Source organism: Gopherus flavomarginatus, chromosome 2, assembly GCF_025201925.1.
Source record: "Gopherus flavomarginatus isolate rGopFla2 chromosome 2, rGopFla2.mat.asm, whole genome shotgun sequence".
NCBI lineage: Eukaryota > Metazoa > Chordata > Testudines > Testudinidae > Gopherus > Gopherus flavomarginatus.
This window is the reverse complement of record NC_066618.1, coordinates 151,754,867-151,821,938: the sequence shown is the minus strand read 5'-3', so window position 1 is coordinate 151,821,938 and position 67,072 is coordinate 151,754,867. Positions and strand designations below refer to the sequence as shown.

General features: G+C 62.4%; 4 protein-coding genes across 9 annotated transcripts in view; 1 reads left to right on the top strand and 3 right to left on the bottom strand.

Annotated features, from left to right (window-relative positions):
* CNNM3 (cyclin and CBS domain divalent metal cation transport mediator 3) overlaps window positions 1-9,103 on the top strand; it is a 22,112-nt gene extending 13,009 nt beyond the window's left edge. The window contains exons 2-9 of one of the 5 annotated variants that reach the window (XM_050937429.1): window positions 2,587-2,730; window positions 3,293-3,445; window positions 3,735-3,904; window positions 4,385-4,481; window positions 4,749-4,882; window positions 5,500-5,635; window positions 6,644-6,727; window positions 7,811-9,103. In XM_050937429.1, the coding sequence (XP_050793386.1) occupies window positions 2,587-2,730; window positions 3,293-3,445; window positions 3,735-3,904; window positions 4,385-4,481; window positions 4,749-4,882; window positions 5,500-5,635; window positions 6,644-6,684 (875 nt within the window). In that variant the 3' untranslated portion in view covers window positions 6,685-6,727; window positions 7,811-9,103. Of the gene's footprint in view, window positions 1-2,586; window positions 2,731-3,292; window positions 3,446-3,734; window positions 3,905-4,384; window positions 4,482-4,748; window positions 4,883-5,499; window positions 5,636-6,610; window positions 6,728-7,810 lie in introns of all 5 variants that reach the window. The other 4 variants (XM_050937428.1, XM_050937427.1, XM_050937431.1 and 1 more) reach the window with 4 other exon arrangements.
* Window positions 9,104-11,700: 2,597 nt separating this feature from the next.
* On the bottom strand, window positions 11,701-19,261 carry ANKRD23 (ankyrin repeat domain 23). Its single transcript, XM_050937554.1, has 9 exons — window positions 19,210-19,261; window positions 16,840-16,995; window positions 16,017-16,151; window positions 15,620-15,727; window positions 13,826-13,924; window positions 13,486-13,584; window positions 12,810-12,908; window positions 12,468-12,566; window positions 11,701-12,025 (listed from the first exon to the last, which is right to left on the bottom strand). Exons 1-9 carry the CDS (start codon window positions 19,234-19,236, stop codon window positions 11,924-11,926), a joined length of 924 nt encoding a protein of 307 aa, XP_050793511.1. The 5' UTR covers window positions 19,237-19,261; the 3' UTR covers window positions 11,701-11,923.
* Window positions 19,262-19,741: 480 nt separating this feature from the next.
* ANKRD39 (ankyrin repeat domain 39) lies at window positions 19,742-25,958 on the bottom strand. Its single transcript, XM_050937598.1, has 4 exons — window positions 25,714-25,958; window positions 25,415-25,521; window positions 22,009-22,212; window positions 19,742-21,564 (listed from the first exon to the last, which is right to left on the bottom strand). Exons 1-4 carry the CDS (start codon window positions 25,805-25,807, stop codon window positions 21,421-21,423), a joined length of 549 nt encoding a protein of 182 aa, XP_050793555.1. The 5' UTR covers window positions 25,808-25,958; the 3' UTR covers window positions 19,742-21,420.
* An 8,197-nt stretch (window positions 25,959-34,155) lies between these two features.
* SEMA4C (semaphorin 4C) lies at window positions 34,156-51,005 on the bottom strand. 2 transcript variants are annotated; one of them, XM_050937414.1, is made up of 15 exons: window positions 50,909-51,005; window positions 46,282-46,466; window positions 41,545-41,693; window positions 41,107-41,169; window positions 40,692-40,790; window positions 40,098-40,194; window positions 39,840-39,956; window positions 39,285-39,436; window positions 38,820-38,995; window positions 38,375-38,519; window positions 37,841-38,063; window positions 37,402-37,517; window positions 36,945-37,102; window positions 36,624-36,694; window positions 34,156-36,018 (listed from the first exon to the last, which is right to left on the bottom strand). In XM_050937414.1, exons 2-15 carry the CDS (start codon window positions 46,391-46,393, stop codon window positions 35,180-35,182), a joined length of 2,517 nt encoding a protein of 838 aa, XP_050793371.1. In that variant the 5' UTR covers window positions 46,394-46,466; window positions 50,909-51,005; the 3' UTR covers window positions 34,156-35,179. The 2 variants fall into 2 exon arrangements, with proteins under 2 accessions (XP_050793371.1, XP_050793372.1); XM_050937415.1 differs by lacking the exon at window positions 50,909-51,005 and adding an exon at window positions 50,586-50,606.
* Window positions 51,006-67,072: the final 16,067 nt, after the last annotated feature.

Here is a 67,072-nt window from a genome sequence, read left to right as displayed (position 1 = left end):
TCTACTATGACCCCTAGATCTCTTTCTGCCATACTCCTTCCTAGACAGTCTCTTCCCATTCTGTATGTATGAAACTGATTGTTCCTTCCTAAGTGGAGCACTTTGCATTTATCTTTATTGAACTTCATCCTGTTTACCTCAGACCATTTCTCCAATTTGTCCAGATCATTTTGAATTTTGACCCTGTCCTCCAAAGCAGTTGCAATCCCTCCCAGTTTGGTATCGTCTGCAAACTTAATAAGCGTACTTTCTATGCCAACATCTAAATTATTGATGAAGATATTGAATAGAGCCGGTCCCAAAACAGACCCCTGCGGAACCCCACTTGTTATACCTTTCCAGCAGGATTGGGAGCCATTAATAACTACTCTCTGAGTACGGTTATCCAGCCAGTTATGCACCCACCTTATAGTAGCCCCATCTAAATTGTACTTTCCTAGTTTATCTATAAGAATATCATGCGAGACCGTATCAAATGCCTTACTAAAGTCTAGGTATATCACATCCACCGCTTCTCCCTTATCCACAAGGCTCGTTATCCTATCAAAGAATGCTATCAGATTAGTTTGACACGATTTGTTCTTTACAAATCCATGCTGGCTATTCCCTATCACCTTACCACCTTCCAAGTGTTTGCAGATGATTTCTTTAATTACTTGCTCCATTATCTTCCCTGGCACAGAAGTTAAACTAACTGGTCTGTAGTTTCCTGGGTTGTTTTTATTTCCCTTTTTATAGATGGGCACTATATTTGCCCCCTTCCAGTCTTCTGGAATCTCCCCCGTCTCCCATGATTTCCCAAAGATAATAGCTAGAGGCTCAAATACCTCCTCTATTAACTCCTTGAGTATTCTAGGATGCATTTCATCAGGCCCTGGTGACTTGCAGGCATCTAACTTTTCTAAGTGATTTTTCACTTGCTCTTTTTTTATTTTATCTTCTAAACCTACCCTCTTCCCGTAAGCATTCACTATATTAGACATTCCTTCAGACTTCTCAGTGAAGACCGAAACAAAGAAGTCATTAAGCATCTCTGCCATTTCCAAGTCTCCCGTTACTGTTTCCCCCTCCTCACTGAGCAGTGGGCCTACCCTGTCCTTGGTCTTCCTCTTGCTTCTAATGTATTGATAAAAAGTCTTCTTGTTTCCCTTTATTCTCATAGCTAGTTTGAGCTCATTTTGTGCCTTTGCCTTTCTAATCTTGCCTCTGCATTCCTGTGTTATTTGCCTATATTCATCCTTTGTAATCTGACCTAGTTTCCATTTTTTATATGACGCCTTTTTATTTTGTAGGTCACGCAAGATCTCGTAGTTAAGCCAAGGTGGTCTTTTGCCACATTTTCTATCTTTCCTAACCATCGGAATAGCTTGCTTTTGGGCCCTTAATAGTGTCCCTTTGAAAAACTGCCAACTCTCCTCAGTTGTTTTTCCCCTCAGTCTTGATTCCCATGGGACCTTACCTATCAGCTCTCTGAGCTTACCAGAATCTGCCTTCCTGAAATCCATTGTCTCTATTTTGCTGTACTCCCTTCTACCCTTCCTTAGAATTGCAAACTCTATGATTTCATGATCACTTTCACCCAAACTTCCTTCTACTTTCAAATTCTCAACGAGTTCCTCCCTATTTGTTAAAATCAAGTCTAGAACAGCTTCCCCCCAGTAGCTTTTTCAACTTTCTGAAATAAAAAGTTGTCCGCAATGCAGTCCAGGAACTTATTGGATAGTCTGTGCCCCGCGGTGTTATTTTCCCAACATATATCTGGATAGTTGAAGTCCCCTATCACCACCAAATCTTGGGCTTTGGATGCTTTTGTTAGTTGTTTGAAAAAAGCCTCATCCACCTCTTCCACCTGGTTAGGTGGCCTGTAGTAGACTCCCAGCATGACATCACCCGTGTTTTTTACCCCTTTTAGCCTAACCCAGAGACTCTCAACACTTCCGTCTCCTATGTCCATCTCCAACTCAGTCCAAGTGTGTACATTTTTAATATATAAGGCAACACCTCCTCCCTTTTTCTCCTGTCTATCCTTCCTGAGCAAACTATACCCATCCACACCAACATTCTAGTCGTGTGTATTATCCCACCAAGTTTCAATAATGCCAACAATGTCATAGTTGTATTTATTTATTAGCACTTCCAGTTCTTCCTGCTTATTACCCATACTTCTCGCATTTGTATATAGGCATCTAAGATACTGGTTTGATCTTGCCTCCCAGCTTTGCCCTGACCCTCCTTTCTCTCTGCCATTATAGCCCGTGCTCCCTCCTGTTTCCAACCCATCTCCTAGGTCTTGTTCCCCACTTACCTGTGGGGTTTGCTCACCTGTCCCCGTCGAACCTAGTTTAAAGCCCTCCTTACTAGGTTAGCCAGTCTGTGTGTCCTCTCTGCTGCTCCGTAGTTATTTTTTAAAAGCTGCGTCAGGGCTGAGAGGCAGAGTTCTCTAGTGGTCAGAGCATGAGGCTGGGAGCCGGACTCCTGGGTTCTCTTCCTGACTTGCTGGGTAGCCTTGAACCTCTGTCCCCCTCCTTCCCCCCCCCCCCCCAAGGCCTCCCTGGTGCCTGTAGCAAGTTGTCACCCACCCCCCAGGCAAATCGCACCTGGCCATTGTGCAGAAGGTGAACAACGAGGGAGAGGGTGACCCCTTCTATGAGGCCATCGGGCTGGTGACGCTGGAAGATGTCATCGAGGAGATCATCAGGTCGGAGATCCTGGACGAGTCGGACAACTACAGTGAGTGAGCCCCGCCCGGCGCGCCCCGCGGCTTCGCTCAGTCTAGGGGGCCAGCAGAGCCCCCAGGGACGGCTGCAGCAGGCGGGCAGCGCTGCGGGCACATTGTTCTGTGCAGGCAGCTCTGCACCCGTCTCCCCCAGCCCCTTCCCTCCCCACCCAAGCCAGGCTGGCAGCAGCATATGGATTCCCCCAGGACCACTCCCAAACTCTTCCTCAGGAGGGCAGTGCTGTCTGGGGCTGGAACCCTAGGTCACCCGGGGTCCAGTCCCAGCTCTGGGAAAGGAGTGGGCTCTAGCAGTTAGTGGGAGCACTGGCCAGTGCTGTATTCCCAGCTCTGTCGCTGTTTCCTGCGTGACGTGAAGCAAGTCCCTGCCCTGCTCTTTGCCTCTGTTTCCCTGTGTACGGTGGGGGGTGGTGAGGTCCCTTTGCACTGTGCTTTGGGATCACCAGCCTGCAGCTGCTCTGGGGGTTTCTCTGGCCCCAGAGCCCGGGGACCAGGTTTATGGTGCCGGCTGATGTGACTCTGGCTCCGCCTGTCTTGTTCCCTTCTCTCATACCCCAGAGGAGAACAAGGTGCGGAAGAGGCCAGCTCCCATAGGCACCCTGCTTGAGCACAGGAAGGAAGAGTTCTCCTTGTTCAAGGGCTCTGACAATGAGCACAAGGTGAAGATCTCCCCGCAGCTCTTGCTGGCCACGCAGCGCTTCCTATCCCGAGGTGAGTCGGGGCAGAGAGCCAGCTGCCAGCCGCCCAGCCCTCCCTGTGCCACCCCCTGGCTCCACAGCCAGCGAGCCCAGCTGAGCACTGGGCTCCCTCTGCCTGTGGGACAGCCCTGGCTTACCTCCTCTGCAGACCGGTCAGTTTGAGCCTGTAACACGCAGTGCAGTCGGTCCCCTGGGCTTGGGGCAGGGGGAGCAGCTGGGGCCCACCCCCCAAGCTCCCTGCAGTGTCCCGTCCCTGGAGCCAGCGGCTCAGGCTGGGTTCTCTGCCCCTCACTCTCCACCAGAGGTGGATCTGTTCAGCCCGGCCCGCGTCTCCGAGAAGGTCCTGCTGCACCTGCTGAAGCACCCCAGCGTCAACCAGGAAGTGAAATTCAACGAGAGTGACCGCCTGGCGCCTGAGCACTACCTGTACCAGCGCAACCAGCCCGTCAACTACTTTGTCCTGGTCCTGCAGGTATCGGCCAGCCCCGCCCCCTCCCCAAGATCAGCTAGGCCTGGTGCAGGAGAGGAGGCAGCCAGCCGGCAGCGCACTGGGCTGGATTCTGTCCCTGGCTGTACCCTGCGAAGTGACCTTGGGCACGTCCCTGTCCTCCTCTGCGCCTCTTCCCCTCCCACATGTTCTGAGCTCTGCATTTTCACCAGACCGGGCAGCACCCTGCACAACAGGACCCTTGTCTGGCTGCTCTGCTGCACGCCTAGAGAGCGGGGAGCCAGGCTGCGGGTTGGATCTTGGGAGGCAGGCTGAGCGGTGGGGCCAGCTTAGCAGCAGGTATTGGCAGAGAGCCAGGAGGGCACCTGGCCTGGCTGCCCCCCCGTGACCAGCAAATGCAGCAGCGGGTGGCGGGGGGAGGTCTCTGCCCGCTGGGCTGGGGGAGGAGCCTTGTCGAGCAGCAGGCCAGCTGCTGACCCTGACCCGTGGCCCTCTCCTCTGCAGGGCAGGGTGGAAGTGGAGATCGGAAAGGAGGGCCTAAAATTCGAGAATGGAGCATTCACGTACTACGGTGTCTCGGCGCTGATGGCACCCTCCTCGGGTGAGCACCTGCGTCCTGCCACAGGGTCATGGGTGTGAACTGCCCCTGGGAGCCCGTTGCTGTGGGGAGTCCAGGCTCCGAGTTCTGCACGGCTCCTGGCCTGGCTGGGGGGCCCCAGGCTGGCCCTCGCTGGCTGGCTGGGAGCAGGAGGGGGGATGAGCCCAGCTGTGCGCCCATGGGCGGGGAGACCTGGAGACCGGGGTCCTTCCCAATTAGCACTTGGAGTGTTGGGCTCCCAGCTGGCCCCTGATTTCTGCCTCCCAACAGTTCACCAATCGCCAGTGTCCACCCTGCGGCCGAACCGGCGTGAGCAACCGCTGGACTGCAGCGAGGGCTCCTCCTATTCCACATACTGCCCCGACTACACGGTCCGGGCGCTCACCGACCTGCAGTTCATCAAGGTACAACAACTCCACAGCTTCAGCTGGGCTGGGAGCAGCCAGGCCTAACCTCGTGTTTTTATGGGCTCTACAGACACACACCACTGTGCTCTCGCTGCCGGGCTTGGAGGGGCAAGGGGCTGTGTGGTGTGAATGGGGGGGCAGCCAGCCAGGCAGTGGGGAGGGACTGCTACCTCCTCCTAGGGTTCCAGCGCTCACTCTCTCCTGGGACCAGCTGGATTCAGATTCAGAGCATGTCACAAGTGAAACGACTCTGCTGGTGCTCAGCAGTGCCCTGGGCCTCTGGCCATGTCCCCTGGGCCCAAAGGAGAGCCAGGCCCTGGGGTGTCCCTGGTGGCACTGTGCTTTGGGGCAGCCTCTGCCCCCTTGTGATTGCACTCTGCTGCCAACTCCTTGGCTGGGAGACCCCACCTCTGGGGACTCCTAGGGGTGCTTTGCCCCATCCCTGCTCTGGTCCTCTTCTCAGGGATCACGCGCCCCTCTGGGTCTCACTCGCTTTCCCAGGCAGCCACTGCTCCCGTCTCTCCTGGCCTTGGGTGGGCACCATCCCTGGGGCTGGAACCCGGGCCACTGCCGGGAAAAGGGAACACTCAGGGCTCTGGCTCGCCTCTCCACAGGTGACCCGGCTGCAGTACCTTAACGCCCTCATGGCCTCCAGGATACAGCCGTCCCCCCAGTCGCCCGACAGCCTGGAGCTGAAGATTGTCCCCAACAGCCAGACGAAGCTCCTGGACGACAGGAACACCATGCCAGGTGCTGGGGGCACAGGGGGCAAGTGCAAACACACTTCCCGAGGCTGCCGTGCCCCACTGGGAGTCCACTCAGCTGGCGTTTGCTGGGGCGGCCCAAAGCACAGCACCCTGGGGGCTGCTCGAGGGGGCACACGCCAGGCCTCCATGTGCCCAGTGCGGACGGGCTGGGCAGGCTGTGGCCAACTCCAGTGCTCCCAGAGGCCATCCTGACTGCTGCGTGAGGACTCGCTGGGATCTGAGCCCAGCTGGCTGGCTCTCCAGGGCTGGGGTCTGCCTGCGCCCACCCCTCCATGCTCTCTCCTGCTGCCGCATGCGCACGTCTGTCTTTAACCCCTTTGCTGCTGCCCAGTGGCTGCGCATGGTGTCTCCGCCTGCTTTCCTCTCACACACTGACCGGCTGCATGTCTCTGTGTTAGAAGACGAGGAGGCCTGTAAGCTGGGCCCCTCCCCCAGCTACAAACCCTTATGCTGCAGGGCGTGACAGAAGGGGTCAGGAAGGAACTTCCCTGCGGCAGGTGACTCCAGAATTGTCCGCAGGGGGATTCTTGCACTTGCCTGTGAAGCAGCTGGTACTAGCCCCCACCAGAGCACTGGCTGGACCCAGGCCTAGTCCAGGTGGGCTGAGCTCATTCTCTGACCCAGCTGGAAGGCAGCACGCTGAGGGAGATGGAGGGTCTGTAGGGCTGAGGATGGGGCTGTTTGGAGTCAGCGTCCCTCTCCAGTGTCCCCTGGAATGGCCCAATGTTGCCCAGCCTCATCTTGCCTCTCCCTGTCCAGCACCCCTGCAGTGACCTGGGGACCCCAGCCTCTCCCAGCCCCCTGAGTGGGCATTCCCCATCTCTGCTGTTCTCCACAGTAAGCAGCTGAGGGTTGCTTGGCAGCCACTGGGAGAATGTGCTGGCAGGCACCTCCCAACCAGGCCGATCACCCCGCCTGCTTGTCATGTGTCTTTCACTCTCTCTTCCCTCGTTTTCAGCAGCTGAGTGTCTCTCTTGCGCGCTCTGTCCAGCCACACACTCTCTCTTGGGCACAGCTGAGCTCTGCAGTTGATAGCGGGTTCTGCGGGATCCATGGGGTTACTGATGGGCAGGAGGTAAATATCTGAGCCTTCGTCCGCTTGGTGCAGCAGGATTCTCAGGGTCTGCGCTCCCTGCTCTGCCCATGGTGCTCAGTGGCGGGGGTGGAGGCGGAGGGCTTTGATCTTTTATGGGAGCTGTGACCGGTGCAGGGGCCTGGCTGTCTCCATCCTAGTCCTTCTGGGGGCACCCCCACCACCCGTAGCCACGTCTCTTCCCCAAGGCCTATAGGGAGGCTGTGAAACCCAGTGCCACTGTCACAAGTCACTGGCTGCAGCTCCGGGCTGCTGGGCTCCAGGCCTGCCCAACAGTCACTGTCTCAGTTCTGGAGCTTTTGGTCCCTGTGTGCGGCAGCCTGGCAGGACGAGGGGTAGGGCGGAGTTTGGTGCTGCCTTCTCTCAGGTTGGTAAGAAGGGCCACGGACGACCACGTGGAGCAGGTCTGAGGGAGACCAGAGTGGGCTTGGCCTCCCTGCTAAGGAGCCAGACTAGCCTCTGTCGCCGGATGCTCATGCACCGTCCCAGTGGTGCCCCCTGCAGCTGGGATGCTGAGCAGGTCCCCCAGGCAGTGGGAGGGGCCTTTGGAGCAGCCAGTGAGCCGCAGCCCCCAGCACAGGGCTTGTTTCCTGCTCGGGCTGGTGAACAGGGCCCCCTCCCTGGGTGATGAGTCAGTGGGGAATTAGCCCAGGTCACGGCTCTGCAGCAGAGCCCGAGCTTCGGCCGTGGGTGGCCAGAGGTGCCAGTGTGATGGGGCAGAGGGGGTTGGGCTGGAGCGTCTCCTTGGTTCCACGGACTGCTGGTGGGAGCTCCTGGGCCCAGCCTTGCAGCAGGCATTGTGGCCTGCTGGGCTGAGACCTGGATCTAGCCCCAGCTCTGCCACTGGTCTGGGGGTGACCTTGGGCAAATCCCTGCCCTTCCCTCTACCTCAGTTTCTCCATCTGTGCAAGTGCTTTTGGGATCTGTAGCTTGGGTCCTAGAGATGGAAAATGCTGGCTGGGCCACGGCAGGGTTGTGCCCTAGGACACCATCCTTGGAAGCCCCCCACCCCACTCCTGGGGCCGAATGGGCGTGTAATGGCTGTTCTCTCTGCTCTGGTACCAGGATAAAGCAGCCAGTCCCTTGGGGAAGAGGAGCACACGGGCATCTAACCCTTCCCCCGTGCAGGACCTGCTGACAGCAGCGTGGGAGCTGGCGCCATCCTCCCGGCCGTCCTAGCCGCCTCGTGGCTGGGAGTCAGGCCCTGGGGCCTTTCCTGACAGCAGCAGCCATCTCATGGGGTGGGATGCCCCAGATGCCCTCTGCACACACCCCTGTGTGGCCTGAAGGGGCTGCCCCAAAGGATGCCAGCCACTTGGACTCTGCTCCAGAGGATCTCGCTGCATCAGGACCAACTGCCAGGGCAGCCAGAACTGGATTCCAGTCCGCGGGAGAACAACCCAATCCCCCCTCAGTGGCCAGAGCCCCAGGCAGCATCAGCACCTGTGCTGACAAACCTCCAGGGAGCAGCGCCCAGATCAAACCAGACCCGCTGGCTGCTGGGGGCACCTGGCGAGCTGGGTGGGGGCTGCAGGAGAGCTCCCCGTGGCGGGTTGTGGGCTGGTTCCTCCATAGGGTGCCTTCTGCGTGTGCCTGGCCTAGGCATTCCTCTCCTTGGCGTGTTCTCTGCCAGGCTGCCCTGGGCTGTCCCTCCTCTGCCAGTGTCAGCCTGGGCCATTTCCCTGTGCACGCCAAGCCAGCTTTGCTCCAGGAGCCATGCTGGGATGCCTCAGCCTGCCCTAGGGCAGAGCTGTGTGGCCAGTTACCTATCTAGGCTTCCCTTCCCATGGGGCGCTGGGTGTCACCCCATCCCTGCCCTCCTGAGTCAGGGCCCGTCACCGCCAGCCTTCCAGCTGTTGCCAGCAGAGAGCCCGCATGGCAGGCTGGGCTCTGCCCCTGCACCCCTGGCTATCTCTTCCCGAGGCACTGGGGGTGCTGCCCTTGCCCTGGGCTCTGCAACCTGAGTCAGTCTTCACAAGTGGACCTGGTGGGACTGCCATCAGTTAGTGGGGTTGATTGCTGGGGAGCACAGTCCTTGCAGCCCTGTCCTCCCTTTACCCCCAGGGAGGAGAGATCACAGGGGCCCCAGGCACGTGGTGCCACGATTGCAGACTGCGTTGAGCAGCCCAATGGACGGAGATTCTCACCCCTCGGACATGTTGCTTGGCCGCAGGCCCCGGGGGGCTAAAGGTCTGACATGGACGCAGGGCCCCTGGGCAGGACACCTGCCTTGTTTGCTCCTCTCTACTCCCTGGGTTTTCAAGGCGCCAGATGCTAGGCTGGAGAGTGGCGCCTGGCCCCAGAACAGGAGAGCCTGTTGAAAAGCCGGGGGCATGCAGGTAAAGGAGTTGTAATCTGTCCTGTCGTATCCGTGCCTGTCTGTCCCTGTCCCATGGCCTCTGTGTGGCGTGGGGAGGGGGCATTGCAGGCCACCGAGCGGGGAGGGGCCTGGGATGGAGCTTATTGCATGAGGTAGGTGCTGCCATTAAGTGGAAATGAGGTGGGGGCTGTAGGCACCTCTTGGGAGAGCTGTTCCCCTTCCCACCCTCCCCTTGCGAGCCCCTCAGGCACCAGTACAGGGAGGGACCAGGCCCTGCCAGCCAGGGGGTTGGGGGCCAGGCCTGCACACCTGTCATGGCTTGTCTCGGCCAGAGGAAAAGGTTTTCTGTGAAGGCTCCTCCAGCCTGTGATGGGGCTTTCTGTGAGGGGCACCTCTCTCCTCCCCCACCCTGGGTTAACCCACACAAGCAGACCCATCCCCCTCTGGCACAGGACAGGAAACGCCCATCCCAGGGCCCAGGCTAGTCGCTTTCCCTCCCCAGTGTTGGCCCCCTCCCTCTGAAACCTGCACAGCTGCCTGCAGTGAAAGGAGGTGGCCAGGCTGGGCTGCTGGAGAGGGCAGGGGCTGCTTGCTGGGACAGTTCTTGCAGTGCTGCCCTGCAGTTATGGGGGAGACAGGTGCAGTGTGTGGAAAAGGGAGGGGCTGTGAGCCGGGTGCCCCTCCCCCTGCTAAGCTGCCTTCCAAAAGTACCTGGTGTGATCCAACCAAGCTGTGATCCAGCTCCCCCATCTGCCCCACATAGCACAGCCCTCTGCTGCCCTGGCACAGCACCTGCATAGCAAGGGTGGGCACAGAACATGGCACTGCCGCTGCTTGGATTGGAGCTTTATTCACTCGCCTGGGGGCCAGGCTGGGCACCCGCAGGCCTGGAGCCTGCTCTGCAGCGAGCTGGGGGCTGCAGCTAGGGCAGATCCCCTGCTGTACCTGCTGCTGCCTTGTCACTTGTACCTGCTCTGGCCTGTGCCCATCCCAGCAGTACTGGGGCACAGGTGGGGCCGCTCCAGGCAGTGACTGGCACAGGAAGCTGTAGTCTAAGGCAGGAGCCAGGGCAGGGGTTCAGGGAGCGTCTCCTCTAACCTCACCCCCCAGCCCTGGATACAGGGTTCCTTACCCTCCCAGCAGGGAACTAGAGCCTCTACCTGCTGGGGGCCCTGCTAAGGGCACTAGTGCCAGGCTGGGGGTGGGGGGGAGGCACGCAGGCCCTGCACCAAGCCCACGCTGCTGTCTACGCTACACCAGTGTTGCAGGCACCTTCCTAGGCTGGATGCCCCTGAGTGTGAGTCCAGCTCCATTCGCACCCAGGTACCAGTTCTGGTGGGGGGAGACGTGCTGCCCGTGCCAGCATGTGTAAGAGGGGGCACAGGGGCTATGCTCTAGCCACAGCAGCTTCCTCGTGGTCTCAGCCTGACCTGCAGCGCTGAGGGGGCAGGCTGTGGCTCCGAGAGCTGCCCAACAGGCTGGGCATGAACCTGGGGTTCCCAGAAGCTGGCTCCATTCATTGTTAGCCCCATTTTACACATAGGGAAACTGAGGCAGGCGCCAGGACTCACCCAAGGCCAGCAGCAGAGAAGCAGGACCATCTCCCGCTCAGCCTAGACACTTTCCTCCTAGGGCTTGGGGAAGAGCCAGGACCATGCTGGGCAGGCTGGGGTCAGGGCAGACTCGGTGTGCTGCTGGTGGGTGCTGACTGGCTCCAGGCTAACTGGCTGGACGGTCTCATGTTCATTGGGCTCCAGCCTCCATATCCCCACACAGGTGTCAACCAGCTCAGCTCCTCCTGGGCCAGCAGCGCTCCCGGTGGAACAAAGGAGGCCATGCCTGTCCTGTGCCAGGCTGTGAGGGGGCACCTCTCCCCCCCCACCCAGCTGTTAGCCATGTCCTACCCTGCTGCTGTTAGCTGTTGTGTGGGGCCTGAGCCCAGGGGACACGCGTGGCGGGGGGCACGCACAGCCAGGCTGCTGGGGGTAAGGGTAAGGCAGGGGCTTCCCTCACAGCTACAGGAGGCTGGGTGCAGCTGCCTCTTTGGCCATGGGCAGAGGTGAGGGGCTGGGGGGAGCAACAGCAGGAGCTCCTCAGACACCAGGCCCTGCCACCCAGAGGGCTGGGGGGCAGGCCAGGCCTGCACACCCTTAGGGGGCAGCCATGGCCAGAAGTTGGCTCAGGGCACAGACTGACCATGAGACAGCCAAGGCCAGACCACGCAAGCTGCCTGCCTCCATCAGCCAGGAAGCTGTGCTGGTCTGGGCCCAGCCCTGCTGCCCCACCTCACTGCACCATGTTCTACCCCCAGGGCTGGCTCAGCCTGTTCCTGAACTCAGGGGATCACCCTGGGGTGCAGCAGGTGCCTGCCCCTAGGGGGGAGCAGTGTTCCCTCCAGCACCACCTTGGGAAGGCCACAGGGCTCACCTCCCCAGAAGGGGAAGGGGGCCTGCTCAGACCCTGGAGCAGTTCCTCTCCTTGTGGTGTGGGCCATGGGGAGATGGTGCCTCGTGATTGGAGTGGGGCTGGGTGAAATAGTAGGACTCCTGGGTTCATCTCCAGCTCTCCCACTAACTGGCTGTGTGGCCATGGGCAAGTCTTAGCCTCTCCATGCCTCAGTTTCCCCCAGGGCCCCAGGGAAAGAGACACATCCCCATACAACCAGGAATAGGAGTGTCAGGGTCAAACCTCACCACCCCCACCCCCCGCAGGCCTCCCAAAAGGACAGGTGGCCCAATCTACTGGTCAGGTATGAAAGCCTGTAGGGATGAGCACAGCCTGCAGAGGGCACTAGGGTGGCATCCAGACCCCCCAGTGGTCACTGTTTGGGGAGGGGATTGAATGCTGGTCCTGCTGCATCAGTGTGGCCGAGGGGGGCGCTGCCGGTCGGCACACGCCTGCAAGGTGTGCCGGATGCCCCTCTGCCAATCCTTCACCAGGTCCACGGGTCGCAAGGCCTCCTGCAGGGAGCAGACATTGTTAGGCTGCCACTGCTCCGGCCAGGCCGGCCGCCACGGAACCAACGCCCACTCTACACAAGCAGTCCAGGGAGGGGGCAGGGCAGGACTGTGCAGAGAGCTGGGGGCAGCATGTGGGGAGCTCTCCCCAGGGGCTCCTGCAATCAGCCAAGACTGCAGTAGGGGCAGGAACAACTGGGCTGAGGGGCTTGAGCAGGGCTCACAACACTCGTCCCATATCTGAGCATGAGCTCCTGGCCACGGTCCCAGAGCTGGGAAAGATCCCAGGAGTCCAGGCCCCAGCCATCCGTGCTGCAACTGACTAGCCCCCACTCCCCTCCCAGAGCTGGGATAGAACCCAGGAGACCAAGCCCCTGAAGTTGGATGTCTTCTACCGCCCCTGCCCTCCTGAGCTGCCCCTGGGGGAGTCCCACATGGTGCTCACCTGGTTCCGGACATTGAGGTTGGGACCATACATCAGCAGGGTCTTCACAGCCTTGAAGCGGCCCAGTCGGATGGCGTCGTGAATGGGCGTGTCCCCCTCCTGCCAGCCAAAGGCACAGGCAGCTCATAGGACAAGGGCCCATGCCTGGCACTGCCCCCTCCCCTGCTGATGGACAGCCCTGCTGCAATGCAGCTGGCTCTGGGGACCCATGCAGCACCCAGCTGGCCAGCGCAGGGTACAAGCCCACCCCCCGTTCCCTGGAGCATCAGCCAGGGCCCCCGCCCATGGCTCCGGACAGCGCCTCCATGGAGCAAGGGTAGGGCCTCAGGCCCCAGGCGCTACCTTGTCCTGTGCGTCAATCTCAGCCCCACAGGCGATCAGGTGCTCAGCGCAGTCACAGTGCCCCGTCCGGACGGCCACGTGCAGCGCCGTGCTCCTCAGCTGCCAGGGAACAAGGGCCCGTTATCATGGCAGCACCCCTGGAAATGGCCTCGCTGGGAGGTAGTCTCCCCCCATGGGATGCTCACTCCTCCACCACAGCCCTCAATGCCCAGCTGCCAACACTACACCCTCCCTGGGGTCCCCAGCTGCCCACGGCATGTTTGGGCAGGGAGCTCGGACCAGGCCCCAACCAGCGCCAGGAGCGAGGGGCCCAAGCAACAGATCTCAGGCCTGGGGCAGGGCAGGAGCCCCTCTCCCTGCTGATCCAGCTCACCTCTACAGCACACCCCAGTTTAGGACAGGAAGTGACGGGAAATAGAGGTGTGTGGATGAAGTGATGTAGGGAAGGTGGCTAGGCGCAGGATGAGATCCAAGGCTGGCATCAAAACGGGACCCAGAGAGCAGGGAAGGAGCCTGCCCCATTGGTGGGTGAGGGGCAGAGCCCCAGGGAAACCCAACCCCCAGCAGAGTACCCAGAGGGACCCCTCAGCCACACAGCCCAGGGAGCAGGAGCTCTCCTAGTCATGGCAGAGGCCCCGGTGCTGCCCCCACTCGGCTGCCAGCTCCAGCCGCTCACCTTGTCCCGCGTGGAGATCTTGGCTCCTCTGTCCAGCAGGAGTTGGAGAACATCCAGGTGCCCCCCGCGGCAGGCCCAGAGCACAGGCGTGGCCTCCAGCTGGGCAGAGCGAAGGCAGAGTCAGGCGCCAAGCTCCTGTAGACCACAGCACGGGGCTGCTCGGGGACACAGACTCTGGGCCCCAGGTCACCGCGCCCAGGAGGGTTTCTAGGTTTGCCAGATCTGGGAATGACTCTCAGAGCAGGACCCAGGGGGCTCTGACTGCACTGCATGCCCTGGCCATGGGAACCGGCAGGGGGAGGGGGACGGGTCAGTGGGCACCAGATGCTCGCTCACTAACCATATCCCTGGGCTCCAGCTTGGCTCCAGCTGCCAGCAGCTTGTCCACGATCTCTGCATGGCCCCGGAGGCAGGCCCAGTGCAGCGCAGTGCACCTGAACTGCAGCAGAGACCCAGGTTACGTGATAACAGACAACCCCACGCCCCCGCTCTCAGTGCTAGATCCCTCCTGCTCCCCCCTCTGCTAGTCCCCCCCTCCCCGCTCTCCAGGTGCTAGATCCACCCCCCCCACACACACGCACACACACACACGCACACACTCCAGGCGCTGATTCCCTCTCCCAAAGCGGGGAGGGCCAGACTCTGGTGGCACCGAGCTCTCGCTGTCTCAGGCGTGTGACTGGCCAGGTCTGGCTCACACCCCAGGTCTCACTAGGGGCCTGTTTCCCTCAGGTCAGATGCAGGGGCTTAGGGGGCTTGTCACCTTCCTCTGCAGCGTGGGGGGTGGATCCCTTGCCAGGTTGTCTGGGTGTGTCTCACTTCATCATCCCTGCCACTGTGGGGCACCAGGCACCTCAGTTCTGGGGCACATGCCAACCCAGGCTCCTGAGGGCTGCGGTCTTTGGTTGGTGGGTGTGTGGGTGCTGGTGGCCTGGGATATACAGAGGGTCAGAGTGGGTGAGCTGGTCCCATCTGCCCTTAAGCTCTATGACCCCCTCCAGAGGCCCTAGATCCCCCCTGTGATGAAGTGGGGGATTTTCTTATCTTTTCATGGTTTTCCAGTGGGTTGCATGCAGAGGGAGGGGGACTCAGTGCCCCTGGCTGTTACTGGTTTAACAAGGTGAGCGGAGAGGGAGTTTGTTGTTGCAGAGGACCAGAGAAGGAACTTGGGACCCCAGCCAATGGCCTGGAGGAGGGACACCCCAGCGACTGGTGACCTGACGCCCTACCCTCTCTGGAGACCCAGCTCAGGAGTCACAGCCAGTTCTGTCCAGTGGGAGGACAATGGGCTGCGAAGAGAGGACCCCATGACCTAACCAGCCGGTTCCAGCCAGAGTGAGGGGGTGGAGAGGAGACAGGCGACCCTGTTTATCTGGAAAGAAGACAGAGGTGGGGCCTGGGGTCGGTGATCTCAGATGCCCCGCTGGGAAGCATGGGGGCTCTGGGCTGGAGAGGGGGAGCAGGCAGAGCCCACCTGAATGCAGGGGAGACTGGGATGTGCTGTGCTGAGCTGAAGGAGGCCAAGCCTGAGGGTCAGAAAGTTTCCTGTGCTGTGTTAAGTCGCTCAATAAACCCTCCTGTTTTATGCTGGCTGAGAGTCACTCCCATCTAGACAGCAGGGTTGCATCAACCCCTTCAGCGGGGTGGAGGACCCGGGGGTCCAAAGTGAGTGGACTCCCTGCGAGGGCCCACGAGGAGAGACAGGTGTGCTAAGGCTCAGAGAGGTGTGGCTCCAGGAGGCAGAGGGGACTGACCCCAAGAGAGAGTGGAGCCCTGAGAAGGGCTGTTGCACTGAAAGGGGCACCCCTCACGGACAGCACAGGGCCACGAGTGGGCACGATCTGTGAGTCTGTGACACTCCCCCCTACACACACACACGCTCCAGGTGCTAGATCCCTGGTCCCTACCCACACCCTGTGGCAGGCTGTGCACACTCTGCCCAAGGTGCATTCTGCTGGGGGCACCCAGTCAAAGGACACAGCTGGGTCCCCCCGGCCACGGAGCATCAGCCTGAGCAGCGAACGTCCCAAGGCACCCGGAGCAGCTCAGCGGCAGGCTGGACTTGTGACAATAACCAACTTTGCTGAAAGCACGTCCTGGGTTAAAGCCCCAGACCCCCCCCACACACACACACCTGGTCGTGAACATCGGGGTCCCCACCGTCTGCCAGGTACTTGTCAATCATGGGAACCTGATTCTCCAGCACCGCCTGCAGGAACCGGGCAGTGTCCACAGGCTCGGCCTAGGGCAGACAGGGAGGGGTGAGTGCCTGGGCAGTGCCCTCCCCCGGGGTGCTGCCCAACTGGCTCAGAGCATCTTGTCAGCATCCTTCCCATTCCCGCCCCGAGGGCAGCCCCAGCCTGCATGTGGCCGGGGATGTGAACCCCCTGCGAGCCATGACCCAGACACCACTGATGGGGCCAGAGCAGGGGGTCCCTGGCTCCAGACTAGCCCAGCTGGCTGGGACCAAGTCACCTGAGCCCCCTGTGGCCAGCTCCCATCCCAGGCTGGGCAGCAGTGGCATCGCTCACCAGCACAGCCGGCTCGGGCTTGGGCTCCTTGGGGCGGACCCTCTTCCGGCTCCTCTTCTGCTTCCGCAGCCTCACAATCGCCTCCAGGTCTTGGAGACTCTCCAGCCGCACCCGGGAGTTGTTGAGTGTCTCAAGCTGGCCAGGGGGAGGGCAGAAAGCAGGTCAGGGCAGAGCCAGCAGTGCCTGGAGCCGGCACCAGCCGCCCAGAAGAGCGGACAGGAGTTTGGGCCATGCCTCACCCAGCTGCGTTTGTCCTGAGCACGGGACAGAAACTGGGGCACTCAGGGTCCCCCCCAGGGACATCTAGGTCCGTCTGAGCTCCTGGCACAGAGCCAGTTCAAGGGGGTCAGATTCTAGGACGAGGGGGGGACGGGGGAGAGCTAGAAACACCCAGACACCTGGTTCCACCAGCCTAGGGAGACCACTGCTGAATACTACAGTGCTGTCCGCTGAGCGAGAGCCCAGGGCTGGGACGGCAGGGACTGTGGGTTGGGAATGAGGGGCTCCAGCAGATATGGGGGTGAGGGAGGCCAGGGCTGGGGTAATAGAGGCTGCGGGTCAGGAGTGAGGGGCTCCAGCAGAGATGGGGGTGGGGGAGGACAGGGCTGGGGTAATAGGGGCTGTGGGTTGGGAGTGAGGGGCACCAAATGACATTCTGCCCTTCACAGAGCAGGACAAGCAAGCACAGAGTTAACAGAGCTAGAAAGGCTCTGCCAAGAGGAGCGACGCCAGGACTGGGGAAAGACCCTACGGATCCTATAGGATCCTGCCCCCTGGAGCCGGAGATGTGCCCCTCCCACTCTGCCAGGGGCCAGCCGCTCACCTTCTTCCTCCTATCTTCCTTCACCTTCTGCTTCTCCTCGCGGATGGCATCCTGGACCCCAGCCACACCATGCCGCCAGCCCTCGGGCTCCTGTGCTGCTCCCCTCGCCAGCACCTCGAAGGCCCGCACCTTCCCCTCATACCTGTCACCACTTACCTGGGGAGAAGAGGGGCAGGAAAGGTAGAGGGTGCAGCCAGGGCATGAAGTGTAGGAGATGGAGCATCCCCATGGGACATGGGGCCTTTCCCCTCTGGGGGGCACCGGCACCGATCCACCCCCAAGGCAGGGACTGGCTGGCTCATGGGGGCAGGGAATGGGACCTGGGATCTTTACCCCCTAGGGGCCCTGGCTCCCATCTGACCCCAAGGTGGGGACTGGCTGGCTCAGGGTGCAGGGACTGGGAGACAGGAGCGGTGTCTCCCATTCAGCCCTAGGGCGGGTGGGGAATGGGACATGGGGCCTTTCCCCTCTGGGGGGGCACCAGCTCCAGCCCCAGGGCTTGGACTGGCTGGGTCAGGGAATGGGACATAGGGCCTTTCCCCTCTAGGGGGTGCTGGCTCCTATCTGGCCCCAGGGCTTGGACTGGCTGACTCAAGGGGGTGGGAATGGGATGCGGGGCCTTTCCCCTCTGGGGGGCACTGGCTCTGATCCACCCCCAAGGCAGGGACTGGCTGGCTCATGGGGGCAGGGAATGGGACCTGGGACCTTTACCCCCTAGAGGCACTGGCTCCCATCTGACCCCAGGACAGGGACCGGCAGACTCAGGGGGGTGGGGAATGGGACACGGGACCTTTCCCCTCTGGGGGGCGCTGGCTCCCATCTGGCCCCAGGATGGAGACTGGCTGGCTAAGGAGGCACGGAACATAAATTAAAACCCATGGGGGTTTTGCGAGGCCAGGCCGTCTCTACAGCTGGGAAACAGGCACAGAGCAGAGGAGGGACCTGCCCGGGGTCATGGTGGGTCAGTGGCAGAGCTGGGCATTGGGAAGGAGGCTGGAAGTGCTCTGCTCAGCTCCCCATGAACGCTGTCACTCCTGGCTCTGCTGAGCGGGGGTGGGAACAGGACATTCCCAGATTGGGCCCTTGGCAGGCCTGGCCCTGGGCTGTGCATGGCTCTCCCCGGATCACTCTCTCCCTGGCTGGCTCGGCCTCCCCAGCCCAGGGGAAGGGGGGTGTCTAGTTCCTGCTCTGCCATCTCCTGTCACTGCTGCCCGGGCGCCCCGCTGGCTGCGGCTGGCATTCCAGCCGTGCCTTGCTGCCCTGTGGGGCCGTGCACCTGTCCTGGCCCTGGCCAGCGTCAGCCCCTATTTATACCCCCCCCCAAAGGGGCTGGTGGGTCCAGCGTGAAATAAACATCACGTGTGGCGGATGCTGCACAAGGGCAAACAAGTGCCAACAAGCCTGCAGGGCCAGGGGCTGCAGAGGACAGGGGCAGCAGGGGGCACCCAGCCCACCCTGGCGAGACCAGGGCAAACACCTACAAAGCAACAACTCAGTCCCACAGCAGCGGCCTGGGCCCAGCTAAGAGGGACCAGCCAAGGGGCCGCCCAGACAGACCCCGTGGCACCGAGCACCAGCCCTGGCACGTTAGCCACACCCCAGCCCCACATGAGTGGGGAGGCGCAAAGGGGATCCCACCAGACCCACCCTGTAGGGACACCTAGGGTGACCAGACAGCAAGTGTGAAAAATCAGGACAGAGGTTGAGGGGTAATAGGAGCCTATATAAGAAAAAGACCCAAAAATCAGGACTGTCCCTATAAAATTGGGACATCTGGTCACCCTAGGGACACCTGAGGAGAGCACAAGGGCAGGGTGTGTCCTGGAGGTGGGACAGCTCCCTTGCACAGTTCCCTGCATCCCCCCTCAGCTACATCTTCACAAACCCAGCCCCAGCGGTGGAAGGGGACCCCACCTGCCACCTCACTGCAATGCAGGATGACAGCCCAGGGGGCCCCCCCGCCGGGATCTGGCCCCAGCGAAGCGACAGCCCAGCGCCCTGGAGACCAGGTCCTGGCGCTCTCTGGGGGTGGGGGGGCTGGGCTGCTGGGAGCAAACATTTGCCCCATAACCAGCCCCCGCCGTCGGGCACCGGGTCAGCCCAGAGGCCCCCTCCCCCATCTAAGGAGAGTCCAGCGGGGACCGCCCTATACCCAGCCTCGGCCCGCTGCTCTCCCCGCAGCCAGGGCTTCTGCCCATGCAGCCACCTCTGGGGTGGAGCGCGGCAGCCGCGCTAGACAGGGCCGCTAGCGAGAGCCCGCGGGACTCAAGGACTCCGCAGCATCCCCCCCGGACTCCGTCCCGCTGCCCCGCACAGGGGGGGTGCCCCGGGCGCTGCGCTCCGCCGCAAGCCAGGGCAGCCCCAGCTCACCAGCTGCTGCACGCTGATCAGCTCCATGGTCCGCCCGCGACAGGCCGGCCCCACCTCGCTGCTTTTATCCCAGCGGCGGGTCCGCCCCCACCCCATTGACCCGCCCGGCTCCGCCCCGGGCTCCCCCTGAGCGGCCACCAGCGGGACACGGGCAGCGCCGGCCCGGGCCAACCGGCCCCAGCGCGCAGGGGTCGGTGCGGGTCCCACAGGGCCCTGCCACGGGGTGCCCCGACCGGGCAACCCTCCCCAGAGAGCCTCACGAACAGCCTCGGGCCCTCCTAGCGTCAGAGCCGGCAGCCGGCAGCCACTAGCCCACACCCCAGCGGGGACACTGAGGCACAGGCCTGGCCGGGGCAAGACTAGAACTCGGCTCCCCTGCCGGGCTAGTCTGACAGGTAACCCCCGGCCACGCTGCCCCTCGGCCTCAGCCCCAGGCACTGCACAGACACAGAACAGAGCCGGTCCCTGCCCCACACCGCTCCCCTCTCTGGGTAGGGGAGTCAGGGCGAGTTTGTACAAAAAAGGGACGGTGCAGTTTGTGAGGGATTTATTATGAATTGATGCCCTGCCAGCATGTCCCCCGCCCCCCAGAAACGGCACCTCCCAAGGACACTATATACTGCAGGGAGTGGGGTTGGGGTTCAGCAGGGGGCGCTGTGCTGCAGGGAGCAGGGCAGGTGCTCAGCAGGGGGCACTGTGCTGCAGGGAGCAGGGCAGGTGCTCAGCAAGGGGCACTCTCCTCTGTAGATCGTTGCTGGCACTAGGGGGTGCTGTGCTATGGGGATCAGATCAGGCGCTCAGCAGGGGGCACTCTCCCCCATAGGTCAGTACTGGCCCCGCTGCCTGTGATGCTGCTGGCCATCGCTGAGGCCCAGCAGCCATGTTCCAGCCCCTGTGCCTCCCCATGCAGCTTCCACTGATCCCAGTTTGGGGGGGGCTCTGCTGGACCTCTCTGGGAGAGAGGACAGGGCAGCCCCCCCCCCAATCTCTGCAGGCCTATAGTGGGGGGGGTCCCTTTAGCATGCAGAGGGGCATAGAAGAAGCCACCCCATCCCCCACCAGATCACTGTGCAATAGATGTGGAGGGGTCTGGGCTCCCCTCCAATCCAGCTGTGGGTGAGTGGGGAGGGTATGTTTGCAGGATCCCACTCCCACCCTGCTTCCTGCCAGAAACAGGCCCACAGGGCTTGCGGGCAGAGGTGTGTTGGGGAGGCTGGGCAGAACAGCAAGTGGATAGAGAAGGGGGCAACACAGGGCTGGGGTGGGCACTAACCCCTCTTCCCCAGCAAAGGGCAGACATGCCCTGCCAGACCCCAGAGACCAGCCCCTAGCAGCTGGGACCACCAGCCCACAGACAGGGCACAGGACTAGGCAGGGAAGAGTTAATGGTGCTGACGCCCGACATCCTGTCACCAGGTCCTTGGGGGCTCCAGTTCCCCAGCTCAGTGCCAAGGACTGAAATAGGCCTGAGACGGGGGACATCCTATCCCAACCCCCCTTCTTCCCCCAGCTCAGGTTTATAGAGAGGAGCCCCTGGCAGCCCTCGACAGGCCAGAAATCCCAGCAGGGGACACCGTGCTGCCCTCTGCTCTGGGCACACAGCAGGCCACAGGCCTTCACCCTAGTCAGACTCCTCCTTCCAGGGGTTGGGAGCCTGCAGCCCCTGCCGTGTGGGGTCCATGGTACTGAGCACACGCCAGTTGCATGTAGCTAGTGCCTCTGCCTTCCCAGCGGAGCCCAATAGCCCTGGGCAATGTCCACAACCAACATGGCTGCTTCAGCTTCCTGCCAGATGTGTGGTCCTGGGCAGTGGTGCCTGGCCCATGCAGAGGGCTGGACACAGACCCCTCCCTGCCCCCCAGAGTCCCACCCAGCCACCAGCCACTGCAGCTGCCCAGGAACCCTGCTGTCCTGCAGTGTCGCTGGAGTCCCCTTGACCTCAGACCCTGGGCGGGCTCCCCCCAGCCAGTGACACCAGAACAGGGTTTATAGTGGCACCTTCCTTTTCCCTGCCCAAATCTGCCCGTTCCCCATTCCTGCTGCTGCAGCAGGCTCCCCAGAGCAGCTACCTAGTGGGGCGCATGCCCAGATCACCCCAGGGCTGCACGCTCAGAGCCCAGGATGCTGCAATCCCACGGCAGGCCAAGAGGGGGAGACAAAAGCCAGCTCACCCTCGTGCAGGGTGACACCCCCTCCCCCCCCACGCTGCCCTCAGGTCTCCAGGAGGTCCCGCAAGGTGCCGCTGCTGGGGACCAGGTCACATGCTCTCCTGGCCCTCCTGTCCCGGATGCCCTTCAATACCGGACTGTGCTGCATCAAGAGCTCACAGAGCTCACGGTGGCCTCCCTCGGCGGCCTGTGAAAGGAGAGCAGGATTGAGGGCAGGGGGCACGCTCCCGTGGGGCAGGGGGCAGGGTACGGCACAGACCCTAGGGGAGTATTCGCTAGACCAGGATGCCCAGGGAGGAAGGAGACGTCTCCTGTCAGCAAAGGGGAGAGAACCAGAGCCCAGCGGGGTACAGGACAGGGCACTGACTCTGCAACCCCCTCGCCCATAGCCTCCAGTCGAACCACCTCGGCCCAGGGAACAGACCTGCAGCCCGCTGCTCCGCAAACAGGAGCTAGAGCAGGACTTTCCCAGCTGCAGGCACAGGGTGGCATTGTCTGCTCCAGCCAGCAGAGGACGAGCGACACCTGCTGGGACAGGTCTGCCTGCAGGGGGCGGTGGTGTGCACCGAGATCCCTGTGGGCAACAGGGAAGCACAAGGGGACAGTGGAAGGAGGAGCCCCAGCCCCGCACCTTATGCAAACTTGTCATGCCATCGTCATCTGCAATGCCGGGGTCAGCTCCATGGGCCAGCAGCAGCCTGGCCACGTCCACATGGCCGCAGTAGCTGGCTCGGTGCAGGGCGGTGGCCCCGCCATGGGTCTGGGCGTTGCACCGGGCCCCACTCTGCAGCAGGAACTGGCAGACGGCGCCGTGCCCGTTGCGGCTGGCGTAGTGCTTTGAAACACAGGGAAGAGGGTGCCTCAGGAACCACCTCCGTACACAGGTCCTTCCGCCTCCCACACCTCAAAGCCCACTGCACACCTGGCCCAAGGACACTGAAATGCAGCTGGCTCTGGGGAGGGACACAGCCCAGCTCACAAAACAAGTTTCTAGGTGATCTAGCTGTTTGAGAACCTCCATTTAATCCCCCATCCAAGCCATGGCATTTTAGCACCATGCAGGGCACTGGCACACAGCACTGTGGCCTTGGGTAGGTAACATTTGCCCGCTCTCCCCCAGGGGAACAGCATCCTCTAGGGAATCCGACCAGCCCTCCACCACGAGAACTCCCAGCCAAGCCCTCAGCCAGCTCATTAAATCCCAGGCCTTGTCTACATGCAGACATCACAACGGGGAGAGCAGATTTAGCTCAGTGGGTGTGAGCCGTGGCCTGCGTGGGCCCAGACCCGGGGGTTCTGCTTGGACCTGCGCTCAGGCAGGTGGACACAGATTTAAGAGCATCCACACACAGACACGTGCCAGGTCAGCTGCCTGGAGTCAATCCCCCCTCCAGCTGAGCTGGCATAGGTGGGTGGGGGCCAGGCAATGAGATCACAAGGCTGGATCCCGTCCCACTCTCCCCTTCGAACCCAGCCAGCTGGCACCAAGGGCACCTGCTGCCTGGAACCCTCCTCCCCCAAATGCCCGGTGCCCTCATGCCCCTTCTCTTGCACCTGGGTGAGTCTGAGTGACAGGGCGGTTATGGGGCCGGAGCTTTCCACGTGAGTCCAGCCCTGGCCCCACTGGTGCTCACCCCGGACCCCCTCCCACCATGGTCTCACTCTGTCCCAGGCCAACACATTGACCTTGGGGCCGCTCCGCTGAGGCTGCGGGCTCGGGGCTGGTCAGGACCCTCCGGAGAGCAGCTCCTACCATGGGAGCATAGATTCATAGACTCTAGGACTGGAAGGGACCTCGAGAGGTCATTGAGTCCAGTCCCCTGCCCTCATGGCAGGACCAAATACTGTCTAGACCATCCCTAATAGACATTTATCTAACCTACTCTTAAATATCTCCAGAGATGGAGACTCCACAATCTCCCTAGGCAGTTTATTCCAGTGTTTAACCACCCTGACAGGAACTTTTTCCTAATGTCCAACCTAAACCTCCCTTGCTGCAGTTTAAGCCCATTGCTTCTTGTGCTATCCTTAGAGGCTAAGGTGAACAAGTTTTCTCCCTCCTCCTTATGACAACCTTTTAGATACCTGAAAACTGCTATCATGTCCCCTCAGTCTTCTCTTTTCCAAACTAAAGAAACCCAGTTCTTTCAGCCTTCCTTCATAGGTCATGTTCTCTGGACCTTTAATTATTCTTGTTGCTCTTCTCTGGACCCTCTCCAATTTCTCCACATCTTTCTTGAAATGTGGTGCCCAGAACTGGACACAATACTCCAGCTGAGGCCTGACCACAGCAGAGTAGAGCGGAAGAATGACTTCTTGTGTCTTGCTCACAACAGACCTGTTAATGCATCCCAGAATCACGTTTGCTTTTTTTGCAACAGTATCACACTGTTGACTCACATTTAGCTTGTGGTCCACTATAGCCCCTAGATTTCTTTCTGTCGTACTCCTTCCTAAACAGTCTCTTCCCATCCTGTATGTGTGAAACTGATTGTTCCTTCCTAAGTGGAGCACTTTGCATTTGTCTGTGTTAAACTTCATCCTGTTTACCTCAGATCGTTTCTCCAATTTGTCCAGATCATTTTGAATTATGACCCTGCCCTCCAAAGCAGTTGCAATCCCTCCCAGTTTGGTATCATCTGCAAACTTAATAAGCGTACTTTCTATGCCAATATCTAAGTCGTTGATGAAGATATTGAACAGAGCTGGTCCCAAAACAGACCCCTGCGGAACCCCACTTGTTATACCTTTCCAGCAGGATTGGGAACCATTAATAACTACTCTCTGAGTACGGTTATCCAGCCAGTTATGCACCCACCTTGTAGTAGCCTCATCTAAGTTGTATTTGCCTAGTTTATCAATGAGAATATCATGCGAGACCGTATCAAATGCCTTACTAAAGTCTAGGTGGACCACATCCACCACTTCTCCCTTATCTCCAAGACTCACTATCCTATCAAATAAATATATCAGATTAGTTTGACATGATTTGTTCTTTACAAATCCATGCTGGCTATTCCCTATCTCCTTACCACCTTCCAAGTGTTTGCAGATTATTTCCTTAATTACTTAATTCCCTGGCATGGAAGTTAAACTAACGGGTCTGTAGTTTCCTGGGTTGTTTTTATTTCCCTTTTTATAGATGGGCACTATATTTGCCCTTTTCCAGTCTTCTGGAATCTCTCCCGTCTCCCATGATGTTCCAAAGATAATAGCTAGAGGCTCAGGCACCTCCTCTGTTAGCTCCTTGAGTATTCTAGGATGCATTTCATCAGGCCCTGGTGACTTGCAGGCATCTAACTTTTCTAAGTGATTTTTAACTTGTTCTTTTTTTATTTTCTCTTCTAAACTTACCCCCTTCCCATTAGCATTCACTACGTTAGCCATTCCTACAGAGTTCTCGGTGAAGACTGAAACAAAGAAGTCTGTAGGCATCTCTGCCATTTCCAAGTTTCCTGTTACTGTTTCTCTCTCCTCACTGAGCAGTGGGCCTACCCTGTCTTTGGTCTTCCTCGTGCTTCTAAGGTATTGATAAAGAGTCATCTTATTTCCCTTTACTCCCCTAGCTAGTTTGAGCTCATTTTGTGTCTTTAAAAGCAGCAGAGAGTCCTGTGGCACCTTATAGACTAACAGACGTATTGGAGCATGAGCTTTCGTGGGTGAATACCCACTTCGTCAGACGCACGTGCCTTTGCCTTTCTAATCTTGCCCCTGCATTCCCGTGCTGTTTGCCTATATTCATCCTTTGTAAGTCGTCCTAGTTTCCATTTTTTATATGACTTCTTTGTATTTTTTAGATCATGCAAGATCTCGTGGTTAAGCCAAGGTGGTCTTTTGCCACATTTTCTATCTTTCCTATGGTCTGCTCACTGGGAGCTGAGACCCAGCACACTTGGGTCACTGTTACCCTGCAGCATGTGCCCCAGGGAGTCCCCAGCCCAGGGCACAGCTCCCCCGCGGGGGGAGGGCACTCAGCTGTGCCCCCTGGAGGCCAGCCGAGGCACGACCAGTCCCCAGGCCCAGGCCCAGGCACTCACCAGGGCAGTATAGCCGGCCAGGTCGGGCTTGCTGGGATCCACTCGCTTCTCCACCAGCAGCTTCCGGACCCGCCCCAGGTCCCCGTCCAGGGCAGCCGACCAGACCCCTAGAGAGAGGCGAGAGCTGAGGCCCGGCGCGGGGGAGGCGGGCAGCTTCCCCCAGCCCCCGCCAGCCATTTGGAGCCGCTACCCCACCCCCGCCAGCCGGGCTGCAGCGCCCCCCCCGGGCGATCTCCCGCTGCTGGCTCCAGGGCCCGCAGGGACAGCCCCGCTGCCAGGGCAGGCCCGGTCCCCGGTACCTCTCTCGAAGTCCATCTCCGCCGCGGTCTGGTGCACGCCGGGCACGGCCGGCCCGTGGGAGCAGCAGGAGCCGGGGGGGCCGGAGGAGGCCATGCGGGCCCGATCCCCGGCGGGGGGGACAGTCTCAGCCCCGCGCCGGCCAACGGCGCCATGGGCTCGCCCCGTTTTCAGTTCCCCGGTTCCGGCTCCGGCTGGCGCGGACCGACCCGCGTTTGACCAGCCCCGGGCTCCCGCTGGGAGTCGAGACCCCGCCCCCCGCCTGTTCCCCGGGCGCGCTGGCAGCGCGGAGCCGCCAGGGGGCGCCCGAAGCGCAGGGTCCGGGGGGCCGCAGCCAGGCCGGGCTCCTCCCACGTGCGCCCCGGAGGGCAGGGATCGGCTCCCCTTGGCCGGGCCTGGGTGTCCTGGTCTCTGTGCCCGGGTGGCAGCCAGCGGTGCCAGGCCCCGGGCGCCTTCGCCCGGGCTGAGCCCAGCCGGATGCGCTGCACCAAGGGGCGTTCAGGCCTCGCCTGCGGCTGGGCAGCTCCACGCCAGGCACAGGGGCGTGATCTGGGCAGGGCAGCGCCCGCAGGATGTGGGCACAGGGCAGTGCAGGGAAGGGTGACGTCCAGAGATGTGTCCCAGGATGCAAACAGCCATCCTGGAGCCAGGCTGGGAGTCTGAGACCTCCAGCACCGCCACGGCTATCAGCCCCAGGGTTCCTGCTGGGATGTGGGGGTCGTGCCCTGCACATCCTGTCCCCGCGGCCACTCTTCCAGTAGAGCGGCCACAGGGACATGCGGGACAATCCCAAGCACGTTGCTGTGGGCACTGAGCACCTGGCAGCTTTCCGGGTCAGCGACCTCCAAAAGGGGCCAGTGCTGGGAGAGCCTGGCAGGTGGCAGCCGATCTTCCCGCTGGCTATGAGGGGCACCCAGGAAACACGGTAACTCAGTAACCCAGGCAGGGGCTTTGATCGGGCTGGAACCTCCCACCCTCACCTTCACTCCAGACACTCAGGTCCCAGCAGGTCTTGTTGGGTACGGAGGAGAGCTCCCCCGCATACCACAAGGACTGCTAGGAGCCCCTCTCACTAGCCCCCCGCCCCAAAGCACCAGGCATCCACACTGCTTGGGGCAAAGCGAGCCTCGGGGCCTGGGGACAAGCAGGCAAAAAGCTTCACAGGTCCCAAAGCTCCAGGGGGAGCAGGCGAGGCCCCTCTAATTTACAGGCCCCTCTCCCTCTGCTCCCCTGCCCTGCAGACCCATGGCACAAGCCCCACACCCAGCCCCTTTCCTCTGAGAGGTCGCTCTGCAGTTCCCAGCCCCCCACCCCCTGAGGAGCAGGCCATGCCCATACACCTGATCCGTCCAGGTGGCTGCATTACAGCCTGCCCTTGGCCTCCCTCCAGAGCAGGATCCCAGCCCTGCCTGCTGCCCACAGCTTCCAGCCCTCCTGCCAGCAGCGCTCCCAGCTCAGGCACAGACGTGCTGGAGAGCCATGCCAACTCCCTACCAGCCAGCTACAGCCCCGCAGCCCTGCCCATCAGTGTAAATTACCAGGGGGAGGGTTGAGATGGTGCACCTGGGCACGGCCGCCCAGAGGATTCAGGGGGCCTGGTGTCTTTGGTGATGGGTCCCGGGGCGGAAGGACCCCCTGCCATGGGTCTTCAGGGCACTTCGGCGGTGGGTCCCAGGGCGGAAGGACCCGCCGCTTCGGGTGTTCGGGGCACTTCGGTGACGGGTCCCGGAGCAGAAGGACCCCCCGCCACCAAATTGCTGCCGAAAACCCAGAGCAGAAGAAGCTCCAGGGGCCCAGACCCTGCGAGAGTTTTCCGGGGCCCCCACAGCGAGTGAATGACCCTGCTCCAGGGGCCCCAAAAAACTCTCGTGGGGGCCCCTGCGGGGCCCAGAGCTTGGGGCAAATTTCCCCACTTGTCCCCCCCCCCAGGTGGCCCTGCAGCTGGGAGTTGGGCCAAGCCTTCCCCAACTCACCGAACGCATGCCTCCACCAGATGTGCATGAGCCAAACACAGTGGGGCAGCTCAGATCGCCCCCAGGCGGGCAAGGCCCCTGCCCCATGGTTCTTCTAGCATGGGCCTTATCCCATCTGGCTGGTGATCTCGGGCACACAGGGAATGGCTTGTCCTGTGCAGGGTCAGCAGCGATCAGCGTGGTTTGGTAACCCCATGTGAGGTGGGGCTCCCCTCCCAGCGTCCTGGCTGGCCCCCTCTGCAGCCGTCGCCCTGTGCTCCCCACACAGTGCCCAAGCGCACCCTGAAATTAACCCACTAGCCTTCCCATTAGGGGAGAGCCCTGACCCCAAATGACAGGCAGCCCTGGCCAGATGCAGCCCGAGTGCCTGTCATTTTGGAGCTCCCTGGCTTAATTACAGCCTCTGTTCAGAGCCGTGGGCTGCTGCTCACATCCGGCACTGGCTCCCTCCTCAGCGCTGGCGTGGCCCAGCCAGGCCTCAGATTGCAGCCCGGGGTGAGCGGGAGGCCAGGCAGCTACTGGCACTGTCGTGGCTGGAGCTCAGAGCACGTCCCCTGACATGGAGCCCCGGGGGGAGGTGTTACGGTTGCAATTCTCAGCTCTTCTGTGGACTTGCTGGGTGACCCTGGGCCAGTCACTGCCCTCTCTGCCTCAGTTTCCACCTCTAGAATGAGGCTAATGAACCTTCCCCATCTCTCTGGTTTACATGGCTTTGGGCAGGCTCTGTCTCTCACTCTGTTTGTTCAGGGCCTGGCTCAACAGGCCCCTGATCTCTCCTGGGCCCGCTAGGTGCAGCTCTAATACAGGGCAATTCATCTTGGAATTGGGCTAATGCAACCCCAGGAGAGGGCGGAAGGCCAGCCCTGGCTGTGTCCCGGGATGTAGGCTGGATTGCAATGGGTCCTGGCTGATGGCTATGGTGGGGGTGCCAAGGGGAACAGCCGGGGAGGTGCAGGCTCTGGAACTGGGCTGGGCCCTTCTCCGAACAGTGGCGTTACAGGAACCTGCTTGTCGCCGCCGCTGGAGTCTGCCAGGCCCCTCCCATGGTGCCCTGTGCCAGGGAGGGGCGGGGAACTTCGCCCCCAGGTGCTGCATGCAGGTGCCAGCTGCTCCACATGGCAACAGGCCAGCGCAGCTTGTTGACTGCAGCAATTTCCCACAGGGCCTGGCCGTGCCAGCCGGGACAGGAGGGCCGAGCGATGTATTGTGGGTACTTTGTGGGCAGGTCCAGTCCATTGTAAACAAGAGGCGCTTCTCAGGAGGTGGCTGCAGGGGAGGGAGGGGAGATTTCTGAAACACCTCCCCACCTCCAAGGGCCCAGGCCCCTGGCTGAGACCCAACTGCATCCATGGACCTGAACTGCCAGGATGACACGCTCCCTTGTGGGCCACCAGCAGCTCTGGGGTGGGCTGGGAAGGGCCCAGAGGGGAAGGATCTTCACTGGGCACATTCCAGCCTTTTCTTGCAGGCTCAGCATGGGTCCCCAGACCCCCTGCGCCGCTCGCAGCCCTCCGGGGAGCCCTGGCATTGGGGGGCTCTGAGGAAAGGCCACGCTGGAGACGATCCATCACCCCCCAAGAAAGGGCCTGCCAGGCTGCTCCTGGAGAAATTGCGCGTGCCCCTGGGCCGCAGGAGGAGGCTGTTCTTCCCCGGGGCAGACTGTGCTGGCATCATCGCCCAGACTCCCGTTGGGGCTTGTGGGGGGCCAGCCGGCTGGCTCAGGGGGATCTGGCCTTTCCCACGCTGAGCTACAGCACGTAGCCTGAAGGTGACGGCCCAGCAGCCAGCCCCTGCGTCAGCTTCCCATTCATTGCAGGGCTGCATAACCCAGCCCTGAGGAGCTGCCCTTTCCCAGGATGGGAAGCTTGGCCCATGAGAGCAGAGCTGGGCTCCCTGCAAGAGCTGCCTCTCCCTTGAGCCGAATTCCTCCAGGGGAAAGGACCCGACCCGGCAGTGCCAGGAAGCAGTGGCCAGGTAGAGCCTCCCCCCACTCCTGGCATGAAGGCACCGATTCACCTGGGACGCGCAAGATTGCTGCTGACTGGAAAAACTGAAACTCGAACCTGACACCCTGCCCTAACCACTAGACTGTGCTCCTTCTTGGAGCCTGGCATAGAATCCAGGAGTCCTGACTCCTAGCCCTGCTCCAGCCCCTAGCCATGATTGCACTAGCTTCTCCAAGTGGGAGTGCAGGGGGGACTCAAAGCACTTTGCAAAGTGGAGTCGGTATTGTTAGTCCCAGTTCACAGCTGTGGAAACTGAGGCACAGCAAGGGGAAGGGACTTACTCAGGGTCAGCCAAAGTCAGTGGCCGAGTTGGGGATAAAGCCCAGGAGTCCTGACTGTCTCTCCTGTGCTAACCACTAAAGCACCCCCCACCCTGCTCCCAGCACAGGGAATAGAACCCAGGCATTCTGATGCCAAGCCCTGTGCTCTAACCATTAGACACGATTGCTGCTGTCTCCTCCTCATGAAGCTTCTTCCTGCGTGGGGTGGGTGTGAAGGAATGAGCACCCCAGACTGCCATGGGTCCAGGGGCCAGCACAGCTGAATGGCCCAGCAACGTCCATCTCTGCCTCGGGCCAAGGGTCCAGGACAGCAGGGTGGGAGAAGCAGGCTGGCCAGAGAAGCCATGGAGAGAACACGGCCCCTTGGTGCTTTCCTGGGGGCCAAGGGGGGGCTCTGCAGCCCCATTTCCCATAATCAGGCATAATCCCTGTGTCTCCTTTGGGGACTGGGCCCAGCCCCACTGAGCCAGGCACCAGTGCTGGGAAAACCTGTGACCCTGTCCCCATCCCTGGGGCTCACATGGCCGCCCTGACCCCATCTCCCTCCCCCAGCCCTGCCAGCTGGACAGCGGCCAAGCTGCGCTCCAGGATTCCCAGCGCTGCCCCCTGCGCTCAGAGGGGCCGGGTGGTCCCAGCTCGCTGCTGTGGGAAAGGCTGGGAATGGGGCCGGCGCTCTTTCTGGGACAGTTCTTTTCCCAGCCGAGCTCGTGTTTGTTTTCCTTAGCGGGCTGGGCCTGGGCCGGGTCTGACGCACGCTGGTGCGTCGCTGGGCTCGGGGCCCTGTCACATTCCCCCCTCCCCCCACTGAGCAACTCTGGGATCACGCTGGCAGCAGGCCCCATATTAGAGAGGGGCAGGAGACTGGAATTTCTCCATGGAAATTTCACATGCGATCGCACCCAGCTGTGGGCGCCAGCTGAGGCAGCAGAGGGCGCTGCAGCCACTGGCCAGCCCCCCCCCGTGTCCCCAAGAGTACAAACCTGGGAGGCTAAATTCATTAACCCTTGCAAGGTGGGAGAGGGCTGGCAGGAAGGGCCCCCCCCAGATGGCGACAGGTGCCCCTGCCCCTCCCCAGCACCCTATGAGCCGACTCGTGCTGGGGTCTCCCTAGAAACACCAGGGTGCCAGGCAGGCCTGTTGGCCCACCTGCCCCAGAACCCCAGCTGGCAGAGGGATGATCTGCCCGCCGAGGGGCTGTCCCGTGGGAAGGGCTCCCCTTGCAGGGCTGGGGGGAGTGGCCCAGGCCCGGGCCACGCCGCTGTTACACAAGCTGCTTCCCAGAAGTTCTCCTGAGGGCAGGAAGATGAAGGGCCAGTGAGGACGTGCACAGACAGAGCCACCATGAGACAGCCCAAAGCCACTCTCAGGTTTGGGGAGTGGCCTATGGGAGCCTGCCCTGGGCCCCTGGCATGGCCACCACCAGCTGGCCAGGCAGCACTTCACCCATCAACCTGGGGCTCTGAGAGCAGGCCCAGCAAAACCCCACTGGCAGGGCCCAGCAGCATGCTGGTGGGCCCCTCATTGGGAGGGTGAGGGGGGACCTGGCCTCAGGCCACAGCTCCCCCCAGCCCTCTAGGGCCAGCTGGCTCCAAGCTTACACAGTTCTGTCCCCACAGCCTGGCTTCCTGGCAGCTCCTGCCTCCTTCCCTCCCACTCCTCCTTGACACATTCCCCGGGCACTGTGCTGCGACTGGCAAGGGCCCAGCATGGCCACATCCGCTGTGCTGCACGCCTGGAGCGGAGGGGCAGCGCCTCACATGGCCGCAGGCAGGGACCCAGTCACCTGCTCTGAAGCAGGGCTAGAAGTCAGGGTTCCTGGGATCTCCTCTTAGTTTGGGTGCCAACAGGCTGGGTGGCCTGAGCTGGCTCTGCCTCAGTTTCCCCAGCTGTAAGGGGTAGGCGGGAGGAGCAATGCTATGCTCCCATGAGGATCAATTATGAGGGAAGCGGTTTGGGCAGCTCTCCAGCTGTGGAGGGAAGGGGGGTGGCCCTCCTCCCCTACTTTGCTGGCTCTGCTTTCTCCAGCTGTTTCCGGTAATTAATTAGCAAAGATGAGAAGCCAGGACTGGAGAGCAAGTCCTGGTGCTGCATGGCCATGGGAGCCGTGGATCCTCTCCCCTCCCACCTTCCTGCTTTGCTCCACCCTCCCCCGCACCCCAGCGCAAAAGGGCTAGAGAAAGCAGACCCCTTGCCTGGGCCCAACATGGCACACGCCCCCCCCTTCCCCTCTGTCAAAGGGGCTGGCCAGGGTCCACTGCCCCACAGGCAAAGGCTCAATAGTACCAGCAACTTCCCCCACCACAAGGGGGCACTATGGCACTGGCCTGCAAGGGCCAGGACAGCCCCATCTATACCCAGGGCCTGGAGGCAGAGAAGGGCCCTGAGCGCATAGCCCCCCCAGCAGGATCGTGCCAGTCCCCAAGAACGCTGCACAGCTTGGACTATCCAGGGGTCAGCAACCTATGGCACACGTGCCAAAGGCGGCACACGAGCTGATTTACTGTGGCATGCTGCTGCCGGCCCCTGATCCTGGCCACCAGCTCCACTTTGCCGGCCCGGGGTCCCGGCCCCACTCGGCCCCCTGCTGGCCTGAGGTTGCTGCCACCGGCTCTGCTCAGCCCACTGCCGGCCCGGGGTTCTGTCCATCTGCTGGCCCCTCTAAATCTAAAATGTATTATCTGCACGTGAAACCTTAAATTACCATGAATAAATGAAGAGTTGGGACACCACTTCTGAGAGGTTGCCGGACCCCTGGACTACAGGGGAGTCAGACTGGTGAGAAAGGACCTGGCTGTTTGTGTGGATTTAACCGAGATTGACTGGGGCTCAGGCCAGCCAGCCCTGAGAGCAGCCAGCACTGGGGCGGCCCTGCTGAGGCCCCACAAAGCAGGCAGCTGGCAGCAGGGACCGAGCCCCTGGCCACACTCCTGGGAGCTCCCCACAGGGCTGCTCCTGGGGGAACCTGGCCAGGTGCCAACGCCCTCCTCCACTTTCACATCACCCCTCCAGCGAGTGGGGCGCTGGTCCTGACTAGCTCTGCCCCTAGAGGGTTAAACAGGTTAGCACTTGCTCTGGCTTCAGCTCACCTGGAGAGTGACAAGGTGGCAGCGAATGTTCGAAGCAGCGTGAGGCAGAGCCAGGCAGGAGGGAGACTGGGGGATCTCTCAGGCTCTGGGGATTGGGTACAAATATCATCACTCTGGCAAAGGGAAGGCCTGTGGCTTTCAAGGCAGAGCTTGCTTGGGGTGGGTACAGTCCTGAGAGGCGCCTGCAGGCAGGGACGCTGGGATTGAGCCACAAAGCCAGCAGGAGGGGAAGGTTCAAATGCCAGCGAGCGAGATGATCAGTGGGGGGCCCTGAGCCCCCCTAGCCCGATGCCCCAGGGCAGGCAGAGCACAGTACAGGTCCACACGTGCCTGTCCTCATGGGGGCGCAGCAGCATCAGGCCCCTCTCTATAGGGACATGAGCCTTGGCACATGGCGTCAGTGCCAGAGCAGATGAAACCTGGGGGTCCTGGCCTGTGTTGAGGGGGGACCCCAGCCAGTCCATGCAGTGATCCCAAGAGGGGTGGGAGCAGAGGGGGGCTGGGGAGGGGAAAAAAAGCTGCAAGAGGCTCCCCCCAAGCCACAGAAACCTCCAGCCCCCCAGCCCGGATTAGGCAGAGACCCTGCGGCTGCTGCTTTAAGAGCGCTCCAGGCCCGGCGGGGGCCCCCCTCCCCCTTGACAGAGAGGCCAGCTCCCAGGGGAATGCGGAGCTTTTTCCACTCCAGGAAGACTCAATGCCCTTTTATAGCCCGCCTGCTCCTTTTTCCATGAGCTCACAGGCGGGGGCTGGGAACAGCCCTCCCCCAGCCAGGGCAGGGTTCCTGCGCTGTGGCCCAGACGCCTCGGGCAGGGGGTGCAAGGCCCATGAGGTGGGAGATCAGGTTTGGGGCCAAGCCCTGGGGCACAGCTCAGTGGTGTGTGTGTGTGTCCGTCCGTCCGTCCAGTGGGCAACACTAGCTACAAAACGCACAGTGCTGTTCCCCCAACTCAGTCCAAGTGCCAACCCCCACACTACCCCCACCCTGACCCCAGCAGAGCCAGGCGCAGAACACAGCATCTGCCGGCATCAAGTGAGGGCACCCGCCCCCCTGCACACACACACACAAGGCAACAGGCGCCAGCTGGAGTTTTTCTCCCTTTTATTATTAATATAAAAATACTCCAGTATTTACAGCCAATAAATAGATTTCAATAACAAATAAATTACACTGGGGTCGGGGGGTCCTTGCTGCTTATTTACACTGACAAGGGGGTGGGGGAGGCAGCTGGCGTGCGGGATCAGGGGTAGCTCGGGCAGGAACTGGCTTGGCCAAGAGGCAGGGACTCAGGTGGGGTGTGTGGGGGGGTATTTACACTGGTACCCCCCACCCCATATCCTCCACCCCTCGGAGAGGGGGTGTGGCAAAGTCACCAAGTCCATCTCTGTGGTTTGAGTTGGCCTGGGGGAAGGGCACAGGAACACAGCCCCTCCCATTCCACCAGCAGGGCCCCCCCCCCCCCCCAGGCACAAGGATACCATTGGCCCATCACCAGCACGCAGGCCATGGGGTGCCACCTTCGGGGGAGGCAGGGAGAAGGCCAGAGCTGACACCACCCCTGGGACTGCAGCCCATAGGTAATCAGGATGGGTGCCCTGTTCCCAGCATGCAATGCAGTCCTGCCCAGCATTACTGGGAGGGCACCTTGTGTTAGCTCTGGGTCTGCCCTTGCTCCCACCCAGCAGTGGGTGAATAGATCCACACGCCAGTGGCCACCCCAGGCGCCCACCGGATAATGCTTTCACAAGGGGGGGTCCAGCCAGCAGCCAACAGCACCAGGCTGTGCCTCTCGGGCGAGCCGGCCTCCAAAATCCCACCCACATCTGCTCCAGGCATCAGGTCCTAAGTAGGCTCCATCCATCCAGGATCCAGGGCAGACTCGTGTGTCCCCTCCGTCCAGGACTTGCCCATACATCCGAACCAGCCGTTCCCAGGGCCCAGGCCGGCTCCAGAATGGGCCCGATCCACTGAAATACTGACAGCAGCCGCAGGGGGATCAAAATCCACTGGTGTCGTTAGAAAAAGGGTCCCACATGCGTCCCAGCTGGGCAGGGCAGGGGATCCCAGCGCCCCCGGCCGGGTCTGAGGTAGCTGTGCCTGCGTCAGAGGCCCGCAGCCCCTGGCTCACACCGAGGACTCCTCGGGGTTGGAGTCGGGCAGTGCCTGGCGCTGCTGGAGCTTGCGGCGTAGCTCCTCGGCCAGGTCACTGTAGCCAGGCCGCTCCTCGGCACCCAGCTGCAGGCGGATGTAGCCGTTGGAGGAGGAGCCGCGGACGCTGCCCAGGTGGATGCGGTTGGGTGAGTGCGGGGGTGGGGATGCCAGGGGCTGCCCGGGGATGCCATTGGCGGGGGGTGAGGGTGTGGCCGAGCCGTTCTGGCACATGGCGTGGCCCGGCACGATCTTGAGGGAGCCGTCCGAGTAGTAGTAGCTGGCCGGGTCCCAGAGCTTCTCGTCCGAGTCTGAGGTGGCGCTGGGAACGAACTTGGGGCTGGGGGGCGACTTGGGCAGCTCGATGGGGTACACCAGGGTGCTCTCCACGGCTTTGGTGCCCTTGGCCAGCTCCTCCCGCAGGCGGCGCCGCAGGGACAGCACCACCAGCAGCAGCACCAGGCACAGGGCACCCAGAGCAATTGCCACCATCCACACCAGCCCCAGGCTCTCCAGTGGGGCCCGTGCCTCCAGCGTGGCGGCTGGGCCTGCCACCACCGACACCATGTAGCCCTCGGCCGCTAGGTGCGTGCCCTGCTCCTCCGAGAAGCACCGGTAGGCACCACCATGCTGGGGGCCTGTGCCCAGGATGACCAGGGCCTGCAGACGGGCGTCGTACAGCACCGAGGCATGGTCCTCGGCCAGCTCCCGCCCGTTGAAGGTCCAGCGAGCCCGGGCCAGGTTGGAGATGAGGCGGCAGGGCAGGACCAGGTCCGTGCCAGCCACCACCGTGATGTTCTTGGGAGTGACGTTAACTGCAGGACAGAGGGGAGAAGGGGTCAGGCTGAGGTGGGGGCTGGACCCTCTGCCCATCCCACAGCCCTGCCCCAGAGGGACACCCCATGGGCGATGCCAGCCTCAGGGCCTTGGCCTAGGCCTCTCTGCTGAGGCTGCAGGGACCAGCCTGGAGATGGCACGTGTCCTGTGGGCTCTGACACTGCTGCTGGTTTCACACAGGAGCTGGGCACATGGACAAACCTGGGCTGTGCCAGGACCAATGGGGGGTGGGAGGTGTCGCTGTGGCCTGTAGGGCAAGTACAGGAGATGTTTGGCTGAGTGCACTTCCTGGGACAACCTAGGAGAGGCCCTGGGACAGGGGAACCCAGGGCAGCTTCAGCCCTGTGCCCCACTGCTCCTGGGCAGGTACCTCAGCACCAGTCAGCCTTGTTGTCCAGCTGGGGAAACTAAGGCACAGACAGGAGCAGCAAATCAGCAGCAGAGCCAGAGGAGTCCTGGCTCTCAAGCCTGCGCTGAGAGGGGAACCCCAAGCTAACAGATTGCAGGCCCCCTCCCCAGCCCCTTTGGTTCCCAGGGAGCTCCCTGCCCGGGGGGGGGGGAGGGGGCGCTGGTGACCTCTCACCTGAAGGGGGTGCTCGCAGGAGGTTGCAGAGAGCCGTGTCTGCGTTCACCACGTCCTGGACCAGCAGGGACCTGAGACAGACCCGGAGTCAGCACAGCCCCAGCTGTCCCCGGTGGGGCACCGAGCTGCAGTCACTGCCCCTTGGGCCATACTCCAGAAGGGAACAAGAGCCCTGGGGGAGGTGAGGGGAGACCTTCCCGTGGGGCAGGGCAGGGAGATGCTAATCAGGGCCCTCTTGGAGGGGACACCACAATGACCACCTCTTCCCGCCCCCCATATGGCTAGTGTCCCGCCCCCAGGCCAGCCCCCCAGCCCCCTCACCCGTCAGAGCTATCAGTTCGGAGGCAGCGGCTGGTGTTGCGGCTCCAGGCGCAGTAGGGGTCCTTGGCCAGGACGCAGTCAGCACAGGAGCGGTACTTGGCACAGTCGGCCAGGGACAGCCGCACCACCTGGGAGTGAGAGCCGGCAAAGAGCAGCTTCTGGGGAGGGGGAGGGACATCAGTGCTGATGGGACAGCCTAGAGCCATCACTGCTCCATACTCTGTTCCCCCCCAACAGCCCCCCGGTTATCCCTGCCCCTCCCAACAACCCCCCCAGTTATCTCTGCCCCCCGTGCCCCCCCATGGCACCCCCCATTATCCCTGCCCCCCCCCCAGTCCAGGGCATTCCCCCAACCCCCTACACTCTGCCCCCCCCCACCAGCCCAGGGCACCCCCTCCACTTCCCGGTGCTCTGCCCTCCCTCCCCCTGGTTGTCCCCAAGGTGCCCTGCCCCCTACCTTCTGGTGGGCCAGCACAAGGCTCTCAATGGGCTGCACTGGCTCAAAGATCTGAAGCTCCTCCACGAGGTGGACGCGGGAGGGCAGGACCAGGGCCTTGTGGAGCCACCCGTCACCTGGAAGAGCCGCAGGGCAGGATTGCAGGGAGCTGTAGGCAGGGGAGGGGCCCTAAGCACCCCCCATCACTCCTGTACCACCCCCTTAGCACCCCCAGGAACCCTTAGGCCACCCCATGCTGGGAGATGCACCCCCAAGTTGCCCCTCCATCACATGCTCAGCAGCTCCCAAAGTGGCCCCCCAGCACTGTTGCGCCATGTGGCTTTTGCCCCTCCCCCCACTGCACCCCCCCACCCCCGGGGCAGGGCTGAGCCCAGGCTGGCTTGAGGCCCCAGCTACTGGGGGGGGAGGGAGGGGAAGAGAGCAGAGCCCTGACGAGTACCTGTCCCAATGAAGAGCACATTGTAGGAGGCCCCATCCAGCCCGCGCACCCGGTCCACCACCAGCCGGGTGAAGTTGGTGTCCTTCTTGAGCAGCAGGGGCCGGCCGTGGCGCGGCAGCACCGGCTCGTCCATCAGCGGGTGCTTCTTGGCGAAGTTCAGCGTGTTGTCGGGCAGCTCCAGCGAGCTGGCGACGCCATTCTGCCGGTGCCAGTCAGTGATGCACTGAGGGGAGAGGGACTGGGTCACAGTGGGGCAGGGCACCACCAACCAGGGGGGCAAGGCATAGCTCAGCTGGCAGCCTGGGGGATAGAGGCAGCTCAAGTGCCCGCGCTAGGGGAGGGACCCTGGCAGGCAGGCAGTGCAGGTGACACTTCCCAGGGCAGCCTGGGGTGGGGGTGGGGATTAGTGAGTGCCCACCCAGCCCCCAAGGGGGCACTACTGAGTGCACGGCGGGGGGTGACCCCTAGCAGAGATGAGAGCAGCTGGCCTCCCCACTGTGATGGCTGGGTCTCCCTGGTCCCCATGGCACTTACCGCCCCAGGCCGGGGGCTGGGCACCTGGTCCGAGTACCTGCCCCACTTCTGGGCCTGCTCCCGATACTCCTTGTAGGGCCCCTCAAAGGCCTTGCGCACGTCCTCAATGTGGTACTGGCAGACGGCAGAGACGTCCACGTCCCCCCTGTGGGAGGGAAGGGGGGTGAGACCCGGCATGGGACTGGAGGTGCTGGAAAGATGAGGGAGTGGGGAGGGAGGGTGATGGCCAGGGCAGAGCCTGGCAGGTGGGAGGGAGCCAGGGGAAAGCTACTGCCCTGACCCCGGGGGATGTGTGAGAGTTGGGGGACAACCCTGGGGAGACAGGCCCAATGGCAGGGCTGACACCGGCTGCAGAGGGGCGGGGGTCCCCCAGCAGGCAGTGTAGGTAGGATGGAGGCTGCAGGGCCCATGGGGACGCTCAGTGGCCCAGGGCTCCCGTGCTCACCAGCGAGCCTGGAAGAGGCCGAAGAAGGTGGTGTCGTGCCAAGTGGTCCCCTCCAGCGTGTACACGGCCTGCAGCCGGTTGAAGTGCAGCTGCTGCTCCGGGATGGAGCAGACCAGCCGGGCCTTGAGGAACGTCGTCCACTTCTTCTGCAGGGTCCGGGCGCCGCCCACGTCCCCCTGGGCAGAGGGAGGCACCACATGAGGGGGTGGGACAGGCCAGACCCCGAGAGCCCCACTGCCTGGCACCTGGGTCCCAGGAGGTCTCTTGCCCCCATGACACCAGGTCACCACAAGGGTCCCCTCACACCGGCCGCAGGCTCAGGCCTGGAGCGAGCTCCGTATCCAGCTCAGGGCAGGGCCCGGCCTGGCCCACGGGCTCCAGCCACGCCGCAGTGTCTCTGGGCACCCCTCCCACCTGGCATGGGCCCTTGTCCGAGGGCTGGTTGCCACGGTGCCCTGGACGTACCTTGCAGACCCGTGCCACGCGGGCCACCACCTGCTCGGCATAGCAGTCGTACTCCACGGCCCGCTCGCTGAAGAAGAAGTAGACCTTGTCGTCGTCCCCGCTGGGGCTGCCCACGCTCTCCTGCACGTAGGCCGAGCCCACAAAGTGGGGCTCTGCAATGGGGGGCACGTGAGACCAGGGCTCGTGGGCCCCACATCAACCCAGCTCTCCTCTCGGGCCCCCGAGCTCCCAGTGCTGTGGGGAGGAGCCCCCCGGCCGCCTCCCATCACGCTTGGAGCCAGATGCCCTCTGGAGCCGGCCCGGCTGTGACCCCTCCAACAGCACTCCCTGGTTGCTGCAGGACCACCCCCAACCCCAGCCGGATGCCACATTGGGAGAGACCCACACTTGGGGCTTCAATCCTGGGCAGCAGAGCCCAAGCAGGGGCCTGACCGCTCGCCAGACCCACAGTGGGATGGACTGGTTCTGGGGGCAGTGAGTCCCTCCCCCCACAGAAAGGGGGCTGCATGAGCTACTGTGTGACCCGTGCCCCCTGTGCCCTGCCCCCCACCTCACCATTCAGCCAGGAGGCCAGGTACTCTGTCTTCATGGAGTAGTGGGGGCCCAGGTTGCGCAGGATCACCGGCTCCGTGCCCAGGAAGTTGTTGAGCGTTGCCGAGTACAGCTCGCCATCTGGACGGCATGACCAAGAAGGGGTTAACTGGGTGCGTGGGGCAGAAATACCCACCAGCCTCCCACTCCCAGCCCGGGCGCCCTGGGCCCCGTCCCAGCCCCCAAACCAGCCCCCTCTCCCCCCCGAAGGGCCCCACCTACCCACGATGAGGCCCGTGTGACCTTTGGCCGGGTCATAGGGGCACTTCCCTTTCCCGTCCTCGAAGGCCAGCCTGTTGAGGGAGAAACTGGACTCCTCCTGAAAGAGACGCCCCACACATAGGGTCAGTGGGGCCCAGCGGGAAGCTGCCTGCAGAGACGGGGCTGTGCTGGGCCCATGGCAGGGTCTGAGAATGCCCCATGCTCGGCACAGCTCCACACCGGCCATCGTCCATCCAGCAGGCAGCGCCCGTCAGCATCCCCTGCTTCGGTCGCCACCACGGACTCCCAGCCTCTGCCAGAATGAGGCAGGGGGAGCTCCCGGCTCCCCTAGCCCCGTCCCGTCCAGCAGGGGGCACTGTGGGGAGTAGGGCGGGGCTTCAGTGGGAGCTCTCAGCTCTGCCAGCCCAGCCCCGTCCCGTCCAGCAGGGGGCGCTGTGGGGAGCAGGGCAGGAGCTCCCTGCTCCGCCAGCCCCGTCCTGTCCAGCAGGGGGTGATGTGGGGAGTGGGGCAGGACCGTTGGCTTCAGTGGGAGCTCTCAGCTCCGCCAGCCCAGCCCCGTCCAGCAGGGGGCGCACTGCTCCGGGCCATACTCACAATGTAGGTGCACTTGGGCTGGAAGGCGAAGGTGCCGCACGCGTACAGGTGGGAGCTGTTGTAGCTCTGGAGGAAGCGGATGTAGTTGAAACAGTCGGTCTGGAGAGAAAGGGGCTGGTCAGCGGGAGGGGGCTAGTGGGGGGGTGCTATTGGGTCCCCCCCCGGCAATGCCAGGGCAGGGCTGGCCATGGAGACAAGTGGAACTTGCCCAGGGCTGTGGGACCCCCCGCAGCTCCCCGGCCCAGGGAGAGACATGGTACATGCCATCGCTGTGCCACCCAGGGACCAGCCCCTCCACACGCAGCAGGAGGCTGCCGTACAGACCCGTGGGCTCAGACCGGGGGCCTTGCTCCTGCACATGGGGCGAGGCTGGGAGCGGGCAGGGGAGCCGGGGCTGTGTGCCCAGCTGGCAAACCTGGTTGTTCTTGCCCTTCTGGATACATTCCACTTTCTTCTCTGTTGGAGCCTCCCAGGATATCTGCCAAGCCAGAGGGGAGCAGGGTCAGGGGCTGAGCCAGGGCACCCCAGTCCTGCCCCACCCACCCTCCATCTCCTGCAGCCAAACAGCACTTGGCTCTCCATGCTCGCCACATCCCCCACCTGGCAGAGGAGGTGCCCAGCAACCAGGGCCCAGTCAAGCTCCCAAGAGAACATGCTCATGTTCAGGGGTGCCTAGCAGGGGGCGCTGCTCCCCAAGGGGCTGTTTAACCAGCACCCCCAGGCCACCCAGATTCCTCATAGCTCCATCCCCCTAGATGTGGGGGCACTGTGTACCTTGCCAGCCAGGCTTTGGGGGCCCTCCCAGGCTCTGTGCCCCCTGCTAGGACCCCACAGCAGAGCCGCCCTCTCTTACCGCTGCCTTCAGCTCCATGGTGCCGGTGGCGAGGGCGAAGATGGCCTCCCGGGCACCTACGTACAGCACCCTCTCGGCCTCGCCCAGCGTCAGCGTCATGTAGTGCGACACGCCTGCCTTGGAGAACCGCTTCGCCACGTCCTTCAGCTCTGTGGGGAGGCAACGGGACAGTGTCAGGGGACTCGGAGGCCTGCAGCTCCTGGGGGCACAGGGCCAGACTGGGGCCTGGCACCACCACCAATGCGTCCCAGGCTGCCTGCTCCTCGGTGCCAGTCAGCCAAGAGGTTGCCAGGCCTCAAGTTTCAGAGCTGTGTGGTGATACTGGGGCTCCCACCCCATACCCTGCCCCAGCAATGGTGGGTGAGTTCCTCACTCCCAGGCTACCCTGGGGGCACACAGGATCCAGGAGCCACCTACGTCCTGTTGGCTGCTCGGCTGGCACCCCGGGCACTGGGCCAACCGGCTGTAGGGCAAGGGGGGATCCCACCCGCTGGGGGGGGGGCAGGCGCTGAGGGATCCCGTGGGCCATGGCTAGCAGGTGACAAGGCTGAGTCTGGACTGGACATAGGACTAGAGAAGGGTGTCTTCGAGACAACTCATTCCGTGCCAGCAGGAGAGGAACTGTCCCAGATGCCCTCCCCTCCCCGCCTGCAGATCGCCAACAGCCCCCAGCAGAGGCGGGGCTGGCCACACAACACCTTGCACTGTCGTGGCTGGCAGCCCCTCCCTCCAGATCCGCAGCCCCTGCTAGCCCAGCCCTGGGCTCCCCCGCCGATCTGACCCGCAGCCCTCTAGCCTAGCTGGGAACAGCCCTGAGCTCGTGATCTCGTCTGCAGACACCCTGAGCCTGGAGAAAAATTCAGCTCTAACGTGCCCCAGGCCCCATGGGGCACAGAGACCCGCTGAGCATGCTGGGCTGGGGGAGCTCACGTGGGACCATCTGCTCCAGCCAGCTCCACTCGGGGCATCAGCCCCTTCCTGGAAGACGCCCTTGCCCTCCAGGGAGCCACTCGCTCCTCATGCTGGCTGGACAAGGGAGCCATTGTCGGGGATGCGCCGGGTGGAACCGGAGAGTGCTGAGCCTGGCGCCCTGGCAGAGGGGCTCTTTGCCGAGCCCCTGCCCAGCCCGGCCCCCAGGGCCAGCTTTGTTCAGAGAAAGGGTACATTGACGGGAGAGCGGAGCGCGGGGGTGGGGAGCATACAGAGGTACTCAAGCCACTCTGGGCTGGGGGAAGGAAATCTGCCAGGCACTGCCAGGGTGGGGGTGGGGTCAGCTGTCGCCCACCAAGCCCCCGATTCGCTCTGCTCCAGGCTGGACACAGCATGCAGGGCACCGAACTCCCTAGCCAGCCCGGGGGCTGCCCACTCTGCCTCCCCGAGGTAAGGAGGCTGAAGAGAGAAGTCAAGCCCGCAAGCGGAGCTGGCCCAAGCTGATGGCAGGAAACCCAGCACCAGCCCGGTTGCGTTACCAGCCGCAATGTGAGCCCCTCACACAACCCCAGTGCAGCTCAGGCTGGTGCAGTGGGCTCACAAGCCAGCCGTGTAGGGCCCAGGGTACAGACCACTTCAGGCTGGCCTACAGCCTTGGGGAAATGGGCGCTCCCGACACTTCCAGGAAGCCTCCTGTGTCCCAATCCCCCACCCAGGAGCATGTCGCCCCAGGGCAGGGACCGGCTCTGCCGACCAGATCTGCACAGCGCCTGGCACGATGGCACCTGGGACACAGGGAGATTCCCAGATGCTGCCACGTACAATACCCCCAAACACACACACACACTCCAGCTGGCATGGAGGGGTCCAACCAGGCCACCCCGGGGCATCTCCCTGGAACCGGGGCGAGGGCAGCTGAGCACTGACATCAAGGCAAGATATGGCGCGGCACAGCAGGTGCCAAGCCAGAGCCCCCATGATCAGCTCACCTCTGCCCCCAGCACTGCCCCCATGCCCTGCAGCACAGACCCTGCCAGACTTGGCATTCCCAGCGCCTAGAGTCGGGGGGGGGGAGAACCCACAGATCGCAGGCAGGCAGCATGGGCACCTTGAGGTGACACAGGCAAAGCGGGACTGGACGCAGGGAACGAGGCTCCCCAGAGATTATTGCACTCCCTCTCCCACACGAACACCCAGGGACTCCTTCGGCACAGGGCAGGAGCACTGGGGGGGTGAGGGAGACCCCTCGGCACAGCTCAGCATCCTGGAGAGCAGAGCTTCCAGGGCAGCCTGAGAACATGGGGCTTCGGCACTGAGGCAGCTGGCTCGGCTGCTCCGCCAGCTGGGACCCATTAGAGCTGGGGAATGGAGCCCGCCCCACTGCCGCGGCCGATCAAAGCTGGCACCTGGCTTCAATCAGCCCCACCCCCACTCCCCAGCCTGGGGTTCAGCAGGGTGGGGGAGGTGAGCCCGCACCATATGGGGAGCAGGTCCCAGGCAGCAGCACCTGAGAGGATGAGCCCAGCCCCTCGCAGAGGGGAGAGCAGGAACCAGCAGCTCTCATGGGATGAGGACCCAATGGGCAGTGCCAACCCCCAGGCAGCCAGTCCCAGTACAACTTCAGGCTGGCGAGTACATCCCAGCTCCTGCAGGGACTGGGGTGCCGGGGGTGGGGGAGGTGTGGCAGCTGCAGAGCCTGAGTGCTAAAGGGGGCCCAGGAGGAGAACCTGCCCTGGGCACAGAGAGCCTGGCAGAAGGGTGGGGGGGGCTGCAGGTCGGGACTGAGGAGCACCGCCACAGGATACATCCCCGCCCACGCACCAATGGGGCCGTCTGACCCCCAGAGCCAGAGCCAAGGCGGGGAATGCAGGACCGAGGGGGGAGCACCCAGGGCACAGAGACTCCCTCAGAGCAGCCCTAGCATGGGCACAAGGGTCGGGCGCCCACCTCGTATGGCAGGAGCCAAATGAGAATCTGTGGGCACAAGGGACGGAGGCTGCCCCCGGGCAGGGCCCAGCCTCCGCTCTGGGGGAGCAGCAGGACGCAGGATGCGGGGGGGAGGGGAAGGGAGCCCTGGGGAGGGCAGCTACTAGCAAACAGGATGAGATCATTGCCCGGGGCTGGCGCAAACACCTGATGTCACCTCCGGAGAGGCAGCTCCTCTGGGGCCAGCCGGGCCCCCAGGCAGGGCAGGCAAGAGCCCCCTTCCCGCCAGCACAGCGCTGAGAGCAGCGCTTCACCAGTGGAAGGGGGGGCAGGGAAGGTATCGGGACCCCAGCGTAGGTACCACGGAGCCAGGGGTTGAGCACCTGATTTGGCCTGTGAGCCGTGGCTGGCCCAAGGAGGGGGGCCCCCGCCTTACCCCACAGAGCTCCCAGCCTGCAGATGCCATGTCTGGCGCGTCACAGCTGGAGCCAGGCACCCGACGGGAGAGCAGTGTGGGATGCCGCATGCTTGCTGGTGCGGGGGCCTGGGTGGGTGGGGGTTCCCAATCCCATGGCAGTGGGAGATGCCCACCAGCGGTGCCTGGTCACCATGGCCTGGCTGGGCCAGTGAGATTTATCCAAAGAGGCAGACTGCCCGGGCCACGGGTGCTGCCCTGTGTCCCATGCATGGTACCAGGGCCTGAGCTCCCCAAACTGGCTTTGTCGCCCCGCGGGGCTCAGAGCAACTGTAGCATGTCCCCCCTGCCAGGAGCACCGTCAGCTTTTTTCCTGGCCTAGATGGCAGAAGGTCCCACCCCTGAAATGCCACCCCCGACAGAGGCGGTGGAAGGTCCCACCACCGCGGTTGCCGCCCCCCAAATGTTAGTGCCCTAGGCGACCGCCTAGGTCACCTAATGGGTTGCGTCGGCCCTGCCCCCCGCGACTCCCTCGCCAGCCAGGGGCTCTAGGGCTGGGCACCCATCGGCTTCGCTGCAGCAGCCCTTTGCCTCTCCTGGCTCCCAGCTCCAGCCCCTCGAGTCAGACCTGGGGGTTGATGGGGGGTGCCTGGGATGTGCTCCCATCCCGGGGAACAGGCTCCAGGGACTCCCCCAGGACACAGGGAGGCCATGGCTGCCCAGGGAACTGAACCCAAGTCTGCCAAGTCCCAGCCAGCACCCTAACCGCTAGGCCTGCCTTCCCCTGTCAGGGCGGGTGCAGGCTGGATGGGGAGCTCCCCGCCACCCCCCCGAAGGCAGGGATCCTCCACAGCCACCCCCCAGCAAAGGGACCCTGCTGACCCCTCGCCCTCACTGCACAGTGAGCCAGGCATGGGGGAGCCGCTTCCCAGGAAAAGGGGGTTCCCTTAGCAGGAAGCCGGGAGAGGCAGCAGCTCTGCAATGAAGCACATGGGATTTGGAGGTTTCCTTAAAACCCCAGCTCCTGGAATCAAGTGCGTCTCTACATTCCCCTTTAAACAGCAAGAGGTGGTTGTGGCTGCAGAGCAGGGAACGCGAGCCTGACAGTGACAGGCACGCACGCACACACACCCCTCTCCCCAGTCTCAGCAGTGGGGAGCCAGACGCTCGACTTCTCTGTTAAAATACATTGTCCCTCCAGGCCCCTCTGCCTTGAATCGCTGGGATCCAGCTCAGCACCGTGGGACAGACACTCCTGGGGTTGGGCCCTGGGGGTCTGTCTGATGGGGCATTCCCAGCCCCACTTCTCCAGAGACCTCTGCTGCTGCCTCCTCCCCCCATCAGCTGGTGTAACGCCAAAAAGCCAAGCCCAGGGCACCACAACAGTTCTGTGCTTACTGCCAGGGCTGGGCGCTACCCAACAGAGTCATGACACGTCCCCCCAGCCTGGCCATCGCCGCACTCACCGTTGTAGGGGATGGTTTTCCTGGGCACCAGGTTCCACCAGGCGGCGTCGGTGGTGCCCACGCTCAGGAAGACGGTGGTGAGCAGGGCGAGGCCTGAGAGGCTGGCATCCATGCTGCCCCGTGGCACGCTGAGGTCTAGCCTCCCTGCGCCCAGCTCTTTTCGTGCCCTCACTGCTCTGGGCGGCCTGGCGGGGAGAGACAGGCCGGTTACGGGGGGCCAAGGGCAGAGGAGCCAAAGCACGTGGGCAGGCAGGAAATGGGGACAAGGGAGCCATTGAGATGCTTCTGCTCTGAGCACTCGGGGGAGGGAGGGGCTGAGCCAGACACAGACTCAGATTCCCCCCACCCCACTCCCCTGCAGAGCGTTCCCTGCCAAGCCCCCTGCCCCAGCCCCAGCCCCATGGAAGGGAAAAGAGTCTGACCCAGACAGACAGGGAATGAGCCAAGGGCTGTGGGGTGGAGGGGAAGGGATTTGCCCAGTGTCAGAGAGGGAGGAGGGGGCAGAACCCAGGAGTCCTGACCCCTATGACCTCCTCTAGCCTCCTGAGGCAAGCAGGACACCTCTGTCTGGCCCTACCCCACAGCCCAGGGCCAGGCCAGAGCAGCGTTTCTGCCCCACAAGCTGGCGAGGCCAGTGGCTAGAAGCAGAGACACAGCAATATCCTGGTGCCCCCCCGAGGCTGGGCCTCTCCCCGCCCCTCAGGCCCGCGCACAGGAGTGCTTGGCTCCCCTTCCCCCACGCTGAACGGTATCAACTGGCCAGCTCCACGGCCAGCGCCCCCGCCCCCCACCTAGCCGAGCGCCCCCCACCCCTGCCCCCCACGTAGCCGAGTGCCCCCTGCAGGAGGCGGGGATGCACTGCTGACCCAGGCAGCAGGGGGCAGGCGTGTGCACCAGTGTCTCCTGCAGGGAGCTGTTGCCCCCACACCACCCACACCAAGCAGAGCTGGAGCCGGAGCCAGAGCCGGAGCTACCCCTAGGTCACGGATTCCCCTTTTTGTGGTTCACCTCCTTCCATAACTACTTCCTGCCATCAATAGAGCTGGCGCTGAGTCAGCGGGGGGGGGGGGGGGGGGGGCACAGAGGCTGCCAGCAATGCTGCTCCCTCTTCCCAGCTGACGCACAGCTGCGCCCCCCTCCCCCCCCCACGCACACACTCCCCTGGGATCACTCCACCTTGCCGCCCTCACATCCTCTGCAGGAGGAAACTCCACCCAGGGATGGGTGAAGGGCTTTCCCCAGTCAGACAGAGCCCCAAAGGGGCCCCCTGAACCCGCTTTAGCCCCCCGAGCCAATCCCAACAGGGCAGGTCCCAGCTCTGACAAACTCCCTCTCTGACCTCGGGCAAGTCCCATCACTTCGTGCTTCAGTTTCCCCCTCTAACGTGGGTAGGATGACACCAGCCCAGCTGGCAGCTGGTGAATTACCTCCACACCAGCGAGGGGCTTTGGGACCCTTGGCTGGAAGGTACAAGGGGGAGCAATTGCCAAGGGAGACTCTGAACTAGCCTGGTGTTGGGCCCCCCCTTCTGCATTCGGGATGTTTGAAGATGGAGCAGCCCAGCGAACAGGCTGGCGCTGCCAGCAGGCTGGGCTCTCTCCTGCCTTGGGTTCTCTCCTGTCTTGTGCTGGGCCTCTGCCACCCAGGAACCTAGGCTTCCTGCTGCCAGCCTGGAGCAGAATGCCCAGAAACATGCCACACGGCACTGCTGCCCAGAGCCCGCCAGCATGGAGTGGGTTATCTAGGGAGGTGGTGGAATCTCCTTCCTTAGAGGTTTTTAAGGCCCGGCTTGACAAAGCCCCTGGCTGGGATGATTTAGTTGGTGTTGGTCCTGCTTTGAACAGGGGGTTGGACTAGATACCTCCTGAGGTCCCTTCCAACCCTGATAGTCTATGATTCTATGTCCTGGGGTGGGACTGACAGAGACTGTGGGTGGGACACAGCCTCAGAGGGCAGAAGGTGCCCGTGGCGTCCGGCCGGGCAGGGGCCAGAGTGGGGGGGTGATGGCCAGGCTGTGGGGCCACGGATGCGGGAAGGTTACCAGCAGGACAGTGGCAGAAGCAGAGCTGTTTTCCATGAAGGGAAGCAGGAAGCTGCCTCTCCCACCCGGCTCCTGCGGGGAAGGACACAGCAGGGGAGAAGTGGATTTCCGGCCAGGAAGTGAGGCAGTGGGCTGTGGGAATCATGGTCAGCCCAGCCAGGAAGCCAGATCCGGCTGGGAACGAGCTGGGGGGCAGCCCCTGCCCCCGCCAGAGCTCACTACCCCCAACGGAGCCGAGGGAGCCTCTGGAACCCCTCCAGCGCAGTCCAGCCCGCAGGGACTGGCCCCTGCTCTCAGCCCCTTGGAGTTGGTGGGTCTTAGACCAGCATGTCAAACACCCACGTCACAGCAACCGCCACTGCCTGGCAGGTGCTCGGGGGGCAGGAGGGGTCGGGTCCCAGGGCAGCCCATGGGGGTGGGGGATGGGCAGCTCGAGAGACCAAGCCAGAGTCTTGGTCAGTTCCTGTGCAGGGGATGGATCCGCCCTCCATGGGTGCCTGGGCTGGGCAGAGACCAGAGCTCCTGCTCCGCAGGCTGCCAGACCCACATGTCAGAAGCCACCCGCAGCAGGAGAGTGACATGCTCTCCTTCGAGGAAAGGCCTGCCCCTGGCACATGGGCACCCGCCTATCAGCTTCCCCGGGGCAAGGGGAGATGATGGGTACCACGTGGGGGGAGGGACACCACCCCATGCACAGACCTCAGACTCACTAGCCCCCTCGCACTCTCTCACCAAGGGGCAGAGGAAACCGAGCCCGGAGTCCCCGGAAGATGCCAGGCCTGAAGCCGGGGTGGCCATTATCCCACGGAGCATAGCAATGGGCAATGCCAAGGCATCTGCCAAGGGGGACCTCGGGAGGGGGGCACAGATCCCTGGCCACACACGGCCAGGCCAGCAGAGCAGCTGCACACGCCAGCCAAGCCCAGCCCGGGGGCCCAGCTGCCGTGTGTGGGAAGTGAGCCAAGGCAGTCGCCGGGGGGCTTGGCCATTCCCCAGCCAGGGGTTAGAGACGCCCCGGCTCTCCCCATTGGGTTCCCTGCCCTAGGAGGGGCAGGGGGGAGCACACTGCCAGCAGGCTCAGCCCTAGCCAGTCCCCCCTCTGCCCCACGCACCCCCTCAGCCAGCCCACCAGCGGGGCAGACGATGAGCTGCGGCCACTTCCCTGGGTGCAGCGGGGCTGAGCGCCCCACCCCACACACACACGGATCGGCCCCCAGCAGCCGCCCATCCCCCTCCCCCGCCCAGCACGGAGCCGCCCCCAGCAGCCCCCCGCCCCTCGGGCTGCAAAGGAACAAAAGCCCGGAGCGCTCCGCCCCCTGCTGGCCGGCGCCGGGGCTGCCCGCTGCTCTCGGGGACCAGCCCTGCCAAGCGGGGTGGGGCGGCCCCCGGCCCCCCAAAGGGAACCGAGCCGGGCGGGGGCGCTGCCAGGCCGGCGGCCCGCCGGGCACGAGAAGCTCTAGGGAAGCCGCCCGGGGGCGGCGCAGTGGGACAGGGAGGGGGCTGCAGGGGGGCGGATCCCCCACCCCAGCCCCCAACTCCCAGCTCCTGCATCAAAGGCCCGAGCATGGCAGCGCCCAGCGGCGAGGCCAAGCCCGGCTCCGGCCCCCCGAAGATGGGGGCAGGCGGCAGCCAGCGCCACGGGGCGCCCTGGGGCCGGAGCAGCGAGGGGAGCCCGGAGAGCCGGGGCAGAGAAAGAGGCTCGCAGATGGCGCTGCGCGCTCCTTGCGCGCACCCTGCGCTCCCCCGCCCACAGGGGCGCGAGGCTGGGTTTTGTTTTCCCAGCGGAGCTCGGAGGCAGAGAAAGGAGAAGCGGCCGGAGCCTTTTGCAAGCTCAGCGGCTGCGGGGCCGCGGCTTTGCTGACGCGACCTGGGCAGGGAGCGAGTTTCTGCGTCCCGGAGCGCGGAGCCCGGGACCCTCCGCCCCGGGGACTTCTCCGGCCATTCGCGGGGAGGCCGAGCCCCAGGGCTGAAGGGTCCCGCTCCCCTAGGCGAGGCCGAGGAGGGGTTGCAGGAGCCCGGGGTGCACTGAGGACAAAGGGGCTTTTCGGGGGGGGGGGTTAGTAACTAGCCGCAGATCTGCCCCCACACCGGAGTCCAGCCCGCCCCAGCCCAACCCACAGCCCCGAGCGCCCAGCCTGAAAACTTTGCAGCGCAGCTTGTCCCCGGAGAGAGCAAAACCAGCGCCCCCCAACCCCCACCGGCGGCCCCCCCAGAAGCCCCAATCCACCCGCCCATCGCCCCCCCGGCGCCCCCGCAGACGCACTCGGCTGAGCAGGGGGTGGCAGGAGGGGGCGCTGGGGGCCCAGCCCCTGGCCGAGCTGGTCCGGAGAGGCTGGGCTGGACTTCGCTAGCAGCGGACCCCCCCAGTTCCCGGGGGCGGGCGCTCGCCCCCAGCTCAAGGCTAGTTCGCACAAAGAACGTGGGTCCGTTTCCGGGGGGGGAGCTGCCCTGGAAAGCGGGGTGCCGGCTGCACGGGGGAGGGCACTGGGGTTCGCGTCCCCCTGAGCCACGAGCGAGCAGAGCCCGGCAGCCCCCCCGTAAACACCGGAGAGGAACAAAAGCGGCTTCTCCCCTCCCGCCACTCACCTTCGGGGCTCTGGGGCCCGGCCCCGCACGAGAACCAACCGGCCCGGGGCTGCGGGGCGCTCGGGGGTCCCCAGCTCGCGGCGCTGGCGCTGCCCTTTCTTCGGTGGCCCCGACTGTGCAGCCCGCTCGCCTGCCTGCCTCGATTCCCCCCCTCCGCGTGACGTCAGCCGGGGGCGGGGCTCCTCCAGATGAATGGGACGCCTCGGAGCTCAGCCCCCAGCGTCAACTGCTGCCGCGGGGCCACGGGGAGCCCTTGGGATCGGCCCCGGGGTGGGGGGATGGATGGGATGTGTCGATGGGTTTTGTGTGGGTGGGGCATGGATGGGAGAGAGAGGCTGGGGGCAGGGGATGGGGTGGGGGACTGGCGGATGGGTGGGGTGGGGGATGTATGGGGTGTGTATGGGTGGGGGGCAGGGGTGGGGGATGGATGGGAGAGGGAGGTTGGGGGCAGGAGACGGGATGTGTTTGGATGAGGGTGAGGGTCTGGGGGTAGGGGATGGATGGGGTGTGTATGGATGGGGTGGGGGACTGGCAGATGGATGGGGTGTGTATGGGTGGGGGGCTGCGGGGAGGGGGTGGGGGATGGATGGGGGTGAGAGGCTGGGGGATAAATGGGAAAGGGAGGCTGGGAGCAGAGTATGTAGATGGTATGTGGATCTCTTGTGCTAACTGAAACACTGTTTGGTTACTGATTCCACCAGCCCCAGCTAGACAAAGGCAGAGATAAAGCTATCACAGGAGGCCCCAGGGATCTGGCAATGGGTCTGTTGGCCTGGCATGGTGTGTGAGATGCAGCCCTCTGCTGGACAGAATCAGATCTGTTTGCTCGTGTGTCATAGCCCCTATAGTGCTAACAGCTAGAGGAGAGTCTCTGATGTCACTGGCAGCCATGTAAGAGGCACAGGAACAGTCCTTGCCCGCACTTTCAGGACTCTATGCAAGCCTGTACTCTGTTAGCCTCAAAGGATGTTGTGAAACCGGAGCGGCAGGCAGGCAGGCAGGCAGCTGCTCCCCTTTACAGTGGGTTTACTCCGGTTTAGGGAAGTTTAAGCCAAGCTGCAATAAATGGCTCAGACCAAAATCAGCACCTCCTCCAGGAGTGTGCACGGGGGGGAGGGGTGGTAACAGGCAGCCCAAGTCTGTGTGTGCAGAGGCCTGAAGAAACACGGCCAGCAGCAAGGGGAGGTGGCCTGGGGCCTGACAGCCAGCCAGGGAAGGGGATGAGCCAAGGAAGGCCAGAAAAGGATCAGAGGGATGGGTCCCTCCAGCTGGCATCGCTCTAGCGCTGGGCTGCCACTCAGGCTCTGGGCCTTTCCCATCAGCCACCCGAGGGGCATGAATCTGGTGGCCGATGTGTCAACCTCAGCCTCCCAAGTGAGACACCTATGTCCATCACTGGTTGGCACCTGGAGAAGCCAGCAGCTTTCAGAGGTGTGGCCCATCCGGTCCTGTCCCCCGAGACCCCCCCTCTTGGAAAGCAGTGGGAGCTGCAGCCAGGTGGCTGATCTCAGGGCCTAGTCAGGGACTGGGTGAAACTATTCCAGCAAGCCCTGCTTACAGGCATCAGTGGAACTTACAAGGTGCATAGGCCTGGTGCTGCCTGTCTGCCCAGGGATGGGGGTGGGTGGGAATTTAACTCCTTCCTGCCTCACGTCTGATCCCTAGGGCTGCTGTGCATTAAATGGTTTCTGCTGCACTCTGAGGATGTTCCAAATAACCTGCCATTGCCCCCCGAGATGCCCCCCATCACAGGGATGTGTCTGTGCCCTGTCCGGGGGAACAGAGCTTACGGCCAGAAGGGTCCAGCGGGTTGTCCAGCCTGACCCCCAGCTAGCACAGGCGAGAGACCGGCCCCTACGTGCCCTGCATTCAGCCCAGGGTGGGGCACGCAGGGACTGTGAAATTAACATCTAGTCCATGCTGTCAATCCCCATGTCCAGCCCCTGACATGGCTGTGATGCAAAACACTAGGGCAGATGGGGCTAGGCGGTGATTTGCACCCCAGATGCCCACCCAGGGAAACTCCAACGGTGCAAGCAGTGGCTTTGCCTAGCGATGCATGGTGAGAGATCCTGTCCCTGAGCCATTCCACCAGCATAGGTGGCTGCTAATGCCCAGGCAGCCTGGCACAGTCTCGGGAGTGCTCCCTACATATGCCCTGGCACCCCAGGCATTCCTGGCCTGTGGTATGTGGCACTGCAGCAGCTTGACTGTGCCGCAGCCCATGGGCACCTCAGCTGGGCAGCTGTTAGAGCATCCTGGGGGTGCTCTAATTTACACCAAGGGCTTTTTGGTCCCTGGAGCAGCCCAGGATCTGGAAGGCCCAAAGTCATGTAAAGTCTCCCTGTCCCTGGGCTGCGCCCTCTGGAAGGGCTGCAGAGAACTCCAGTGATCTGCCCGGATGTTGGGAATGGGGGTTGGTCCCAGTAAATGCTCCTGGATTCCAGCCCCTCAGCAGCTCCCTGATCTGAATGAGCTCCTTGTCTGAGGTGGGGGCCATGGCTGAGGCCGGGTGCGTGGGCTGGGGGGCGGGGCTAGGGGAGGCCGATGCTGGGAGCTGGGAACAGTCCCAGCTCTCAGCCCGGCTGCTCCACAGCTTGTTCTCCAGACCTGGGGAGCGCAGCCCCCGCTGCCAGGCTGCTAAGCATTAGTCACCCGGCTGGCTGGAGGGGAAAGTGGTAATTACAGCAGAAGGAAAAACCAGCCACAAGCCTCTTCTGAACCAGCTCAGCGCTGCGGCTGGTGTGGAAAGGCAGCAGGCAGAGCGCTGCTCCTCTATCACCCCTTTGATCAACGGGCTCACAGGGCTCTGCCAGCCTTAATTCAGTGTCACGCTGGGTTGGAGTCAGGGCAGCACTGTGCCCAACACTGATGCATCAAGAGAAGAAGGAAATTCCTTGATGGTGTGTTGCAAATCAGTAACAGTCAGAAACAGAACCCAGGAGTCCTGGCTTCCAGCCCCCCTGCTCTAACCCCTAGACCCCACTGTGCATGTGTACCAACAGAGAAACACAAAGCCCAGCCCCCTAGAGCTGGGACTCCAACCCAGGGGTCCTGCCCCCTGCCTCCCCAGAGACCTGCTAGCACCCGGCTCTCACTCCCTTCAGGGCTCAGCACCCACCTCGGACAAGGACTCTAGGACCACTGGGGACATTCCAGGAGCCTGGAGGAAGCTGCCGTTGGGTAAACGGGATGACCCAGGCGATTACAGGCTTGTCAGCCTGACATCGATCCTGGGCAAGATAATGGAGCAGCTGAGCCAGGACTCAGTTAATAAAGAACTGAGGGTGATGGAATTAATGCCAATCAATGTGGGTTCTGGAAAGCGATCCTGTCCAACTAACCTGATGGCTTTTGATGGGCTTCCAGGTTCAGTTGATAAAGGTGACAGCTGTGCTATAATGATCTTAGACTTCTGCGAAGCGCTGTGCGTAGGACCACACGGCACTCTGATTAAAAAGCGAGGATGATATGACATTACCATGGCAGACAGTAAATGGATTAAAAGCTGGCTAACATACAGCTCAAAATATCACTGTAATGGGGAATCGTCATGGAGTGGGTGTCGTTCTACCGGGATCTGTTCTGGGCCCTATGCTATTTCACATTTGACCTAGAAGAAAACATAAAATCATCCCTGATAAAGTTTCCAGCTCACATGAAAACTGGGGGAGCAGTGACTGATGAAGAGACCAGGTCACTGATAAAGAGTGACCTGGATTGCTTGGTGAGCTGGGCACGAACGAACAATATGCATTTTAGTTTGGCTAAATGCAGACGTGTGCATGGAGGAACAAAGCACGCAGCCCGTACTGACAGGCTGGGGGCCTCTGTCCTGGGAAGCATTGGAGAGGGTGTGTGGATAATCAGTGGAACATGAGCTCCCAGTGGAAGGCTGTGGCCAAAAGAACCAATGTGCTTTTTGGATGGATAAACGAGGGACTCTCAACTAGGAGGAGACATGATTTTACCTCTGGGTTTGGCACTGGTGCAACTGCTGCTGGAATCCATCATTCTGGTGCCCACAGGTCAGGAGGGTGCTGATCCATCAGAGAGGGGGCAGAAAAGAGCCACAAGAATGATGAAAGGAGCTCCAGCTAGTTAGCTGAGCACAGGGAAGTTGAAGGGGTGACACTCAGTCTGTCAGTATCTACAGGGGGAACAAAGATTTCATACCAGGCTTTGCAGCCTGTCAGAGGAAGGTCTCACACTATCCAAGGGCTGGAAGATGAAGTTAGACAAATTGACTGGCAATAATGTGCACGTTTTTAACAGGGAGAGGGATTAACCAGGGGGACAATTTACCCAGGTCAGAGTGGATTCTCCATCACGGACCATTTTTAACGCAAGATGTTTGTCTAATGGATCTGCGCTAGGAATGACTGTGGGGCGGGTCTCTGGCCTGTGCTCTACTGGGGTCAGACGAGATGATCACAATGGTCCCTTCTGGCCTTGGAATCCATGAATCTGTAACCACTAGGCACCACTCCCTCCCCTGGCTCCCAGGCCCCTGCTCTAACCACTAGACCCCAGTCTTCTCCCAGAGCTGGGGAAAGAACCCAGGAGTCGTGGCTCCTAGCCCCCTGCTCTAACCTCTAAACCCCCACTCTCCTCCCAGGGCCAGGGAGATAAACCAGGTGTCCTGGCTCCCAGCCCCCCTGCTGTAACCACTAGATCCCACTTCCCTCACGGAGCCAGGCCCCTAGCCCCAGACTACAGGCCCTGCTTTCTATCTCTGTACATGTCCTGCCCCTCCCTGGGGTGCTTTATGACTCACAGTCTCTTCCTCAGGTGTGGGGAGCCACAGGACGACTGGCTGCATTACACAACCAGGAGCCGCTTCGCCCCCGGGGAGGGTCCTCTCGCTGCCTCAGCTCCGAGCTTTGCTCCCTAGCCATGCACTCCTCGGCCCCTGCTCTGCCAATGTCATGTGCACACTCAGCCCCAAGGCCACGGCTCCTCGCCCCAGGACAGTGAGTGCGTCCCCACGCCAGCCCCCCAAGGGCTGAGCCTGGCGCCCCAGACTGAGACGGGCTTCACGGCAGGGCACTGAGCATCACTTGGGTTCTTTTTATTTGCCTTTGGGGTTCATGGGGGTCACAGGGGAGTCATCCGGGGGTCACTTAGGGGTCATGCAGGGGTCACGTTGAGTGTCAATCTGGGGCTCACATGGCCTCACTGGAGGATCATGTGGGGTCACTTTGGGGGTCGCATTTCCAGCTTTCTCCACCACCTGGCAGCCCAGCATCTCCTCGCATCCCAGGGCTGGGGGCAAAAGCCAGAGCCAGCAGCACTGACAGCCCAAGGGGTATCGCTGAGCTCCCGGGGTGTGAAGGGGGATCCTGGCCCCTGCCTGCCCCTTGGCCCAGCACATGGGTGAGCACGAACCCATCTTTAAGGGTCACCCCCCCCATCCGCTTGCACTGGTGCGTCCTTCCCCCGCCCCATCAGGCCAGCGCCAGCATGAGCAGGGATGTTCTGCCAGCAGCCCGGGCTGAGCCCACAGGCCAGGGGATTGCAGACGTTACAGGCCAGGATCCTGCACCCCACATGTACCCACCCAACGGGGCAGAGCACCGGGCCAAGGCGCAATTCACCGGAGGAGTAGGTGGGACGTGGCCCAGGCCCTGGGAGGCGTTTCAGCCCCAGCTCCCTGACCCTGCCTGGAGTTGTGGCACCGTCAGTCTCTGCTGTGCGAGCGCAGGCTTCCAGACTCCGATGGTTCCTGTCCCTGCGCCTCCACTCCACCATGGCCCGCCCCCTTCAGCGCAGCCCTCAGCCGCGGGCAGGAGCGACCAACTGAGCGGAAAAACGCTGTCAACAGGCGCGGGGCTGGGGGGGGTGGGCACAGCCACAGATCAAACAGCTCAGCTGCCGGCTGCTTTGCCTCCGAGGGGAAATGAACAAAGCCCACCATCTGTTCCCATCCCCCCCACAGCCAGCTGGGAGGAGCAACCCCCCCCCCGCAGCAAGCTCCCCCTCACAGATCTGAGTTTACTTCAGGAGATGCCCAGCCAGAGCGCCCCAAGTTCGGGGACTGGCAGGGGACTGGGCATCTGGGCCTAGAGGCTGCCTAGCAGGTTGCACAGAGGCTTATGTTCGTGCAGTGCCTAGCGCCGGGGGGCCAGGTCATGACAAGAAATGGGGATGGGCCCCACGGGCAGGAGCTGGTGCTGCTGGAGCTGCCTGGGCTCTAGAGCAAGGAGCCTTACAGGAAAAACGAACGGGTTCCAGACTGTAACGCTGCCACTCCATGCCTCAGTTTCCCCTCATGTGTCTGTCTTGTCCATTCAGACTCTGGGCTCTGTGAGGCAGGGCCTGACTCTCTCCCTGACCTGGTCAGCTTGGCCCAATGGGGCCCTGAGCTCAGGGGAAGGTCGCCAGGCATGACAGAGCCTGGGCCTAGAGCATTTCAACCGACCCCTGGGATTTAGCGCTCTGGCACTCGGCGTTGGCTCCAAGCCCAGGGCCGCCCAGAGGATTCAGGGGGCCTGGGGCAAAGAGAAGGAGCAAACATAAAAAAAGACGCCACCTGCTGCGGCGCTTGTACTCGCCGGGCGGCGCTTCAAGTCTGCGGTGGCAGCAGGTCCTTCACTCGCTCCACGTCTTCAGCAGCACTGAAGGACCCGCCGCCGAAATGCCGCCGAAGACCCAGACCGCTGCCGGGTGAGGAAAAGGATTCTCGGCCAGGGCTCACGGGGCCCCAGGGCAAATTGCTGAACTTGTCCCCCCTCTGGGCAGCCCTGTCCAGCCCATGGGTTCTTAGAACAGGCCTGATCCAGAGCCAGAAGCCACCTGCTCTTTCCTGTCAGAGCTAAGCCCAGCAGGCCATGTTCTGCTGTGGTGGAAACCCTGGTGTCGCCCCAGGGCTCCTTGGAGGTATTGCTAGTCCAGGGGCACCAGAGACCTCCCACGCTGAACAGATCAGCTGGACACCGGGTGCAGGGGTGTAACGATGTTGGTTCTGGTGGAACCCAACTGAGAGTGCCAATTCAGGACAAATTGCTTAAACAGGGCAGTTACAGCCCAAGGCTGGAGTTTTTCCACCTCTAAGGCAAGCCAAACCAGCCAGCCAAAGAGGACTTTGGTTTCACCCCACCGGCTAACCACAAGTCACACAAGAAATTCCCTTAGACACTCCAGTCTCCCAGTATCACCATCAGTGCCACTCATCCTGGAGATGACACTCTAATAAAAGAAAATTGTTCTCTCAATCCCAAAGAATCAAGCCCCAGACCCAGGTCAATATACAACTCAGATCTTACCCACAGATCACGCTGTTGCCAATCCTTTAGAATCTAACATCTAAAGGTTTATTCATAAAAGGAAAAAGATAAGAGATGAGAGCTAGAATTGGTTAAATGGAATCAATTACATTCAGTAATGGCAAAGTTCTAGCTTCAGGCTTGTAGCAGTGATGGAATAAACTGCAGGTTTAGATCAAGTCTCTGGAACATTCCCAGCTGGGATGGGTCATTCAATCCTTTGTTCAGAGCTTCAGTTTGTAGCAAAATCCCTCCAGAGGTAAGAAGCAGGATTGAAGACAAGATGAAGATGAGGCATCAGCCTTTTATAGTCTTTTCCAGGTGTAAGAATCTCTTTGTTCTTACTGTGGAAAATTACAGCAAAATGGAGTCTGGAGTCACATGGGCCAGTCCCTGCATACTTTGCTGAGTCTCAAGGCATATTTGCCTTCTCTCAGTGGGTCAGTTGTATAGTTGATGGTCCTTAATGGGCCATCAAGCAGGCTAGGCAGAGCTGACACCAACTTGTGTGGGAAGTCTCCCAGAAGCACAGCATAAGTTTGAAATACAGACAGTATAGAGCCAATACTCATAACTTTAACTACAAAATTGATACACACATAGATAGCATAATCATAACCAGTAAACCATAACTTTGTCTTAGACACCTCATTTGACACCCTTTATACAAGATTTGGTGCCACTACAGGACCATGGTTGCAACAATGATCTATATGGTCCCAGATTATATCAATAATGTCACAGGGGGGAACCTGAGGCACAGAGCAGGGCAGTGACTTGCCCAGGGTCACCCAGCAGGCCAGTGGCAGAGCAGGAAGAGAGCCCGGTTCACCTGACTCCCAGCCCTGGGCCTTGCCTCACTGGTGGCTGTGGCCCCCCGGACCCCGATTTGCTAACAAAGACTCAGCTTAACCTTGGGATAATTTTCAAGGGGTTGGGCAGATCAGCGCCTGCGGCCCTGGGGGCAAAGCAGCATCCAGGAGGGTCAGGGCGCCTAGAAACGCTGCCCAGGGATGAGCGCTGTCGGCTTTGGTGAACTGGGCTCACCTGTGTCAGCACCCCCCTTCCCCAAGCACATGGCAGCAGCTGCTGGGCATACCAGGATGTCTCTGTTTCAGTCCCTTGCTCCTGGGGGGCCACCTGGCGTAGTCACATCCGGCTGCACCATTTCCAGAGGCAGTTTGCAGCCCTAGCTGGAGCCCGGGGGCCTCCTCTCCCTGCCCAGAGACCTGACCCCACACAGCACAGCTCCAGTGGGCCTGGCCCTGGAGCTCGGCCCCATGCGAGTGGAGCGGCCCCGGGCTGGGCAGGGGCTGAGTTTGGCAGAGAACTAATTCCTGGGACACACAAGGTAGAGCAGCTCGGGGGGCTCCTCCTGACTGGGCTGGGTCTGAGCATGTGGAATGGGCGGGGGCTGTGCTCTGACGGGGGAGACCCAGCCCTTCTGCTATGGGGTATGGGCAGCAGGGGGCGGTAATTGTGACCAGTTAAACCCAGCTCCAGAGGCCCCCTCCCTCCCTGGCTGTTCCCTTACTGCCCCAGCAGGAAAACCCCTCCAACCCTCTTTAATCCTCTGCCTCTCCCCACCCCACCAGGCAGGGCCCTCCCGTCCCCAGCACCCCGCCTTGGGCTGGTTAATGCCCCAGGCCAGCTGGGGATCCCTGGGGTGTGAGGTGGGTCCCGGGGGTCACACTCCTGCTGCCATGCTCTGGAGAAAGCTGAGAGCCAGTTCCGTGCCCAGCTCCCTCCCCGCACCATACATCCACCCACATCTGGCCAGGTGGGGACACAGCTCGCCCCTCGCCACATCTGGATGGGCGGGGACGCAGCTGGCAGCAGTGGCCTGCCCACTGCATCTCAGTCTGAGATGAGGGTTTCCCAGAGCAGGTTCCCTGATGCCCCAGGAACCACAGTGCCTGGAATGCCCTGCTGGGCAGGTGCAGCTGCTGGGGAGAAAGGAGGGAGGGGAAGGTACTTTCCAGGAGTCGTGACGGCAACAGGTACCTGCTGGCCCCCACAGAGCTGTGTCTGGGCTGGCTGGGTGCTGGGGCCCGGTGATCCCGTGGGGCCGTGTCCTGCCACTCACACTCCGAGCGCAGCCAGCAGCCAGCTCTCAAGAAACAAAAGAGGAGAATGTGGGGGGGTCGGGTCCTGGGCAGGCTGTTCTCCCCAGCAGGACCGGCTCAGGCCAGAGCTGGGCGCACTGGAAACAGGAGATCTGACATGTCTGTCCGTGACCCGTGGGGAGCGAGCGTTGGCATGAGCTTGGCTGCATGGGGCTGGCGTGGAGGAATAACCCCCCGACCCGTCTGCTTCCCGAGGGCAGGACCCTGTCCCCTCCCTGGGGAGTGCTGTGGGAGATACATGGGGGTAGCCACCCACCCCATGGGACAGCAGGGAATCCACCCTCTGGATGAAGGCCAGGACCCCACAGACCAGACCAGATGGAACCCCACAGACCAGCCCTGCCCGGATGAGACCCCACTACCCAGCCTGGACCAGCCCTGCCTGAATAGGATCCCACGGACCAGCCCAGGTGGAACCTTGGTGCCTGGGGGAGGGGCGGTGACTCCAGAAACTAACACATTTGGTTATTTTGGGCGGGCACAGTGGGTGCCAGAAAGGCAATTGGCTGGCTGAGCTCCCGGGCCAGGGGCGCGGCTCCAGTGCGAAGTACGGTTGGCTCAGCCAGGCCAGCACCCCGGGGGTTCTCCAGCTCTGGAGCCCCTGGCTCCCCGGGATCCTGGCCTGTTTCCAAAGGGCTAAAGATAGAGGCACTTAGCCACTAATCCCGGCTCCGCGAGGACTTAGCGCTGCAGCAGGCAGGGCAGCTCCCCGGCTCGGTGCCCCGCTCTCCAGCCAGGTGCCCCACTCCCCGCTCCGGTGCCCCACTCCCCATGCCCTGCTCCCCGGCCTAACCACTGAAAGCCACGGGGACACCGGGCACTGGAGAGCCGCCTGCTGCTGGTCGCTCACAGGCAGCCCTGCGGATCCCTACAAGGGAGCCAGGACTCCTGGGGTCTATCTCAGCTCTGAGAGGGGAGTGCGGATGAGTGGTTAGAGGGGCAGGGGCAGCTGGGAGCCAGGACTACTGGGTTCTATCCCCGCCTCTGGGAGGCAGCGGGAGCATGTAGTTGAAGGTGGGGGGAATGCAGATTGGGACTCAGGACACCTGGGTTCTTTTCCTGACTCTGCCATTCGTTCCATCTGTGGCTATCGCCCCTCCCGTGCCTCAGTTTCCCTGCCTGTGAAATGATACTGAGACACCTGCTGGAGTGGGAAGGGTTAAAAATGAATCTCTGTAAAGATCTCTCAGGCCTGTGGCTGGACAATGCTACCAAGGGCTAAGTCCTACTGCTGGGGACTCACCCGCCGGCCTGGTGCTGCCCCCACAGCCCAGCACCTCCACTTGGACTGCAGTGGGGGTGGGGTTAAGACCTGCCCAGGGGTATCCGGCCTGGGATCAGGTCCCCCAGGTGCTGGGGCTCCTCCCTCCCCCGGCCTGGCAGGCTGCTGGTCACACCGGCTCTGCATGGCTGCGCTAGCCAGGGGCTCTCATAGGACATGGGGACCCCGGGGCCCAGGCCAAGCCCCCGAGCTGAGCGTCAGCCATCTGGTGCCTGATTTCTCTATCTGGGCTGGAGACAGCTTGGGCTGTGACATCCCCCTGTCACAGGCACCGTCAGCAACACCACTGGCTCTGCTTGGCCCTGCACCGGGGCTCCATGGCCTTGATGGACACCAGCCTTGATCCCACCGAATGCTGCATCCCATGAGGCCGTGCCCTGCTGCCTCGCACCCTTGGGTCCCACCCTGCAGCTATCAGGTGCCCCGTGCCCTCCTGCCCATCCCAGAGCTGCCACGCAGGGCCCTGCCTGGCACTGCACCAAGCCCCAGCACAGCCCCCTGCTCTGCTTGGCCCCAATCGCCCAGTGGCTCTGTGGGCAGGTGGGGGCAGCATTCATGGGATGGCATTTGGGGGGTTACCTATCAGCGTGAGGGAGCCTCAGGGCCCCCCACAGGTAGGACCCAGAAGGGCAGTACACGGGAGCTTTCTGGCTGGGCGATCCTGTCCAGTCAAACAGGGGACCCGACAGTGTCTGGTTATATCTACTGACTGGATACCCTATCTCCGGTTACTGCAGGTGGGGTCATGGGGAGGTGCCAGCTCATCATCTCCACCAGCCCCTACTCAGCTGGGGGCCACCTCCTGCCTCCTAGCCCCAGCTCCGCAAGCAAAAACATCCTGACCCAGTGAGCAACGGGGGGAATGAGGGGAGGAAGAGGAGTGGATGAGGGCGAAGCCTCAGGGGAAGGGGCGGGGCAGGGGAGGGTCCAGCACTGCTGTTGGAGTGTCTGGGTTTTAAATATTGCCAAGTTGGCAACCCTAGATCCTGCCCCAGCAGTACCCGGGTCCCTAGCCCATGGCAATGGGCGTCTCCACTGACCCACGAGAGCTCGGGCTGCACCTGGGCTCTGAGACTGGTGAGGGGGGAATCTCAGAGCCTGGCCTCCAGCCCCAGCTGCTCCCCGCAGGCCCAGGCCCATGTCGCCAGCCCTGCCCCTCAGGACTTTCCCAGGGGAGCTTTTAACCCTTAACTCCCCTGGTCCCGCTGCTAGAGGGTCCTGCCAGCGCGGGGGCCTGCAGGGCGGGTGCAGGGATCTGCAGTCCCTGGACATCGGCGCTGCAGAACCACAGGGCAGCGTCCTACCGAGATCAGGTGAAGCCCAGCCTGGCGCTGCTGCCTCAGCTGAGTCTGTGCTGCCAGGAACCCACCCACAGCCCCAGGGCCTGGCTCCCTCGCGCTGGCCCAGCAGCGCCTGCACCCGGTACAGGTTGGGGTAGCCAAGCCTGGGAGCTGCGTGCAGAGCACGAGACTGGGGCATTGTGGATGCCCGTGCTGACCTGCCTCCAGCTGGGCGCAGAGCTGCCAGAGGCCACACCAGGGGTGGGCATGCCAGGGAGAAAGGCTGGGGACCAGGGCCATGGGCAGCGTCTGGGGACAGGCCGGGGAGGGAAGGACCAGCCTCCATCCCGCCTCTCAGAGCGCACTGTGCTCTCCCGGCGAGCTCCATGCAGCCAGCTCTGAGGGGTGGCCTGTAGCCTGCAGGGGATCTGGGGGAAGGCAGGATGGGCTCAGCGGGGTCAGGATTTGCCTTGGGCTCCTGGAGAAATAGTTCTGGGCTGTTGATGGCATCAGGGGCTCCCTGAAAAGGGTCCAGCTGCTGCACTCACTGGGCACAGACTGCAAGGGGTGAGCTCCCCCTGCTGACCCCATCCAGCACAGCGCCCCCTAGGGTCAGCACTGGCTCTGGCTACTGAATCAGCCACCCCACCCCTAGCACTAGCTGGGTTTTACTTTGCAGCCTCCCAGCCAAGCAGCGACCCCCCCACCTCCAGTGGCCTGCACAGGCAGACGCCAGGACTGGCTCCAGCTCCAAAGAGTACAGTCTGAGGGCTGCGTCTCTGGGTTTCCATGTGCACATGCGTGTCTGTGCGTGTCTCAGCGTGTGCGTGTCTGCCTGGCTGTGTGTAGCTCAGCGAAGAGTCGGCTCCACAGCGGCTCTGAAGCTGTAATTTTCCCAACCAACAGAGCTGGGCCCCAGGCAGGAGCTTGGCTCCACCCAGTACAGCGTCCTGCCCAGAGCGCAGCGCCCCCTCCAGGCCACATGCCCTAGAGCCTGGCCTGTGGGAGCCCCTGCTCTGCAGGGAGGGTCTCTGCTGCAGCAGGCCTTGGCTGGGACCCCAAGGGCTTCAACAGCAAAGAGCATGCCACAGAAGGGGGGCCGGGAGCATCCCCCCAGCACAGATGGGGAAACCGAGGCACAGAGCGGCAAGCAGAGTCGGGAATAAACTCCAGGTTGCCTGGCTCCCAGCCCCAGCCACTGGACAGGACAGCTCTAGGGGGCTGTGCCGATGAGCACAGGACAGCCTTTACGCCACCCGGCTGGTGCCTGGTGCAGTGAGGGGTCAGCCCTACAGAGCCCCAGCAACTGGTAGCATCTGCGGGGCAGAAATGAGCGGAGAGGAGAGGAGGTGGGAGCTCTGGAAAGGGGCTTTGGCCCAGCCCAGCCCAGCACCGCACTGCCCTCCCCCTCCAACATCCTGGCACCGCAGGCCCTTGCCCCACCCATGGGGGGCGCAGAGTGGGGGCATGGCTGGGGCGCCCTGCTCGGTGGCTGTTCTCTGTGCTCCGAGCCTAGGGGCCCATTTGATTGGGGGAGGCCAGCAGTCACAGGCAGTTTTCCCCTCCCCTCCCCCATGGCACGGTGGCTCCCGCCAATCCCCTGCAGCAGGATCTGAACTCAAGACCCACTGGGCTGGACAGCTGAGCTCCCTGCAGCCCTCCTGGCCCCTGCCTCGGCGCAGCCCCCACACAGTGCCCCGTGGGCTGCCCTCCTCTGCCAATTGACCTCATATGCACAGACACAGGGGACCTCTGCAGACACCTCTGGGGTACAGTACTGCAGGCCCCATGGGATGAAGGGAACAGCCACATAGCGCCCCCTGCTGGGTGCCCCAGGATCACGGCAGCTGCACAGCAGGTCTTGGGCTGCCTGGACTAGAGACCTCTGGCAGCCCCACGGGGGTGGAGCCAGCAGGATGTGGACTCAGAGCGGATGCTCCCTCTGCTCGGCAGGGGGCCTGGGGCTAGGCCCCCCCCTTCTGTGCAAGGGATCAGGCCCCAGCCATACAAGGGAACTGTGGTACTTGCTTGAGCAGTGTCAGAGTTGTTTAGTACATCCCCATTGTACACATGGGGAAACTGAGGCACAGGGTAAGAGAGAGACTTGCCTGAGGCACCAGCGAATCAGTGGTGGAGCTATGAGCAGAACCCAGGTGTCCTGGCTCCCAGGAGGAGGCTGTCACTGAACCCTGCACACCTGACCCAGCACCTTGCTGCGTGGGGGGAGGGGCCTGGCAGCTGCCCCCCTAAGATCCTGTGCCCCAGGCAAATCCACAGGGCTGCTGCTACTGCCCCACCCCCGCAGGACCTGTGTGTGGCAGCCTGACTCCTACATGCTCCATCATGCTGAGATCCCAGGCCCAGTGCCATGACGCCGACCCAGTGTCGGCCCCGAACCCCCACCCCCACCCCGCCCCAAGGGAGCAGGAGCAGGTTGGGAGCTGCCAGCTGGGAGGGGAGGCTGGGGCTGGGGAGGAGCCACCGCAGGCAGGGGAGGCAGGCGCTGCTGGCACTGGGCTGGACTGGAAGCTCCAGGATTGGGAAATGCACCAAGTCCCAGGCTGGGAATAGCAGGAGGCTGCGGGTCAGGAGTGAGGGGCACTGGCAGGGCTGGGCGAGGAAAGCCAGTGCCCAGGGGGGGGCAGGCTCTGGCACTGGGGAGCAGGCAGAGGAGCTCTTAGGACAGATCACCAGGTGGGAGGAGGCTGCAGTTGGGGCCAGGGGGGAAGCAAATCCACAGCCCCTGCTCAGAGCCAGCATCTCCCGAGCAGGCAGGGCCTGAGTCTCCAGCCACCTTGGCCCAGGGCAGGACAACTCCAAGGTATGCGGGGGCGAAGGAGACTGAGCACAGGCCAGGGAGCCACCACCCCACTCAGAACTGGCCTCTAGCCACAGGCCACAGCCCTGCTGCCTGCCTCAGTTTCCCCAACTGCTGCAGGGGATGGTGGGCTCAGCAATGCTCTCAGCAGGCATGGCCAAGGGCTGCACTCATTAACTTCAGCAGAGCGTGAGCTCAGCCAGACACTAGCTCCCACCCCTGGGCCAAGCTCCCCTCTTTTATATGCTGGAGGGGTTTCCCAGCTGTCTCTGCTCTTAAAGTGACAGCACCCCAAGCCCCAGAGCCACAGAACATGGCCAGGTGATTGGGGAAGGTTAATTAAGCTGCAGAAGATGGGGGGGCTTTTAACAGAGCCAGGCCAGGCTGCAGGCGGTTTGCTTCAGCGTCTCATTCTGTAAGGAAGAAAATCTCCCAAAATGTGTCTGGTTCGAGTGGGCAAAACCCCTGAGCGATTCAACAGCTCTGACCCAGCTTGAGAGGGGGAAAGAATAAAGACAAATGAAAGTAACGAGCTGAACGTGCTTATCTGGAAGGAGAAAAAATCAGCAAGATCAGGATTATCCACCAGGTGACGTACTGGCTACTGCAGTCTTGACCAAGAGCCCCACTGCTTGGGACCCTGCACCCGACTCTTGGACCCAGTACCCAGAGCCCTGCACCCAACCCTGGGACCCTGCACCCAGAGCCTGCACCCAGCCCTGGGGCCCAGCATCCAGCTCCAGAGCCTAGCACCCAAAGCCTACACCTGACCCTGGGGCCCTGCTCTCAGAGAGGCTTGGAGAAGCTGGGGCAGTTCAGGGAGCAACAACCCAGATGAGCAGGGGCCAGAGGGAGCAACCAGCCCAGCCTGGCAGGGTGATGGCCATTGGGGGGTGAGGTTACGGGGAGCCCGCGGCAGCTCTCGGGGAGGGAGACCCCTTCGAGTAAAGTGCTGTGCCCCAGGGCTTGGGCAGCCCTGGCACAGGTCACCCCACCTCTGCAGAGCCTCTCCCTGGGGAACAGGCCTACTCCAGTGCCCAGGGAGCTAAAGGAGCTGGGGCCTGGCGTCTCCATGTCTGCTGGGGGGCAGTGAGAAGATGGGGGTCTGGCAGAGGTCCCAGCGCAGCAGCCAAGCTGATGGGATTGGTGGCAGCAGGGAAATGGGCCGGCTAAGGCCCAGGCCCGGGCAGAAACTGGCCAGACTGGCTCAGAGGATCTGGGGGGTGGCCTCAGACAAGCCTCACTGACTCCATGGGGACGGGCCTGAGGAAGGGTCAGGCTGGCCAGAGCCTCTGCGCAGTGGGGCCAGGCAGGACTGTGGGCAGAGGGCAGGGCCCCGGTCTCTGCAGTGGATGGCAGGAGGCGGAATCCCACTGTATTGGCCTGGGCAGGA

Coding starts and splice junctions, on each gene's coding strand:
- ANKRD23 (XM_050937554.1), bottom strand. CDS start 19,236: ATGGAGCTGATCAGCGTGCAGCAGCTG. Junction 15,728..16,016: donor AGCCCGAGCCGGCTGTGCTG/GTGAGCGATGCC, acceptor TGTCTGCCCTAG/GCCGAGCCTGTGGACACTGC. Junction 12,567..12,809: donor AGATTGACGCACAGGACAAG/GTAGCGCCTGGG, acceptor TTTGGCTGGCAG/GAGGGGGACACGCCCATTCA.
- ANKRD39 (XM_050937598.1), bottom strand. CDS start 25,807: ATGGCCTCCTCCGGCCCCCCCGGCTCCTGCTGCTCCCACGGGCCGGCC. Junction 22,213..25,414: donor TGGCCGGCTATACTGCCCTG/GTGAGTGCCTGG, acceptor TGTGTTTCAAAG/CACTACGCCAGCCGCAACGG. Junction 21,565..22,008: donor GCATGACAAGTTTGCATAAG/GTGCGGGGCTGG, acceptor CTCCTTTCACAG/GCCGCCGAGGGAGGCCACCG.
- SEMA4C (XM_050937414.1), bottom strand. CDS start 46,393: ATGGATGCCAGCCTCTCAGGCCTCGCCCTGCTCACCACCGTCTTCCTG. Junction 41,694..46,281: donor GAAAACCATCCCCTACAACG/GTGAGTGCGGCG, acceptor GCCTCCCCACAG/AGCTGAAGGACGTGGCGAAG. Junction 41,170..41,544: donor CCATGGAGCTGAAGGCAGCG/GTAAGAGAGGGC, acceptor CTGGCTTGGCAG/ATATCCTGGGAGGCTCCAAC.